The sequence below is a fragment of the Ciconia boyciana genome, chromosome 4 (genome assembly GCF_034638445.1).
Source record: "Ciconia boyciana chromosome 4, ASM3463844v1, whole genome shotgun sequence".
Lineage (NCBI taxonomy): Eukaryota > Metazoa > Chordata > Aves > Ciconiiformes > Ciconiidae > Ciconia > Ciconia boyciana.
Window position 1 is genome coordinate 3,193,431 of NC_132937.1, and position 72,089 is coordinate 3,265,519.

General features: G+C 43.0%; 1 pseudogene; it reads right to left on the reverse strand.

Moving 5' to 3' along the window:
- Nucleotides 1–414: 414 nt before the first annotated feature.
- Nucleotides 415–35,713, reverse strand: LOC140650750 (receptor expression-enhancing protein 5-like; annotated as a pseudogene).
- Between the last annotated feature and the right edge of the window lie 36,376 nt (nt 35,714–72,089).

Below are 72,089 nucleotides of genomic sequence, written 5' to 3' on the forward strand. Positions count from 1 at the left end.
TTTTTGTTAGACTTCAAGGATTTGCTTTACTAGACATTTGGCAGCTCCTCCATAGTGCCAGGTATTCGAGAGGATATTTTAGGAGAGAGAATAGACTGAAACAATAACTGCATTTATGGATGGTATCATGTGAGGATTTGTTGATCCTAGAGACAGTGTTTATAGTGATATGTATGCTGGGAAGACACACAAACTAATTAACTATTTCTTGCAGTCATATATGTCACACTCATCTAGCATAACCGCACTCCTAGAATATAAAATTCACTGCAATTCTCTTTTCCTGGTACATTCACCCAAATTTACTTTCTCCATTAAAATTTATATAATCATCTTACTTTTTTTCCCCCAGAGATGCTAAATATTAGCTTTTATATGAGAGTTGCAAAGGTAAATTCTTCTTACTTGATGTGATTAGTGAATGGTCTTTTCCTCACCTTCTCTAGTGATGGTATCTGCACTCTCTGCATCCTTGTCTTTCAGGTCTTTAACAACACTGTCCAGCTGAGCTTCATGCTTCAGGAAGAAAGGGTGGATAATTCGATGATAGAGAAACTCTGCCCCATTAGAAGGACTTGGAGCCATGCACCACAACGAGAAGCCACACTGCATGGAAGAAGAGCATCTGCATTAGTACAAGAAAGGCAGTAGGAACAGAAGGTGTAGTGTGACTTCCTAACTCTGCCACAGATTAGTATATTTAAAACAATACATCATCTCCTGCATTTTGTATGGTCACAGTCTAGTAAGTATGCATATCAGTATAGTTTCATACAGTGAACCTTTATACTGGACTAATTTAATGCATACTGACAGGATAAAGGAGAAGGGTGTTTAGCAATAAAGTTAATATGGTAAAAGTTGTATTAAGATTGCATGTAATTTTGTGGGGTTTTTGTTAAGTTAGTAGTATAAAAGCTGACTAGACAAAACATTAGTCTCCCTGGCTACTTTTAAAGTAGGTGGCAGAGGCATGACTGCAGGCCTAGGTCCCTCAGTCACTTAAATCCAGCCAAGACATATGGCTAACCTTTCTGCCTCCTTACCTTGCAGGGGGGGAATGAATGGGATTGTGTGTACCCCAGTGGTAAAGTGACATGAAGATAGGAAAGAGCGAAGCTATGCATAGAGAACAGATATGAGAAACACTTTTGGATTGCACAATTTAGGTATAGATTTTCTACCACAATATGCTCTCTTGAGGGAAAAAGGAAGGGGAAGGTAAGATTTCTGCATCTTAAAAAGCGGGGTGGAAAGACAGCTATTACATGTATTACAAATATCTGTCTTCAACACTAAAGCACCTTCATTTGGCTTCAGTTACACTGTTATATACATGTATTGGGTCTGGCTGGGATGGAGTTAACTTTCCCCATAGCAGCCCTCATAGTGCTGTGCTTCAGATTGATAGCTAGAATGGCGTTGATAACACACCAATGTTTTGGCTACTGCTGAGCAGTGCTCCCACAGCATGGAGGCTGTCTCTCCAACTACCACCCACCCCAAAGGCCAGTATGCTGGGGCTGGGCAAGAGGTTGGGAGGGGACATAGCCAGGACAGCTGACCCCAACTGACCAAAGAGATATTCCATACCATATGACATCATGCTCAGCAATAAAAGCTAACAGAAATGAGGAGGAGCAGGGGGCATTTGTTATTAAGGCATTTGTCTTCCGAAGCAACTGCTATGCATACTGAGGCCCTACTTCCCAGGAAGTGGCTGGACATCGCCTGCTGATGGGAAGTAGAGAATAAATATTTTTGTTTTCCTTTGCATCCATTCGCGGCCCTTATCTTGACCCACGAGTTTTTAATCTTATTTTTCTCCCCCTGTCCTGCTGAGGAGAGGGAGGGAGAGAGTGCCTTGGTGGGCACCTGGTGGCCAGCCAAGGTTAACCCACCACAGTCCTTTGTGGCACCCAACATGGGGCATGAGACAACAGCAGTTTTGAATTGAGCGTGCTATAGCTATAGCAGTTATTAAGTGGCAAGCTTCTATGTGGGTCATGGAGTTTGCTGGCTGCACTGCTTATCTCTTTATTTTGCTGACCTTGGGAACATGTTAATACAAACAATGGCTATGTGCATGGCCCTGGCATTGATGGCCTTACTGTGCTTACTGAGCTATCTTGTGGAGAGGATGAGGGAATACACCACCCTATTCCCATCCAGGACTGATGTGGGTGGTTTTGTTGCACAGGCTTCTGAGGTCCTTGTTCACCCTTACGTAAGCTGTTTAATACTACTATTAGTATGTCCTGGTTTCAGCTGAGACAGAGTTAATTTTCTTTATAGTGGCTGGTATGGGCCTATGTTTTGGATTTGTGATGAAAACAGTGTTGATAATACAGGGATGTTTTAGTTGTTGCTGCACTAGTCAAGGACTTTTCAGCTTCCCATGCTCTGCCAGGTGCAGAAGAAGCTGGGAGGGGACACAGCCAGGATAGTTGATCCAAACTGACCAAAGGGCTATTCCCTACCGCATGATGTCATGCTCAGTATATAAAGCTGGGGAAGAAGAAGGAAGGGGGGACATTTGGAGTGATGGCGTTTGTCTTCCCAAGTCACCACTACGCGTGATGGAGCCCTGCTTTCCTGGAGATGGCTGAACACCTGCCTGCCCATGGAAAGTAGTGAAGGAATTCCTTGCTTCGCTTTGTTTGCGTGCGCGGCTTTTGCTTTCCCTGTTAAACTGTCTTTATCTCAACCCACAAGTTTTCTTACTTTTACTCTTCCGATTCTCTCCCCCATCCCACTGTGGGGGGAGTGAGCGAGCGGCTGTGTGGTGCTTAGCTGCCGGCTGGGGCTAAACCACGACAGTCCTTTTTGGCGCCCAATGTGGGGCTCGAAGGGTTTGAGATAATGACAGATTTGATTGGAATGTGCCAGATGATAGAATTTATAGCTGTTATTGCTGTTTAGCTATGAATCAGCAGGCTTCTGTGCTTGCCATAGGCTTGCTTGCCTTACTGTATATTAGAGTCTAGGGCTCGTTAGTGGCTGCTTTTTGCTTTCACTGCTTGCCGTGCTGCTGTACTGCTGATCATCTTACTCTGCTGTGCCTGGGAACATTTTGATAACAGCAATGGCCTTGTGCCTGGGCTGGCAGATGGCCAGGGCATTGCTGCTGTTTCTGTGCTGCTGTACTGGACAGGCTGGAACTCCGGTGTGAACTCGAGTCAAAGGGACTGTGACCTGTGGATGAATCCATGTGGGAGCAGGACACCCCAAAGCGTCTGTGCCCATGGATAAGCCCATGCCAGAGCAGGTATATCTTGAAACGTCTGTGGCCATGGTTATGTCTGTGCCACAGCAGGTATACCTCTGAAGGGATTGTGGCCCAAGGATAAGTCCACGCTGGATAAGGTGCACCTCGAAGCATCTGTGGCTGTGGATGAAGTCCATGCTGCAGCAGGTACACCTCGAAGCATCTGTGGCTGTGCATGAGGCCATGTTGGAGCAAGTTTACTTCTGAAGGTACTACATTCTGTGGATAAGTCCAAGCTGGAGCAGGGGCAAGGGGAGGACTTCATTGCAATGTTAAACCTGATGGTCTGGTCCAAAGGGACCAGGGGTGGAGATTGTAATGGAAATACCTTTAAATTGTTGTATCCCGGGATTTGAGTTGCATGTTGTGGGACTTACTATAGCAGGAACCCCTTGTTGCTGGCCAGGCTAGGAGCAAGGGGAGGAGTTTATTGCAATGTTAAACCCTATAACCTGGCCCAAAGGGACCAGGGGTGGACATTGTAATGGATATACCTTTAACTTGTTGTAACCCATGATTTGAGTTGCATGTTATAGGAATTACTACAGCCAGAACCACCTGAACAAATGGAGGAGAAGCCTTACAAGAAGCAGTGCAAGTGCAGCAGTGACCCGACCTGAGCTGGCTTTGGTGCCCAATAACTCCAAGAAACACACCACCTCTCCTGTCCTGAGTGACAACCATAAGAGATGAAGCCCAAAGTCATGGACTAAATGAACTCAGTGGACATCTTGTGGACATTTATGGACATTTCACAAATATTTTGTAGGGGTGGTCCATAGACTAAGGGAATGATATGTGTGTATTATATCAAAGGATGGGAAGGGTGATGGTGGGTAATGAGAATGTACTGGATAGTGTGAGACCTGAGCATGATGTAAATGGTATCGAATAAGGGGTGGATACTGTTCTGGTTTCAGCTGAGATGATAGAGTTAATTTTCTTTATAGTGGCTGGTAATGGGCTATGTTTTGGATTTGTGCTGAAAACAGTGTTGATAATACAGAGATGTTTTAGGTGTTGCTGCACTAGTCAAGGACTTTTCAGGTTCCCATGCTCTGCCAGGTGCACAAGAAGCTGGGAGGGGACACAGCCAGGATAGTTGATCCAAACTGACCAAAGGGCTATTCCCTACCGCATGACGTCATGCTCAGTATATAAAGCTGGGGAAGAAGAAGGAAGGGGGGGACATTTGGAGTGATGGGGTTTGTCTTCCCAAGTCACCGTTACACGTGATGGAGCCCTGCTTTCCTGGAGATGGCTGAACACCTGCCTGCCCATGGGAAGTAGTGAATGAATTCCTTGCTTTGCTTTGCTTGCATGCGCGGCTTTTGCTTTGCCTATTAAACTGTCTTTATCTCAACCCACGAGTTTTCTCATTTTTACTCTTCTGATTCTCTCCCTCATCCCACTGTGATGGGAGTGAGCGAGCGGCTGTGTGGTGCTAGGTTGCGGGCTGGGGCTAAACCACGACAAGTATTATTGGGTTTGGCATCCTGGCATAATAGGAGACAACTTTTGGGTGAGGCAATACTGAAACATGCCCTGAGGCAGCTGGTCCCTGGGTGGCAGGGTGTGTGTGGAAGGATTTGGGCAGGTGCCTAGGGCAGTTATCACCTCCCATATCCTGGGACTTTACACCTGAACAGGCAAGTAATCCCAGTAAATTGACATGCCACCTGATAGAACTTGCCTACCCAAATGAAAAACAGCAGCTTTTAGCACTGTACTGGGGTCTGGCCTGTGCCTACTAAGCCATGGTTCAGTACTATCAGGAGCATGGTTAAGACAGGGGACCCAAACCACCTCTAAGGACACCATGGCTGAGATTATAGGAACCTGAATTACTAGAGTAATTAATTGCCCCAGTAGTGAAAAAGAAAGAGTAGACACGAAGGTTGACGGGTTGATATCATTGATTAGAAAGGAAGGAGAAGGAGGAGGAAGGGTCCGATAAGGAAGCTGATTCTTCGGCAAAGAAATGGGAGGAAGAAGTGAGAAATCAGACAAGAGGTGGAAACTACCCAGTCCCTGACCTTGAGAGAATTTTGACACATGCTATCCTGGTTTTGGCTGGGATAGAGTTAATTTTCTTCCTAGTAGCTAGTATAGAGCTGTGTTTTGGATTTAGGATGAGAATAATATTGATAACACACTGATGTTTTAGTTGTTGCTAAGTAGTGCTTACACTAGTCAAGGAATTTTCAGCTTCTCATGCCCTGCCAGCGAGAAACTGGGAGGGGGCACAGCCATGACACCTGACCCAAACTGACCAAAGGGCTATTCCATACCATATGATGTCATGCTCAGTATATAAACTGGGGGGAGTTGGCCAGGGGGCGGTGACTGCTGCTCGGGGACTGGCTGGGCATCGGTCAGCGGGTGGTGAGCAATTGCATTGTGCATCACTTGTTTTGTATATTCTTTTATCATTATTATTATTTTCCCCTCCTTTCCTGTCCTATTAAACTGTCTTTATCTCAATCCATGAATTTTACTTTTTTTTTTGTTCTGATTCTCTCCCCCATCCCACTGGTGGGGGGGGAGTGAGCAAACGGCTGTGTGGTCTTTAGCTGCCTGCCGGGTTAAACCACAACACATGCGGAAAGATTACAGCCACCAGCCAGGTGAGCGGATTGCTGCCTGGCTGCCCTAATGCTGGGATAGCAGGGGTCCAACAGTCAGCAATTAGAAGGTAAGGAAGACCAACAGCTGGGATCCCTCTCTAGGGACCAGGGAATTGACAGAGGAATTGGGAAAGAAAACAATTCACAGTCTCTGGAGGCGGCTCCTCTCATGCATGAGAGCAAGATATCCATTCAAGGAAGATCTTGTGAATTACCAAGGAAAGTGGACTACCACTGAGGAAGGCATCCAGTATCTGAGAGAATTAGCTGGAAGTCATCTACGGAGACCTAGACAATTGTGAGGTCTCCAAAGATCCAGAGGATGTCCTGTGCACACGGGCCATGTGGAGGAAGGTGATTCAAAGTGCCCCAGTGTCATATTCTAACAGCTTGGCAACAATGTATTGCTCAGATACAGATACACCAGCTGTGGAGAGAGCATTTTCCTGGCTCTGAAATTTTGAAGAAGATCTCTGTCCCTTCTCGTCCCCACAGGCCAGCACCTTGGCTGTCAAGGGCACTCCATGGAGCCAGTCCCCTCCCTCCCCAGGCAGAGGGAATGGGAGCCCCAGGTGCATGCCGCATGGCACTCTCTGGTTCTTCCTGCGTGACCAGGGGAGGACATGAGGAAGTGGGATGATGAGTCCACCTTTAAGCTGGAAGCCCATGTACATGAACTGAGGGGGAAAACAGCTGTTAAGAAGGGGCCACCCAAGAAGGCTGTCAGCTTAGTTGATGTTGGGACCCAAGAAGGCAATCTGCAATCTCCCAGACATAGAAGAAGGACTGAGATCACCTCCCTTGATTCTGGTGAGGGGATCTCTCATCTGGCATTGCAAGTGTCAGACAGTGAATACTCTGACCAGGAATAGATGTTTCCTGCCTTTGGCCAGTAAGAGGAAAGGGATGACTGGGTGTACTGGACTGTGTGGATTCGATGGCCTGGCACATCGGACCCATAGAAGTATAAGGCTTTGGTAGACACCAGTGCACAGTGTACCCTAATACCATCAGGGTATTGGGGCAGAACCCATCTGGATCTCTGGAGTAACAGGAGGATCCCAACAATTGTCTGTATTGGAGGCTGAGGTGAGCTTAACAGGGGACAAGTGGCAAAAGCACCCTATCATGACCAGCCCGGAGGCCCCATGTATCCTTGGCATAGACTGCCTCAGGAGAGGGTATTTCAAGGACCCTAAAGGCTACCGATGGGCTTTTGGTGTAGCCACTGTGAACACAGAGAAGATTAAACAGTTGTCTACCTTTCCTGGCCTCTTGGAAGATCCCTTCATTGTGGGCTTGCTGCGAGTTGAAGAACAGCAGGTGCCAATTGCTACCATTGCACTGGTGGCAATATCACACCAACTGGTGCCCATCCATGAGATGATTCATCAATTGGAGAGCCAAGGAGAGATCAGCAAGACTCACTCACCCTTTAATAGTCCCATATGGCCAGTGCAAAAGTCTGAGAGAGGGTGGAGGTTAACAGTGGACTATCATGGCCTGAACTAAGTCACGCCACTTCTGAATGCTGCTGTACCGGACATGCTAGAGCTCCAATATGAACTGGAGTCAAAGGCAGCCAAGTGGTATGGTACAACTGATACCGTCAATACATTTTTCTCAATTCCTTTGGCAGCAGAATGCAGGCCACAGTTTGCTTTCATGTGGTGGAGGGGTGTCCCAGGAGTGGAAGCACATTCCTACCATTTGTTATGGAGTGATCCAAACTGCACTGGAACAGGGTGATGCCCCTGAACATCTGCAATACATCCATGACATCATTGTGTGGGGCAACAAAGCAGAAAAAGCGTTTGAGAAGGGAAAAAGAGTAATCCAGATCTTTCTGAAAACTGATTTCTCCATAGAAAGAAGCAAGGTCAAGGGACCTGCACAGGACATCCAGTTCTTGGGCGTAAAATGGCAGGATGGATGTTGTCACATCCCTATGGATGTGATCAATAAAATAATAACTATGTCCCCACAAACTAGCAAGAAAGAAAACCAAGCTTTCCTAGGCCTTGTGAGATTCTTGAGAATACATATTCTGGGTCGCAGTCAGCTTGTGAGCCCTCTCTATTGAGTAACCCAAAGGAAGAACTATTTTGAGTGGGGCCCTGAGCAACAGCAAGCCTTTGAGCAGATCAAACAAGAGATAGCTCGTGCGGTAGCTCTTGGGCCTGTCCAGACAGGACCAGCTGTGCAAACTGTGCTCTGCAGCCAGGGAGCATGGTCTCACCTGGAGCCTCTGGCAGAAAACATCAGGAGAAACCCAAGGTCAACCTCTAGAGTTTTGGAGCCAGGGGTATCGAGGATCAGAAGCCCACTACACCCCGACTGAAAAAGAGATACTAGCAGCATATGAGGGGGTTCAAGAGAGGGCACCACGACTGTCTGTGCCGCACTGAATGTTCAAAGAAAGGGTCCCCCTCTACACATCATGCAACTGATACTACATGGAGTAAGTGGGTAGCATTGATCATGCAATGGGCTCAAATGGGGAAACCCAGCCGCCCAGGAATCCTGGAAGAGATCATGGACTGGCCAGAAGGCAGAGATTTCAAAGCATCACTGAAAGAGGTGACTCGTGCCCAAGAGGCCCCACTGTATAATAAATTACCAGGAAATGAGAAGCAATATGCTGTGTTTACTGATGGGTCCTGTTGTATTGTGGGAAACCATCGGAACTGAAAAGCTGCTGTATGGAGTTCCATGTAACAAGTTGCAGAAAACGTCGAAGGAGAAGGTGAGTTGAGTCAGTTTTGCAGAAGTGAAAGCTATCCAGCTGGCCCTAGATATTGTCGAATGGGAAAAGTGGCCAGTACTCTATCTCTATATTGACTCATGGATGATGGTTAATGCCCTATGGGGGTGGCTACAGCAATGGAAACAGACCAACTGGCAGCGCAGAGGTAAACCCACCTGGGTTGCTGCACTGTCACAAGACATCACTGCCCCAGTAGAGAACATTGCTGTAAAGGTATGTCAGGTAGATGCTCACATGCCCAAAAGCTGCGCCACCCAAGAACATCGAAACAACAAGCAGGTAGAGCAGGCTGCCAGAATTGGAGTGGCTCAGGTGGACCTGGGCTGGGAATGTAAGGGTGAGCTATTCATAGCTTATTGCGCACCCCCAGCCTACTCTCTGGAGGGGCATTCTGAGGAGCAGAAAAGGCCTTGACTCTGTGTAAGCACTGTTCAACAACAACCAAAACATCCCTGTATTATCAACACTGTTTCCATCACAAATCCAAAACATAGCCCCATTGTAGCTACTATGAAGAAAATTAACTATCCCAGCCAAAACCAGTACACATGTGCTGTAATTAAGCAAGCCACGTGAGACAGTGTTTGTCTGTTTCAAAGAACTCCACAGCCAGGGGCTCTGGGGAAGGCTCAGAAGACCCTGCACTGTGACCCAACATGAACAGCAAGTTAGGTGGAATAAACATTTGTAGAATTTGGGTGGCGGGAGAAGGAGACACAGAAAGAATTGAGTCAGACAAATGCCTCAGACTCCTGGGCCAAGGAACATGGCATTGACTGGGTGTTTCACATCCCCTATCACCCACAAGCCTCTGGAAAGATTGAACAATACAATGGACTGTTAAAGACTACGCTGAGAGCATTGGGAGCCAGGGAATGGAAGCACCGGGATGTAGATTTAGCAGAAGACACTTGGCTGGTTAACACCAGAGGATCTGCTAACTGCTCTGGTCCTGCCCAATCACAGCCCCTACATACTGTGGGAGGGGATAAGGTCCCATTGTACACATAGGGAAGCGGCTGGGGAAGGCGGTGTGGGTTGCTCCTCCCTTGGGAAAAGGCAAGCTCATTTGTGGGATTGTCTTTGCTCAAGGACCCAGGTGCACTTGGGTAATGTGGAAGGATGGGGAAATCTGGTGTGTACCTCAAGGGGATTTAACAATGGGGGAAAATAATCCATGTTTTGAGTTATAGGAAGTACTACATCAGGAACCACCTGAACTGACGGAGAATGAGCCTCACAAGTAACCAGGCAAGTACAGCAATGACCCAACCCAAGCCAGTCTTGGCACCCAACAATCCAACACGCTGCTTCTCCTGTCCTGAGCGATCAATCATCTTTACAGATTGGGCCCAAGTCATCAACTGTTTGTATGGACATTTTGCAGGGGGTTCCCATGGAATGGAGGAATATCTCTATATGTCAAGGGACAAGGGATATTGGTTAATGAGGATGTATAAACCTTGCAGTTGGATATAGAGATGGTTAAAGCAAGTAGTATGTTGTAAGAGATGGTAAGAGGGAATTTTGGGAATGATAAAAGGATAGAATGGGAAGGAAAAAGAAAGGTATGGAATAGAAGGATCAAATATTGTAATGCAGTGTGGGTTAGGTAAGTGGAAAGGTTTGAGTAGGGTATGGGAATGAAGCAACATATAAATGGCATGGTCAGAGGATACTTAGATGTATCAAATAATGTGGGACCTGAGCATGACACAAATGGTATGGAATAAGGGGTGGAGATTGTACTAGGTCTGGCTGGGATGGAATTATGAAATTAACTTCCTTCATAGCAGCCCATATGGTGCTGTGCTTTGCATTTGTGGCCAAAACAGTGTTGATAACACATTAGTGTTTTGGCTATTGCTGAACAGTGCTTGCACAACGTCTCGGTTTTCTCTCCTCCTCCCCCCCAGCAAGTAGGCTTGGGGTGGGCAAGCAGTTGGGAGGAGACATAGCCAAGACAGATGACCCCAAATTACCAAAGGGATATTCCATACCATATGATGTCGTGCTCAGTAATAAAAGCTCAAGGAAAGGAGGAGGAAGGGGGGACGTTGGAGGTTATGCCATTTGTCTTCCAAAGCAACCGTTACACGTGTTGAGGCCCTGCTTCCCAGGAAGTAGCTGGACATCTGCCTGCCAACAGGAAGCAGTGAATTAATTCCTTCTTTCTGCTTTGCTGCATGCACAGCTGTTTCTTTCCCTATTAAATTGTCATTATCTCAATCTACAAGTTTTTTCACCCTACTTCTATTTTCTCCCCATCTTGCAGGAGAGGAGAGTGAGCAAGAGGCAGGGTGGGTGTTGGCTGGGGTCAACCCACCACAATAATAAAGATGACTAGTTAAAAGTATATCACAGAATCACTGAATGGTTGAGGTTAGAAGGGATCTCTGGAGGTCATCTAGTCCAACCCTCCTGCTCAAGCAGGGTCACCTAGAACCAGTTGTCCAGGACTATGTCCACTCTTCTTGCCTTCCTTCTATTTTTTCCCCATCCCATATGAGAGAGGAGTGAGCGAGAGGCTGGGTTGGGTGTTGGTTGGGGTCAATCCACCAGAAGTGCCTACCAATGAGAATGCTTACTAGGAGCATTTCAATGAATTAAAAGAGTTAATTCAACATGTAATAAAATATGGCACTAGTAAATAGCAATCATTGTAGTCTCATTAAGCACATTCAGACAATATAAAGGCAAAAAGTGATGGAAAACTTATTTTCAAAAGCTTCCATTTATTTGGAACATGTATATATAAAGTATACATATATATAGCAGCACATATATATATATGCTATATGTTGCTATCTTTCATTTAAAAGCTGAAAACTATATTGAATTTATTTCCTGTAAAGAATAATCAGCTGTGGTGGGTTGACCCTGGCTGGACACCAGGTGCCCACCAAGCCATTCTATCAGTCCCCCTCCTCAACTGGACAAGGGAGAAAAAAATATAATGAAAGGCTCATGGGTCAAGATAAGGACAGGGAGATCACTCAGCAATTACCATCACGGGCAAAACAGACTCAACTTGGGGAAATTAATTTCATTTATTACCAATCAAATCAGAGTAGTATAATGAGAAATAAAAACAAATCTAAAAACACCTTCCCCCCACCCCTCCCTTCTTCCCAGGCTCAACTTCACTCCTGCTTTCTCTACCTCCTCCCCCCGAGCGGCGCAGGGGGATGAGGAATGGGGGTTGCGGTCAGTTCATCACATGTTGTCTCTGCTGCTCCTTCCTCCTCACACTCTTCCCCTGCCCCAGCGTGGAGTCTCTCCCATGGGAGACAGTCCTCCATGAACTTCTCCAATATGGGTCCTTCCCACGGGCTGCAGTTCTTCACGAACTGCTCCAGCATGGGTCCTTTCCACAGGGTGCAGTCCTTCAGGAACAGACTGCTCCAGTGTGGGTCACCCACAGGGTCACAGTTCCTGCCAGAAAACCTGCTCCAGCGTGGGCTCCCCTCTCCACGGGGTCCTAGGTCCTGCCAGGAGCCTGGTCCAGTGCAGGGTCTCCACGGGGTCACAGCCTCCTTCGGGCACATCCACCTGCTCCGGGGTGGGGTCCTCCATGGGCTGCAGGTGAATATCTGCTCCACCATTAACCTCCATGGGCTGCAAGGGGACAGCCTGCCTCACCATGGTCTTCACCACAGGCTGCAGGGGAATCTCTGCTCCAGTGCCTGGAGCACCTCCTCCCCCTCCTTCTTCACTGACCTTGCCACACAAACCCATTACATCAGCTAACTGCTAAAAGTCATTTTACTTGTGCCAATATACACAGATGTTACTTATCTCTCCTTTGTTTTAGGAAATCCCTCAGCTATAAATCCAGCTTGCTCTGAAACTTAAAGAAATTCAAGTTTCCTTTTCTTGCCTAGGAACAAAATTAGTCATTTTGATTTTACAGCCTTGTCCCAATCTAGTCAACAAAATATTAAATCTTTTCCAGTTATAGATTTTTTTATCAAATACGTATTACTTTTGAAATGTACTGAAACAGATTATTAAATATATTTTCAAGAGGATACATACCAAAGTTGCAAATCTCGGTCTTTTCAAAGCTTGAGAATGTCAGACTGCTAACTTAGTTTATTTTTCCCTTGTCTCTTGTAAAACTTTGAAATTACACAGTTCATTAAACTTAAAATGGTTTGTAAAAAGAGGTCTAGAAAGCTCAGACCAAGAAAAGTGTTAATTGGGAAAAAAAAATTTACAATACTATTTGGGAGCCTCCAGTTCAGCCACAGGAGGGAATGGAATTCATGAAATGGAGTTACTTCCATTATGCAGTTACCTGAGCTAGTTCTAAAACACTTGGATCTGGTGCTAATATCTCTTCTCGCCCTAGCAGTGCAAAACAGAATACAACTAGTTTCTATGCTTATGACAGATGAAGTGATTGCAGCTAAGAATGTGATCCCATGGTCAGTTCCATACTCCTACAGATAAAATGCTACCAAGACCCTAGACATGCCTTATTGACTACAAATATAAACACACTCATAGTAGACTACTTCAGTCATTAAAACACAGTGTTCATTTAATTGAAGTGAAAGAGCTCTTTAACGGAAATCAGTAATTATTTGCATAGGGTGCACAGGCAAGAGGAGAGAATCTCCATCTTGAAGTAGAGTTGGTCTGCTACATTTGGCATGTTATTGCCCTTGCAATGAAAACTCCCATTTCACTTGACTGAGTGCCTCTTAGTAGAGCTTTGCATAACATATCCATTGTGAAGTGTCTGCTAGGAATTCTGAAATACTTTTCTCCCTCCCACTCTCAATACTCCTAGAATAACCTTTGCTGCTTTCAGTTGCTACAGTATTTTAATACCTAAATGCAAAAGAAATCTTTAAATAATCAAGAGAAGTGTTGAAAAATAGAGAAGCAGATTAAATACTCACAAAATCATGAGTTGCACACATTTCCTGTGCTTTAGGGAAAAAAGTAGATAAATAGAAAATAGGCATTACAACACACACACCTCAAACCCAATAAATCCCCAGTTTTCAACTGGAGAACAAAAGTATATGCAAACATCATAACACATATTCAAAAGAGTTCTTCAATATGCCTTTCATCCAACTGTAAAAACTCCTATTATGCTTAAAACTTTGAGGTCACAGAGCTTAAGCTATGGGAACACCTAAGATCAGAGTCTCAGCCCTGCACATCAAGGTATATACAAATAGCAGGTAGCTAAGAGTGCAGCTGCAAGCTGTATGAAATTAATGTAAATATGCAAATTCAGCATATTTGAAAAATGAAAGCAAGTTTTAAAGTAGCATGTATGACACCTGGGCTTCTATTTCATAAGATCATAAAAGAGATCTAGAAACACCACAAACTACACTACAAGAAATTCTAATCACAGTTTTCTGATTCTCACCCAATACCTTCCATCTGCCTTGTATTTTTACAAAAGTAAATTTCTCCTTTTCCCCACTATTGACAGTAAATTCTTTTACTTCTATATGCCGTAAGTGGTTATCTTAGAAAGCTGTGCATTTACCTTAATTGTTTCCTTCATTTGAGAAAAGTATCTTACTGTTTATGCCATCATTACATGTAAATGGAATACTTCTGATATAGTATTATCAGAGCCATCTGTGTTTGGTCTTCACATGCTAGGTCAGCTTGAATTTCAATTGCATGCTCTTCTGAAAGAGTGCTGTGCTGGCATGAAAAATCATTGCCACATTTTTACCACCAAGAGGTTAGAAAAGAAGCCCTGAAAACACATTGTATTAATTCAGAACTGTGAGTGTACATCAGTTGAGACAATGGGTAAAGTCATAATCCTGCTAAGCTGTATGGTGAAGTTGGAAATCTGAAATAACTGCATAAGTGGTTAAGAACAGATTCTTCCAGTGCCATAAGCAATCCTTTCAGATCCTATTCAGACAAGCTGAACTTGCATTTTTATCAGTATTTGGGTTGATCTTAATATATTAAAATGGTAAAACTGTCATGTATGTGGTGCCCAGGCTACATTTCAAAATTAGTATATTCTTTTTAAAAACTTTGCAAGCAGAAATATTAGGTTTACAAAGGAAAAAGATATTTTTGTTTCTGACTAAAGAACAAAAAGTGGGGAAGAGAGAATTAACTGTCAAAGGCCAGAATTTTTTTTGTTGTTTAGAAGCAATAGTTTAAATATGAGCTCTTTCATGGGAAGCTGGGGAAATAAGTGTCCAAATGATTGTACAGTTCATGCCAATTAAAGATTCGAAAGGAACAATGCAAAAGTATGACTGAGCTGTCCAAGTAGACTTTTGTCTTTAAAGTAGAGCATTTCCTGGGAAAAGTGTTTGGTAACATCAGACCTTACTATTAAAATTGTAAATGCCTCCACCACAATAACCACAAATCCTTTCAAGAACTTTGGCTAGGCTAAACTAGGTTAAGAAAGCAAAGAGAGACAGGCAAGAGAACAGCCATCAACCCAGAAAATAAATAACAGTTCTTCAAGCTAAGCAACTGACTATCCAGCAAGGTAGAGCTTCTTCTACCCAACAGCACACATGGTAATTGGCTGTCTTGTAAAATAATTTAATATTTAGAAATTGACTGACAATATAATCACAACTTAGTTGACGAAAAAAGCTTAGAACACATTAAATAAATTATTGTTGGTAGTCAAGGTATGCTAGCAAATAGACATTAGTGACAAGCTCTTCTAATACCAGCCATTTTCTTCAAGAAAAATATGCTTTATCAAAAATGAAGTCTATCTGATCATTGTGGTTTAACCCCAGCCGGCAACTAAGCACCACACAGCCGCTCGCTCACTCCCCCTACAGTGGGATGGGGGGGAAAATCGGAAGGGTAAAAGTGAGAAAACTCGTGGATTGAGATAAAGACAGTTTAATGGGTAAAGCAAAAGCCTCGCACGCAAGCAAAGCAAAGCAAGGAATTCATGCTCTACTTCCCATGGGCAGGCAGGTGTTCACCGATCTCCAGGAAAGCAGGGCTCCATCACGCGTAACGGTGACTTGGGAAGACAAACGCCATAACTCTGAACGTTCCCCCTTCCTTCTTCTTCCCCAGCTTTATATGCTGAGCATGACGTCATATGGTATGGAATAGCCCTTTGGTCAGTTGGGGTCAGCTGTCCTGGCTGTGTCCCCTCCCAACTTCATGTGCACCCCCAGCCTACTCACTGGCAGGGCAGTGTGAGAAGCAGAAAAGGCCTTGACTCTGTGTAAGCACTGCTTAGCAACAACCAAAACATCCCTGTATTATCAACACTGTTTTGGTCACAAATCCAAAACATAGCCCCATACAAGCTACTATGAAGAAAATTAACTCTATCCCAGCCAAAACCAGTTCACTGATCCAAACTATTTTTATGTTGAAATTTCCTTCTTTGCTCCAATAACACAGAAATTAATACTTCCTTTTGCTGCCTTTGTGATTTTTCTCTCCACTTTTTCTAACGCACCAAAAGTGAAAACAAAGCCTCTGCAATGTTTACCATGCACTGTCGTTTTGCCCAAATTTACCTGAACACCAAGCCAAAGAACTGTCTTTCGACTGTACACCTGCATAGTCTCTTCTTTCCTGAAGTACCACAGTTCTTTCTCTGCCACTCACAACTTCCCCTCTTGCCTCACAAAACCATCAGCTGTAAGCAGATCACTTACTTACACAGTGCTAGAACAAGTTACATGTAATCAGCATCTAAAAATAAGGCATGACCTAGGAATGATTCCAGGGGAATGTGTCATCTATTTGTTCTGAAGACATTAAATCAGTTATATCAAAGTCTCACTTTAGGAGAGGGAAAACATGAACTAACATACCTTTAGCATATAGTAGAAAGGGAACCAGAACAGAAATATATCAGAGAAAAATTCTGCTATGCTAAAAATGCCATAACCCAGTAAGTCAGCCACTGTGTGTCATCATCTTTGTTGGGGCTTTCAATAGCCTTGATTCTGTAAAGAAAACAAAACAAGTGAGCAAGATCAGTAGCACCAGTCTCATCTACAATGGTGAAGATTTTACATTTCAGATTTGTTGTTACATGTGAATTCCCATCATTTAATTTCTCTATATGCTCTACAGAAGAGACTTAAATAATATCTATCAAATGGACAGTGTGCCCAAGATCTTTGAACAGCAAAGCCTTTTTCTACATGTAAGACTTCAAAAAGAAAAGATATTCGAGTTATTTCTAGCTCTGTGGTTACAAAAACAAATAAAAACCATGAACATCTTCACCTATTAGTTCATGGGATAGAGAAGAGAGGGGATAATCTTTGGCCAATTCTGGATGCACTACATTAAAATTTTAAATTTAATTCAGGATTTTGAAGTGAATCTCAAATATCTTTATTAATCATGTATGTGGACTAAATTCATTTTTGAAAAGGTAAACCAGAAGTTGCGCTCTAACTACTAACAAGTACTTGATCCACAGAAGCAGAGAAGCAGATCTGCAGTACTACCTGTTTTGCTCTATAAATCCACTCCTATGAGACTTGAAAATTTGTATGTAACCTATGTCAGTAAGAACAGCATGGAACAACCTCAACTAAAGTCTTGGGGTTCCTGTTTAATGACTAACTGGCTTTTTGTTCTCCAACTGTTAGGAGAATGCAGTTCAAGTTTATACAGTTTTAACAATAAAATAGTTCAAAAAAACATGCACATGTGGTTTTGTTTCTTGTGGGTTTTTTTAGTAAAAGAAGCAAAGTGGTGATTCTAGACTTGCTAAGCCCTAGATCATCACCATAAGAAGTTTTAGAAAGAAATGCTAGCAATCGTAAGTCTCATAATGACTTGAGAGTATTAAACAGCATTTGTCCTCTCCACTCATGCCATAGAATTAAAATTTGTATACTCAGTTTAATGAATTTAGATTTAATTCTCTTATAATTTATACCCTTAAATATTAAACACGTTGCTGCTGAAGCAACATCTGTGGGATATGTCCAAGATGCAAAGTTTGCTTTTAGTCAGTAATAAAGATTTTGAGAGCTAGGGAGGTTTACAGAGTAGAAAATACAGAGAGATGGCTGTCTGTGAGTACATTTCCTGCTTTGTGAATTGACAAACCCTCCTGGGTGTGTCACTTCCTAGTTCTATAAAATAAGAAAAAAAAAATCATCAACCATGTGACAAGCCTTATGTTTTAGAGAAAGTACTGGCACACCCACCACACACACAGAATTGGCTTAGGTACTAGATTAAATTACTTTGAAATGCAATACGAGGATGACACTTAGATTCAATTTCTGTATTATTTTGATTAGTTTGTGACTGGTCAGCAAGGTCCTTTGTATGGGATAGTAACAGTGCTTGCCCTACCCCATGAAGCACAATAAGGTGTGGTTCTTAAGGTTCTACATTAGCACAACTGGAAGAACAGGTTTTCCACAGGTGGACAGCAGCATGCCTGCTTACTGCTGTTCCTAATATATTGGGTTTCCATGGCAAGGTTTTGGTAGCGGTGGAGGGCTGCAGGGGTGGCCTGTGAGAAGAGACCAGAGGCCACCCCCATGCCGGACAGAGCCAGTTCCATCTGGCTCCAAAACAGACCTACCGTTGACCCATGTTGGGCACCAAAAAGGATTGTTGTGGGTTAACCCTAGTAGGCAGCTAAGCACCATCAGTGACTTGCTCACTCCCCCCCCCAGCAGGATGGGGGAGAGAAACGGAAGGGTAAAAGTAGGAAAACTTGTGGGTTGAGATAAAGACAGTTTAATAAGGAAAAAGAAAAAAAAAAACAGGGGAAAAAAAAACCCAAAGAAAAACAAGTGATGCAAAAGCAATTACTCACCACCAGCTGACCAATGCCCAGCCAGTCCTCAAGCAACATCCCTCCTGGAAAACTCCCCTCCAGCTTTTATTGCTGAGCATTACATCATATGATATGGAATAGCCCTTTGGTCACTTGGGGTCAGCTGTCTTGGCTGCATTCCCTCCCAGCCTCTTGCCCACCCCCAGCCTACTCACTGTGGGTGGGCAGAATGAGAAACAGAGAAGGCCTTGACACTGTGTAAGCACTGTTCAGCAGTAACATTGGTGTGCTATCAACACTGTTTTGGTCACAAATCCAAAACACAGCACCATATGGGCTGTTATAAAGAAAATTAACTCCACCCCAGCCAGACCCAGTACACCTAACAACACAGCGTTAGGAAACAGCAGTCCAAGCAATTTTCTCAAAGGTAGTGCTAACTTCAGTAGCTCCTGCCACATGCTCCAAACCACATTTTTTCTATGCCTGCACCTCTAAGTTGTTCTAATATCACTGGGTGAGGGGGCTCTACAACAAACATGAGGTAAGGGAGAGGGTTACTAATGTGAACTATTTTCAATGTGTGAAACTACACTTAAAAGGAAAGAAAAAAGTAGTAGGGAAGTTAGAGTGGTGAACAAAGGGATAAATAGAGGAGAGAACCAAACTAATTTCTCAGTGTTATTGAAAACTTGCTCCTGGACTTAAGTGCATTAATTATTCTGGTTCCACTGACAAGTTTTCCATTAGAGGTATATTAGGAAAGGCTTATTTTACCACAATAAGCATGTTCAGCTCCGTATTTGTGAGAGAATGTTTGGTCGTGAAACAGCTGACAGTCTTGCTCTTCCAGTCATTGTTAGAAGCCATCCACAGATTTAAGGAGACATTTAAACTTGCTTGCATTATTAAAGCCATCTTAATAATAATGAAAATTAAAAATTTTCATTTAAAAGCTTAGAACCTCCAATTCTATGGCAAAGTGTAGATGACCAGAAATCACTGTGTTAATAAGGCATGTTTTATTATCATCTTTTCTCTCCTATAAAAGTGGATGGCCTTTAAGAACTCCATAAATACAGTGCTATGGGTGTGCCCCATCTGAGTTTTCAACATCTGCTGCTGTAGTTCCTTAAGTTGATGTCTTGCCTAGTCAAATCAGAGACTACCTCCATATGGGCCCTAAAGAAAGATCCCCAACAACAAACAAAAAAAGTAAAATTAAAGTGTCAGACTTCAGAAGTTACAGAAGTGGGCATTTTTTCCTATCTGCCAGATATTCATTTATTTTTAAAGTATTTCAGCTTCATAGGGATACTTATTAAAGATGTGCTTATGCTCATGTCAACATATTCACTCATGCAAAAAACTCAGGATATGGCAGTCTTTGCTTCAAAGTATTCACGATCTAATTGTGAATAAGTACTGCTAGCACCTTAAAGGAAGCACTGCTGATTTTGTAAGTTTCCGTTTTACTGTAAATCTGTGAATCCTCAAGTCTTGAAGAAATAAATGCAAATCTAAGCTATGTTTAGGAGTATGAATTACTAGCCCTGATGGCATTAGAGAAAAACATTTGCAAAAACTCACCCCAAGGACATAACACTAAATTAATTTTTAAAACCATTTTAAAGCCACTCTAATGATATGAATGCTGGTAATACAGAGAACTAGCCACCCCCAAAATCCTGTCCTTTAAGCTTAGGAATCACAGGACCACTAATTGTTGTGAGAGAAAGGCTGCCCTCTAACCTTGCCAAAAAAAAGTCAAATTATAATTTAATTTTGAGAACCGTTATTTTCACTGAAGCTTGTGTGCTATACATGGTATCCCACAGTTTTCCCAGTCTTCCTCCTAGATGTGCTTAGAAGTCTAAACAATAAGGATTCCTTACATCAGTGTGTGGTGGGCTGACCGCCAGGTGCCCACCAAGCCACTCTCTCACTCTCCTTACATGAGCAGGACAGGGAGAGAAATACAACAAAAGGCTTGTAGATCGAGATAAGGACAGGGAAATTACTTACCAATTACTATCACAGGCAAAACAGACTCGACTTGGGGAAATTAATTTCATTTATTTCCAATTAATTGTAACAGAGAAAGATAATGAGAAATAAGAACAAAACTAAAAACACCTTCCCCCCACCCCTCCTTTCTTTCCAGGCTCAACTTCACTCCATACTCTTCTACCTCCTCCCCCTGAGGAGCACAGTGGGATGGGGAATGGGGGTTGCGGTCAGTTTGTCTCTGCCGTTCCTTCCTCCTGGTGCTCTTCCCCTGCTCCACCATGGGGTCCCTCCCATGGGAGACAGTCCTCCATGAACTTCTCCAATGTGGGTCCTTCCCACAGGCTGCAGTTCTTCACAAACTGCTCCAGCATGGGTCCTTTCCACGGGGTGCAGTCCTTCAGGAACAGACTGCTGCAGTGTGGGTCACCCACAGGGTCACAGTTCCTGCCAGAAAACCTGCTTCTGCGTGGGCTCCTCTCCACAGGCCACAGGTCCTGCCAAGAGCCTCCTCCTTCGTGGGCTCTCCACAGGCTGCAGTTTCCTTCAGGGCACATCTACCTCCTCTGGCATGGGGTCCTCCATGGGCTGCAGGGTGGATATCTGCTCCACTGTGGACCTCCATGGGCTGCAGGGGGACAACCTGCGTCACCATGGTCTTCACCATGGGCTGCAGGAGAATCTCTGCTCTGGCGCCTGGAGCACCTCCTCCCCCTCCTTCTTCACCGACCTTGGTGTCTGCATAGTTGTTTCTCACATATTCTCACTTCTCTCTCCCAGCTGCTTTTGTGCAGCATTTTTTCCCCGTTCTTAAATATGTTATCACAGAGGTGCCATCAGTGTTGCTGATTAGCCTCAGCTTTGGCCAGTAATGGGTCCATCTTGGAGCTGGCTAGAACTGGCTTTGTCCGACATGGGGCCAGCCCCTGGCCTCTTCTCACAGAAGCCACCCCTGCAGCCCCCCCACTACCAAATCCTTGCCATCTAAACCCAATACATAGTGATAAGGGAATATACAAACAAGACACTTTTATGATCAAGCAACAGTTCTACAAGTAGACAAAAACTTGTCTAGCTTAATCAGCTGACATGCAAGGTTAAATCCACAGGAGGTATTTTCTTGCGTGCTGTAGAAAACGACACACTTCCCATCTTTCTGCAATGGCCTGATCTAGATATCATGGGACGAGTTCACTAGGCAGATACCTACCACACCCATTAATGTAACAGCCAGCAACATCAGCTCATAAGAGTACAAATTGCATCCGTTAGCCATAATCCCATTTCATGGAAGGAAAGAACAGATAAAGCAGGGCCATCAGTGACTGAAAGTTTTAACTGAAGTAAAGGAAAGGCAAGTATCTGATGAGTGTTTTGCCTCAGGTTGGGGAAGAATGTGTCCCTCAGCTGAGAGTGCCAGTGCAAATCCATATTCTAACACTGCTACTTAAAAAAAAAAAAAATTATCTCCATCCTCTGCTACTTACGCACTATTTCAAGAATAAGTTACAGAAAACTCTTCTTATTCAAGAATTAGCAAGTACAATGTAGTTATGTAAAATATCTGAAACTATAGCTTTTTTTGTCATTTATAATTTTCTTTTCAACACCTGGATCTCATCATAATTAGACCAAACTTTAATTACTTATTCTATAAGAAACTATTATCCTGCTATAGTATTCTGCACAACTAACTTTAAAGATGTGCCATGCACACTACTTAAAGCCAAGAACATTTTATTTTTTGCCATGTTGAATCATGAATCCATCAGTGTAATATTCAAAATACAATCTACATCAATAACTGAAAGGATACAGATTGGAAATGAATGCAGATCATGAAACACTGACGTGAGCTAAATTTAGAACAGCCTTCCTGTAATGGTTATTTGTACATCCTAAAAACAAATAAGTCTGTCCCAGTAGCACATAACATTAAGATCTAACAAAGGAAGAAGTATCCAAAGCCTATAGTTTCAAATTTAAAAAGAAACACTTTGTCAGGTTTTTTATAAGTCTTTTCCAATACTCATATGACTAAATTTCATCTTAGTTATGTGATGAAATTACACATTACAAAGGATTTTAAATGGTGTTTATACACTAACTGTAGAGAACTAAGTCTCAAACAACTATTTACAGTTGTTCTGCATGTATGAGGTAACGTCAGTCACTATGAACAGTTTCCAGTAGACTGGATAGTGAATATTGTAGCTCAGTTTTTTTGGGTTGGTTTGTTTGTTTAAAAAACAAACCCAAAAACAGATGTTTGTCCAGTAGTGAAAATGACCTGCTGTGGACCAGCATTGTCACTTGTGCAGACAGATGGGGAGCCAAATAAAGGCTTCTTGGATGAGTTCATTTTTAGCTAGACCTGTTCCCTGATAACCCAGCTAACTGGTGATGCCAAAGAGGAAGAGCTGAGCCTGCCATGTTCTCCAATGGCTCAGGGCTCACATAAGCTATGTAACTACAGTCTCAGAATACCAGTTTGACTGTGTGTCACAGAATCAGTCAAACTGAATTCTAGATCAAGTGTGATTATTTTATCCTCTTACCTGATAATAATAGATACTGGTATAAATTTAATAAGTTGCCAAGTTCAGTTCATTCACTTAAAACATCTGGCTCATTTTGACAAAATTCAGCTCTTTTCCAGGAAGAGACTGTTACACACTCCTAAATTAGCTCTGGCATAAAAGAATATTGTTAATTCACAGCAAAAGTATTTAATATTTTCACCAGTTCGGAGGTTGGGTTTTTTGATCAAAGTCCAGCTAATAAGATGTGGAAGCCAGAAATCAAGAAAGAAATGCCAAAAATCCATTACTATAGTATCATGTAAACTGATCACTCAAAATCCTGCAATTCACAAGGCATACCTGATGACTCTTAAAGTTACACATTTAAGATATAAGATAAAACATGAGCCTCCAGTATAAGAAGCCTTTACTGCACAGTAAACCACCCTATGCATCAACCTATATATTTCATACCACATTGCATTGCTTAAACTAAGTCCAGTACTTATGCTGCAGTTCAGAGAAATCTTTTTGTGCACCTTTTCTTCAGTTTTCTGATCAGCGATATACTGAATGAGTATACTTTTGAGCCTCTGTGTTGGTTTTGACTGGGATAGAGTTAATTTTCTTTATAGCAGCTAGTATGGGGCTATGTTTTAGATTTGTGCTGAAAACAGTATTGATAATACAGGGATGTTTTAGCTATTGCTGAGCAGTGCTTACACAGAGTCAAGGCCTTTTCTGCTTCTCACACTGCCCTGCCAGCAAGTAGGCTGGGGGTGCACATGAAGTTGGGAGGGGACACAGCCAGGACAGCTGACCCCAACTGACCAAAAGGATATTTCATACCATATAACGTCATGCTGTGATGGTGTGCTTCCCCTGCCCTTGACCTTTATCTCCTGCAATGCTGCTCAGATGATAACCACCAGTGGTGATCGTAATGGATGCATCTGGTCATGATGGCTGCATCAGCTCAAAGTGGATTCAGGAGACAGATAACAACACAATAGCCTAGGGCTATTGTGCAATGCGCCCACTGAAGAAACTAAAATCTGTGGTCGGCATGCAAATATGACTATGGGTCAATCATCTTATCCCCCATAAATAGTGAGCAGCCCGAGAGCTCTTTGAGCTCTCCTGCACGGCAGTGGGCTGCATGCCAGGATCTCCCCTTGAGCAGGGACTCCTCTCAAGGTTACTCCTCGAGATTGAGAGATTCCTTGCCGCAACAGATCCTCGGTAAGTGACTAATAGCATGCTAAACTTTGAAATCTTAGCTAAGTGATATAAAGGATTGATTGCGCATATATAATCCTTTAGACATAAACCATTGACCAAGTCTGGGACTAGGATTGGATCCAGCCGCACCTAGACTCCTCTCTGAGAAGGAGTTTAGAAAGCAAGGGGATCCTTTTCCGAACCTCATGACTCAACGGGAGGGTCTCCCTGACAGTTTTGTCTGACCCTGTCCTCTATGCAGTAAATAATCAAGTGTGCCTTGCCATCGAATCTTGTTAAAACACTGTCGCATTGAACTTTGTTAACTCCCTATTCTATATCAATAAACTATATTTTTACTTCTCTCTTATGAGTGAAGTGCACTCTCACTCCATCCGCGACACATGCTCAGCATATAAAGCTGGGGGAAGAAGGAGGAAGGGGGGGACGTTCAGAGTTATGGCGTTTGTCTTCCCAAGTAACCGTTACGCATGATGGAGCCCTGCTTTCCTGGAGATGGCTGAACACCTGCCTGCTGATGGGAAGGAGTGAATGAATTCCTTGCTTTGCTTTGCTTGCGTGCGCGGCTTTTGCTTTACCTATTAAACTGTCTTTATCTCAACCCACGAGTTTTCTCACTTTTACTCTTCTGATTCTCTTCCCCATCCCACCGGGGGGGAGCAAGTGAGCGGCTGTGTGGTGCTTAGGTGCCAGCTGGGGTTAAACCACGACACCCTCTTACCCATGCATTGCTCCTTTTTCTTTTTTAAATTCAATTAAAATAAGAAAAATAAATTCCCTGTACTTCTAGATCTTACATGTACCAGTCTGTCTCAACTCTTTATAGCAGCTTGTTGGGATTCAAAAGTAATTTACTTTTAGCTATCCAGTCATCCCCATAGGATCAAGTCCGCTGTAACCCAGACCTTCTAACTTTGATGCCTCCCTGTCATCCTCATTTCAGGCTCATCTTGGCAAGCTGCCTCTGTAACACCTGGCATCATTTCAGTGAAATAAGTAGCTGTGTACTTTTATTTGCTTTATCATTTTATCTTCATTTTCATCCATCAGTTAAAAGCCTTCTGTATTCCATCTTTCTTTCTCCTTCCAGATACTGAAAAATACCTTTCTGCCAAATACTCTGCAGCAGTTGTTTATGTGCAAGTCTACCATCTCCCCTCTCTCATAGTTTTTGTGTATCAAGAAGATGGCAGTAGATAAGCTCATGAAAGATAGCAAGGGGATGCATTGTCCATAGAGGAGACAACAATGAATAACATAACAGCGGTACAAAGTGTTCCAGTCTCATTTCTTCAAAGGAAATGGAGACTGAAGCAACAAGAGGAGTCTTCTGCCAGAAGAAGTATTTGTAGGGCCATATGATGGATCAGTTCCCCAATTTTGACTCAAGTTTTAACACCACCACCCTCACCCCGCCCTGCTTTTTTTTTCCTGGGATAGATTACTGTGGATCAGTTCCCCAATTCAGTCTGCCAAACAATTATGTAACTGCTTATTCAACCACACAGGCCAAGCAATTCAGGTGGTGCTGCACAGCAGGAGCACGAGTGGACTTCAGCTCTCCCCTCCCTTAGAAGCTATTCATGTACCTTCTTTAGAAGGGCAATTTGCTCCACTTCCACCCTTAACACAGGCAAGGAATCATAGAAGGGACCTTAAAGATCACCTAGTTCCAGCCCCCCTGCCATGGGCAGGGACACCTTCCACTAGACCAGGTTGCGCAAAGCCCCGTCCAACCTGGCCTTGAACACTTCCAGGGATGGGGCATTCACAACTTCTCTGGGCAACCTGTTCCAGTGCCTCACCACCCTCATAGTGAAGAATTTCTTCCTTATGGCCAATCTAAATCTACCCTCTTTCAGTTTAAAGCCATTACCCCTTGTCCTATCACTACATGCCCTTGTAAAAAGTCCCTCTCAGCTTTCTTGTAGGCCCCCTTCAGGTACTGGAAGGCTGCTATAAGGTCTCCCCAGAGCCTTCTCTTCTCCAGGCTGAACAACCCCAACTCTCTCAGCCTATCTTCATAGGAGAGGTGCTCCAGCCCTCTCATCATCTTTGTGGCCCTCCTCTGGACTCGCTCCAACAGCTCCATGTCCTTCTTATGTTGGGGGCCCCAGAGCTGAACGCAGTACTCCAAGTGGGGTCTCACCAGAGCAGAGTAGAGGGGCAGAATCACCTCCCTCGACCTGCTGGTCACGCTTCTTTTGATGCAGCCCAGGATATGGTTGGCTTTCTGGGCTGTGAGCGCACATTGCCAGGTCATGTTGAGCTTCTCATCAACCAACATCCCCAAGTCCTTCTCCTCAGGGCTGCTGTCAATCCATTCTCCGCCCAGCCTGTATTTGTGCTTGGGATTGCTCCGACCCATGTGCAGGACCTTGCACTTAGCCTTGTTCATCTCAAGGCCTGATCTTCTCCTACAGTGGGCGGTTCTTCATTCTCCCAGTCCCTGCCTTTGCCTTCTGCAACTTGGGCGGTGTGGCTTGAGCACTTGCCGGTGAAGACTGAGGCAAAAAAGTCGTTGAGTACCTCAGTCTACTCCATATCCTGGGTAACCAGGTCCCCGGTTTCCTTCCAGAGAGGGCCCACATTCCAGAGAGGCCCCACAGGAAAGTCACTGCTGGCTGTAATGGAACTCACCTGTGCTTGCAGTCTCAGGCTAAGCTTTACCAGTTTTACTATTGGCTGTACTTGTCCACACTAGCAGTTAGACCAGTATTGCTATACTGTCTGCTAGAGTCCAAAAGCCCTATTTTGGTAATGTCTAATTCTGTTAATATAAACAGAAGTCTTTCCTGTCAGCACCTTGAAGAAAGACAACCTGAAACACAAGCAGTGTGCAGTAAGGGAGCTTAGGAAAAAAAAACACCACTAAATCTTACCCTTGTAGTACAGACATGCTGCTGTATTGGGTTTACGTGGCAAGCTTTTGGTAGCAGGGGGGATACAGGGGTAGCTTCTGTGAGAAGAGGCCAGGGGCTGGCCCCATGTCGGACAAAGCCAGTTCCAGACAGCTCCAAGATGGACCCATTGCTAGCCAAAGCTGAGGCCAATCAGCAACACTGATGGCACCTCTGTGATAACATATTTAAGAAAGGGTAAAAAATGCTGCACAAAAGCAGCTGGGAGAGAGAAGTGAGAATGTGCAAGAGAAACAACCCTGCACATCCCAAGGTCAGTGAAGCAGGAAGGGGAGGAGGTGCTCCAGGCGCCAGAGCAGAGATTCTCCTGCAGCCCGTGGTGAAGACCATGGTGACACAGGTTGTCCCCCTGCAGCCCATAGAGGTCCACAGTGGAGAAGATATCCACCCTGCAGCCTGTGAAGAGCCCACAATGTAGCAGGCTCTTGGCAGGACCTGTGGCCTGTGGAGAGGAGCCCACACAGGAGCAGGTTTTCTGGCAGGATCTGTGATGCCATGGGGGACCCACACTGAAGCAGTCTGTTCCTGAAGGACAGCACCCCGTGGAAAGGGCCCATGCTGGAGCAGTTCGTGAAGAACTGCAGCCTGTGGGAGGGACCCCATGCTGGATCAGGGGAACAGCACGAGGAAGAAGGAGCATCAGAGACTAAGCATTATGGACTGACTGTAACCCCCATTCCCCCTGCGCTGCTCAGATGGAGGAGGTAGAAAAGTTGGTAGTGAAGTCGAGCTCGGGAAGAAGGGAGGGGTGGGGGGAAGTTTTTTTTTTAGTTTTGGGAGGTTTTTTTTCCTCCCTATCCTAATCTGTTACAATTAATTGGCAATAAATTAAATTAATTTCCCAAAGTCGAGCCTGTTTTGCCCGTGACTGTAATTGGTGAGTGATCTCCCTGTCCTCATCCCGACTCATGAGATTTTAATCTTATTTTCTCCCCCTGTCCTGTTGACAGAGGGAGATTGAGAAAGAGGCTTGATGGATACCTGGTGGCCAGCCAAGGTCGACCCACCACAGCTGCATTTCCACAAGAGGAAGTTACTTGCTAACATCTGAGACACACTTCCGGCTTCCTCCGTATTTGTAACAGCCAATTTTGTTTGAAGAAAAAAAAAAATTTCACATTTAGTGATTGTCTCTCCACAGCTAGCATTGCATAGGGTGTAAGCACAGAGATCAAACATAGTACTGTTGTTTCTTGAATAGAGAACTGGGCCTCTGCTACATTCTTCTAACCATACAGAAAGAATAAAAGTTACATTTATGAATAAGAGTCCTGTCAACCTATGCTGCACTGCTGTCGCGGATGGAGTGAGAGTGCACTTCACTCCTAAGAGAGAAGCAAAAATATACTTTATTGATATAAAACAGGGAGTTAACAAAGTTCAATGGTAAATGCGACAGTGGTTTAACAAGATTCGATGGCAAAGGTACACTTGATCATTTACTGCATAGAGGACAGGGTCAGACAAAACTGTCAGGGAGACCCTCCTGTTGAGTCATGAGGTTCGGAAGGATCCCCTTGCTTTCTAAACTCCTTCTCAGAGAGGAGTCTAGGTGCGGCTGGATCCAGTCCTAGTCCCAGACTTGGTCAATAGTTTATGTCTAAAGGATTATATATTCGCAATCAATCCTTTATATCACTTAGCTAAGATTTCAAAGTTTAGCATGCTATTAGTCACTTACCGAGGATCTGTTGCGGCAAGGAATCTCTCAGCCTCGAGGAGTAACCTTGAGAGGCGTCCCTACTCAAGGGCATGCAGCCTGCTGCCATGCAGGAGAGCTCAACAGGCCTTGGGCTGTCCACTATTTATAGAGTAAGATGATTGACTTATAGTCATATTTGCATACCGGCAAGATGTTTGGATCACTGCTCCAGACAGCCCTTGGATACTGTGTTGCCATCCGTCCCCAAAGTCCAGCATAAGCTGAATGCAGCCATCAGGATGACCCCCTGCTTACACGGGGGGGTGGGGGGAGCACACCGCCACAACTGCGGAGACTACATTTCAAGAGTAGTTTTGTTACAGCTCTAATACTGTTTTTCGGTTCTGTTTATTGTTACATTGGCAAAAGAATTATAGTATGGCCTTAATTTATATAAATGTATAGTTAAGCATGAAATCATGGTGAAATATTTTTAGACTTTGTTCTCAAAGCAATTGTGGTCTCGGATGGCAAAATGTTATTGTTTTGAGATGATCACTGTGCAACTACTATTTAAACTAGAAAGCATGTTATGCAAATCTTACAATTTAAGTAATAAAGTAATTTTAAAAGAAATTATTCATCAGTGAGTGGGACAGGGATTCGAGTTTTAGACTTAGAAAACGAACTAAAATATACTCCAGCAAACCCCAGCTGGTGTAATTAGAACTATTTCATTAACATCTGTAGGCCTACACCAGACAAGCATCCAGAGATCACTACAGTAAGGAAGAATAGTGCACAAAGTGCAATATTGCAATGCATCTTGAGACTAAGAAGGTCTGGTAAAATGCCTTCATTTATTATGTCTCAAACATAACCACATTCCCTAAAAATATTATCTACCTAATTTGGAAGATTTCCCATTTATAATTAGTTTAATTCAGATTGTGGACCTATCTGTAGCACAAAGATCTTTTAACTTTTTAAGCTAAATTTAAGATATGGAAGATGAATTTTAATTTTCCTACAGTTATCATAATATTAGACCCTCTCTCGCATCTAACTACTTGCTATTTCTTGAAAGTTAAGCATGTGATTTGTCCAAGCAATAGATACACAGCTTTTATTTTAAACACAGCACTCTAAAACCTAAAAGAAAAAAAGCAAAGAAATTTGGAGGTACTGACTTGGCGGAACATATACAAAAAGTTAAAATACACTTTTTAGTATTTGAGGCATCATTAAAAGAGTGTAGGTTGAGAAAGGAGGCAGTATAAATGAGGCTGTATAAATGAAGACAGATTTGGATACTTTATTTTCATATTTAAACTGAACGTTGTGAATCTGGTTAGATATATTGGCTCTCTCAAATCGCTTTTATAAAGCAGCAATGGAACATTACTCAAACATTAACATACCATACAGAATTTTTCACATAGGAAAAAAGAAAGCAGTCTCCTCAAAATTTGTTAAGAGGAAGCAAATTTGCTGCCCTAGCTATCAACAAATACATGAATGATTTTACATTTTCAAAGTATCTTTGACCAAAGAAAAGCACCATTCCCATTTTAGAGGTATGGAAGAAACAAAGGAACCAGGCTCAAGACCACAACAATACTCAAATTAAGACTTGAATTGTTTGTTTATACCACTCTACACTCAATCTAGATTGTTTCCTCATATGTAAAATGCCATGAGCAGCACTTAGCAAAACCAGCTAATTTGCAAAACCATTAGCAAAACCAGCTAATTTGAAGTAACAGCAAAAAATTAGTCAAAGCAGATGTACGATTAATACAATATTGCTTTTCTCCTGTTAAGACTCCAGTAATAAATTTGGGCATTTTTACTGCCTAAAGCCATTTTCATCTTGGCAATTTTTAAACTAAACATGACAGCATTTCTGAAATTTCAGCAAATTCTTTGTATGCATTTCTTAGTCATCAAAGACTCCCTCGTCTTCTCTCTTTCTCATTTTCTCTCTTTTTATTTATTTATTGGCAGCTAACTACCACTGGTTATTGGTAGAGCTACACTTAAACAGGGTAACTCTGAAAAGTTGAGAGGCAATGAAAATATCAGCAATGTTATTTAAATACTGCCAACACTTGCTTCTTCCATCTACTAGTCTGAAATAGTGCAGTTAAAACTCACTAAAGATATAAAAAATTGCTTCTGTCATCTGTGGCAAACTTAAATGCTGTACAGGAGTACAGGATCCAGAGCAGTGGAAAGGGAAACAGGAATCTCTCCAGCAATTCAACTTTATCCTCTCATGGCTTAGCCCAGCATTAGGATGCACACCCTAAGGTAGATATGGAGTATGGCATGGTAGTGCTGAAAAGAGCTAAAATCCCCAAAGACAAAAAGAAATGTAAATATCTTGGTTGCTCAATGTTTCCTTTTAGTTTCCCTTTCGCAGATAATTTAGCCTAGCTTGCCAGTATTGTTGGCCTTAAGTAAGGAAGCTTAGATGGTAGAATTGCTAACGAGCATTCTTTATTTGAAGGAAACCTACATATGGTCTTCCCCCCCCCCCAATAATAATCATTAGAGTAAGAATGCTTTGCCTGTGTTAAATCCTTGGTTATCTGAGATAGTTGCAATGTAGATAGATAAAAAAGAATTCTTCAGGCCCTGTGTCCCTGGAAAGGGCTGATAAGGAGAAACTACACAAGAACCACCTGGTTTTGGATATGCAAGGCAGGTATGAGCAAGACAAAGATGGACTGAGCATGCGTAAAGACAAAGTTCAGTCAGCGGTCAGAGTGATGAAGACTACTGACTTCCTCCAACGACCACCAGAGGATCCCTAACGACCACCTAAGGACTTAAGTATGCATGCGTCAGAGACATTTACATATATTAATGAGTTCCAAGAAATCTCATGTTTATATAAATTAATCTTATGAATATGTATGATTTTGCAACATATAACCTCTGCAACCTTGCTTGTTTGTCAGAGCACTTATGGTGGAGCGATCCCCAGTGCTGCCCAGCGCTGTAATAAAGGATGCCTGCTTAATAGTAACTCCGTTGCTATTGAGTTTTAATTTCGGGAACACTCTGAAACTCCGATTCACCTGTTAGGAGATTTGGATTTTAAAGGGTAGTCTCCACGAATTTTGCTTCAGTGCCAGGGCAAAAAGAAACACGTATGCTGGGAGAAGAGTAATCACCAAAGAGGATTCTTGTTCTTTTTCCATAGTCAAGCAGCAAATGCTTGAACGCAGACTGTAAGCCATCTCAGGAGATAGCATAGATGTCCTGGCCTCTTGCTGTCCAGACATACGCCATAATCCTGTACAGACTAGCAAAGGCAATTCAATACATTTAAAAACATCTTCCTACATGTAGAAGGGTAGACACTTTACACAAAGGTAAACTCAAAATAAAATAAATTTACCAGATTTGGAAAGAGATAAATACTGGGGGGGGGGGGGGGGGGAAGGTGTTTTCATTTGGTTTGTTACTATCTTGCCTTCCCAGCTCTAAGAGCTTTTATTATCAGTTTAGTTAACATTCAATATTCATCTGCATACGTGCAGATTTTAAGTATAAAACACAGTCCCAAAACAGAGTTTTAGAACAAATTTAAAATTTTAAATGTTTTAAAAATAATTATAGAAATTGAAGTGACCTAACTCAGAAACAAATTATTACATAAATATAATTCCTATACAACTGTTTTAAGGTTTTGAAGCCTTAGGTATAGGCTGATAAAGTTGATTTTCACTTTCAGATTTTAATTTTAAAAAAAAACCACCACAACCTTTTAACTATAAATTGCTTTATAAAAAAATAAAATCTAAGTTTCTCCAGAGTTGTTCTTGGCCTATAATCTCTTAAACTAGTGCCTATTAACAGCATTTAGAAGCATTGTATAGTTTTAAGCATCATAATCATAAGATGTTTCAAAAGGTGGTTTTAGACTCTGACATGTTTAAAACTAAGTCAATCGTCAACATATCTGAAAAACAAAAGAGAAGGAACAAGCAAAGTAGTATATTTTGTATTGCCCAGGAACTAACAACAGAGAACATATTTTTAAGAGTTGCTAACTATTTAAACACAGTTATGTAAAATGCAAGCATTGTGTTTTAATTATATATCAGTACAGTTGGGAAGGACTTCCATTTTAGGAATGTATTTGGCTACACAAGTGTTACTTAGTACATTTCCAAACTCTTTTGCAACATATTCTACTGTGATCTTACCTAACAGGAAATCCATTTTATTCTAATAGCTTAACAATATAATGCCCATGAAAGATATCGGATAGATATTCTTAAAAACAAAACATCTAAGGAGGCTTTCCTGGGCTATCTTTTGAAAAAATGAGACATTTTAAAGTCTTTTACTCACAAGAGGTGCTCCAATATCTTCATTCCTTCACATTCCTAAATGCAGCTCTGTCTCAGGCCCATTACACTGCATTGTGCTTCACATTAAACATGCTGACACTGCATCAGCACCCTCCTGCATATCCAGGAGTGTACTCAACTAACATCAATGAGTTTTATCAGATACCATTACAACAGCAATTCTCTCTCCTGTTACTAATAGAAAATAAGATACAGTGATCCAACTTCTTATTAAAGATAGCCAGCCTAGGAAGCCAAAGCTGAAACACAATGCACTATGATAACACTTTATTATGGCAGAGAGCCTAGCAGTGGGGCTGCCTCGGCCGGGCTCGGTTTCCCGCCTGCCCAGAAGGGCTGACATCGCCACACTCCTCCATCACGAAACCCAAAACAGACCCAGGAGGATGGCTTCCACTCACTGAGAGAAATTTAGCTACTAGAGAGAGTTTGTGCTGCCCACCTCCCCATCCCTTCCATGCCTCCCAGGGCAACACTCACGAGATGTATACAGAGTAGCCGAAACCGACAATATTGCAGAGCAAAAATGCCCCACAACCAATCGTAACCGTTCACCAGATATATGGCCATCACCCCAGTGATAGCTGCGCAAAGAGAGTAAAGAGTCGTTACTGGGAGGGGGAGGGGCGAGCCCAGCTCCCGCAAGGCACCTTGGGAGCGGGGCCTTACCTGCGGTGCTGAAGGGGTATTTGTCGGAGCGGCTCCCGGGGGTTCCCTTCACCACCACTCCCGCGCTCTTCCAGGGCAAAGACCCTTGAGGATGTGAGGTGCTACCCCATAGAACTCCTAGAGAGAGGCAGTAAAGAGGAAGGCATAGGCGACCCTGGAGCTCTATGCAGCACAGCTAGAGGAGGAGGAGCTGGCAGGGCCGCAGCTGCGGCATGATTGCAGTAGCCTCTCCACAGAGCCACCCGGGCAAGGGCACCCCTCAACTCAAGTGCTTCATGAGCCCCTGGTGGGGACGCGGAGCAACTGGGCTGGGGAGCGGGTGTGATGTAAGGGCCATAAAGGCCTTATGAAACAAGATACATTTTGTATAAACAACGCATGCCTTGCTAACGACTGTGCCCTTGAAGAGGAACTAAAAGACTGATAAAAGGGGAACATCCTGCCCTAGAAGGTGCTGAAGACTGGGGGAGTGCCAAAGAAACATGAAGTCAGAAAAAAACTGCGGTAACTAGGGAAAAGGTAAAGGCAGCAGGGGGAGATCACGACCACCGACTCAATACAAGACTGAAAAGACTTGCCCACCCCCCCGCCTAGCAAGGCGCATGCGTGTTAATTTTCATAGAACTAACCAATGACAAACGGAGTAGTAATTACTAACCAATCAACATAAACTTGGGCGGGTTTTTATTAATCATGTAACAAGATAAATATGCAGTAGTTGTTTAGTAGAGTGTGCTAGCTTTGTGGAATAACCACCTAGCACTTATCTCTGCGCAAACATGCAATAAAATACCTCTGCCCTGTGTGTATATTGGCGTCCTGCACACCGGGTAAATGACCCCACGCTTGTGGGATAACAAGTGGGGGCACTCACTGATGGCAATGTAGGCCCAGTTCACGCCAGTCTTGCTCTTGATTTTCTCCAGCATGCTCATCATGCAGTTCTTCTCGTGCAGGAACCTGTCAAATCTCAGCCTCATTGCTGGAGTAATGGCGGTACCGGTGCGGGCGCCCGCTCCTTAGTCCTCACTGGTGCTCACAGTCCTGAGCACACGGCGGCTAAGGGACAGGCTCTGCGTCTGGCACTGCCCACGCCACCGCCCTCCCAGCTGATAGCGGGAGGCGGCACCACAGATGATGTGGGAGCCGCACAAACCTGGCCCAGCCCTGCAATTGCCGTTCCTGGCTGGAGGGGCACCAGGAGCACCTCTTAGCGTGAGGCGGCAATGGAGAGAGGGAACCAGCCAGCCATCGAGGAAGCCATCTTCTGCCTGTCGCAGGCCCTCAGAGCTGGGTCCGGCCCACGAAATGGATGTTGGGAGCTACCCCCTGCTACCTCCTTTAGCTATTCTTTATTGAATATTTTAGTATAGAAACAGTTTATTGGAGTGTTGATTGGAAAGAATGGCATTTTCTGATGACCTAGGCAAGCCTCAGACTAGGTCAGTTGGTTGTGGACTCTCCAGGCTCTGCCTCAGTCTTCATTTCAATTAACATGAGCTGAAACCCCATGTTGTTGAGATCTGGTTTTGGCTGGTTCGTAGCTTCTGAGAGTTTCCTCCTATTCAGTACAATCCTATCCTCCACCTTGGTCAGCTTCTCCAAGCAAAACTTTCTTCACTCTCAACTGTTGCTTTTCCTGTGCAATCTATCTCTGTTCTGAGACTCCTTTCTGACTGCGCAAACTGCTGACCCTTTTTTATTTTCTGTTACCTTCTTTCCTTGTCCCAATGCAAACAGAAAACAAACATTCATTTCCAAATTTTTTCTGTTGCCTTGCTGTGGAATCAAGGTTGACAGATAAGAAAAGATTAAAAACCTGTTTGACTACATCACTTGGTGATTCTGCGTGTTTCATGGAGCCGTGAGGTACTAGGGAAAACTTCTCAACTCTGTACCTGGCCATCCTAGTATCCTAATTACCCTTGGAGCTTGACGAGAGGCATTGCCAACTTCTCAGTGCCCTCAGCACATCTCTGCATGCAAGTTCCCTAGAGGGGCCTACACACTACTTGATGGGCTTTTTCTCTCTGCAGAAATACTATAACCCGAACATGTCAGCTTTACCTAAACTTGCTTTGCATAAGCTTATGAGTGAAAGAAGTGCATGTTTATTTTAGCAAAGCAAAGGTTAAAGCCTGAATTATAAAATCGATAACAAAGTTCTAAATGAGAAAAAAAAAAACAACAACACTGATATGCAGTTCCAAATCCTACTTAATAACAGATTTCTTCTTGGATTTCTGTTCTGGCTAAACTCAAATCTTTCAGACATGTCTCAAAAATGCAGCAAGCAGAAATGTGCAGGTGGGCTTGTTATCCCAGAAGTGTGAGGTCATTTACCCAGTGTGCAAGACCCCAATATGCACACAGGGCAGAGGTATTTTATATCATGTCTGTGCAGAGATGGGTGCTAGGTGGTAGCTCCACAAAGCTAGCACAAAGTTCGGTCATACAGGTACAGTATTTATACAGTCCAGTTATGCATATGCATAAGTAATTACACAAAGCAGTTTTCTATTGGTCTACATTTCTCTTATTTCAACTTAAAGCTACAGTGCTACTTTAATATTCTGCGCACGCTCAAAGGTGAGGGGTCTCTGCTTGGGCCGGGGTCTCCAGCTCAAGGGGTGTGACTTTTAGTATTATAATGAGGATAGTTCGCGTGAGGGTGCTTCTTATCACACTTCTACTAGTAGCTTCAGATGGTTCCCAAAACATCTTAATTAGCTTACATATTTCTCCAGGATGTGCTTTACTCCCAAGGACAGTAATTCTTGTTTAGACGTTCCGCTTTCCAGTCTGAATCCCTCTTATCAGCTTTACGTAAGCCCTGGCCTTCCACCAGCTCCTGTTAGACTACGCTGTTAGACTACAGGCTCTCTTCCAGCTCCCCTGTCCTGGTGGCTTGGCAGCACTGTGTTTAAATTTATTATGTTCTTCAGTTAGTATATTTCTCCTATGTTAGGCAGCTTAGTATCCAACAGTATTTCATAAGTTATATAACATTAGACACATTTACTTTATCAGCCACGCTATCTTTTTTTTTTTTTTCAGAAACCATGAATGGGCTAATAGTAGCATAGATGACAGATATGGTATCAAAGTGCATTTTCTAAAATTTCTTTCTATCAGTTGTAGGGGGTCCTAGTATCACATCTGCATGAAAAAAAAATGAGGTAAGAGAGCAGGGAAAAGCACTACCAGAAGAGCTGATTTTCCCACAATTATCTTGTGATGGGACACTTGGGCATGTCATTTTTTAAGCTGGACTGGTACATTTTCATGCCGCTTTCTTGCCCACACTGTTCCCTGCATATACATCTACAGTGCAGAAGGGATGCTTAGTGCTAACCAGGACAATGAAAACTGGCCAAGAGATCCCACAGATGAATGCAATCTGCCACAAAGTTGAATTGGGGAGTTGAATTGGCTTAGTACAAGGCTTGGTGGAATGCCAGAGGTAGAGTAGCAGAGGGAAGGATAAAAATGGAACTTCCCCTTTTTGGTGCTCTTATTAAGTCATATTGTGTAAATTCACCCCAAACAATTAAGCCACTCTGGGCTGGCACAGTTATCCTGGCCACTCATTCTTATCCTCTCTCCTCTGCTAATATTGACATAGCAGATTCTGCTGTTTCAGGTAGCTACCTAGTAGAAAATTATTCACCATTTTGTACAGCAAGTTTTCTACCAGTTTTGTTCCCTGTGGCTCACTATCGTCTGGTGCAGGGAAAGAGGATGGAAATGCAGCATTGACAAATTTAGTTAAATTGTGGAAATGCAGTCTGAGGGAATTCAGGCACTTTGGTGAGGAACGGGCTGGGAGGGGGCACAGCTGTTTTGAGGAGAATGTTTGGAGAAACACAAGTACCATGGCCACCAAGGGAGGAAACCTGATAAAGAAGCTTTAAACATTCACTTCTAATTCAAATCAAAGGCAGCAAGAGCTACTTGTCCTACAACTGCTGTAGCTGAAGCAGGTGAGGCAGAGTTGTATCTTTATTGCCATTTCATGCAACTTCTATGAAAAGGGCAGGGGACACCCTCTGGTGGCTATAATTGCAACAAATGATTTCCCATGAATGCAAAGTTGGAGACATTTTTGTTTGGTACATATTTCTCATTCTCTAAGTCTTGACTACAGCTGAAAATGTTTTCTGTGCTTCCCATTGTTTACAGTGTAAAGTTTAGATATCTCCAAGCATTAAATTTCATTATTTCAGACTAAAGCCTTTATGAATTAACAGAAATGCAATACTAGAGGCTTTGTGTTTTCTGTTCAAAGCCTGTGTATTGTAAAGTGTCCATGTCGCCTCCCCCCCAATCCAAAGTGAATTCCATGTGTGGATGAGAAGGATGAAGCAAAGCCAGATTTAAATGAAGTTTACTTCTTCATGTACAACTGTGGAACTCACCAAGGAAATAGACCATTTAAAGTGGAAAGTAAACCACCATCACTTGCTGATGCAGCAGCTGAGAAAGTGAGGAAGTATGTAAAAGTCAGTTCTTCACTGGCCTAGTGTCACCGAAACTGGGAATAAACCTCGTAACACCAATGTAGTGTTAAAAGGCAGGCATTCTTTATTGCAGCGCTGGATGCACGGGGGATCGCTCCTCCTAGCGTGCATACCACAGGTAGCATCAACCAAAACTTATATTCTTCAGTTACATACATATGCATCAAATTTCCTGGAATGACTATACATATTCATTATATTTCCTGGAACTAATCATCATATTTACATAATCATTACGCATGTGCCCTTGAGCTCTGAGGGGCTTCTGTGGGGGTCTCCGGTGGTCTCTGGTGGTCGTGCAGGTGCGTCCTTTAGTTGACCCCTTCTTATGGGCATGCACAATGCCACCTTGCTGATGTGACCCATTTCCTTCTCCATGGTTCATGGTTTCTAACAATATGATTGATAACTGGCTACCCCCTTTCCTATTTTAATACAAACCAACTATTTTAATGGGTCAACTAGTTCTCGACCTATCGTCAAGATGGATTGGGGCTGTACTGGGAATGTATAGCAGCATTATTCATTGCCATAGTACGTTATACTCCCTTCTATATCAATTTCCTTGCCTTGATTACAAAAGTTACAAATTAACCACTTCGGTTACACTAGGAGGGAGAGAAGGACGCTTAGCATAGAATTACCAAGGGAATTTATTCTCTCATATTAGCTATGCACATAGCAGTGCCCCAGCCTAATGCATGGAGGACCCCAATGCAGAGGAAAGCAGGGTTTATATATATTACAATACAGTTGTGCAGACCAATCAAATTACTCATGTTAAGGGATGGGCTAATCAGTTACTATTGCTCACATAATCAGTATGCACTTGTCCCATGCAGAATCAGTACGTGCTTGTCCCATGCAGGTGGTGTAGACGTATGGTCAGTGGTGTGTTCATCTTCATTGTTCTAAACCGATGCCCTGTGCAGGTGGAGTGGTTTTATACTGGATTCTGGTCGATTGCTGTTCTGGCCATGGTTATATGCCTGGTTTTTTTGAAAGGTAAATCTCCTATTTTTTTTATTGTCTGTATGGGGTGTTCTCAGCCAGTAAGAGCTGGCTTAGGTTGGGTCTTCAGGTCACATCGACCCTGAGGTAAAAGCTCATAGTCTCAGGTAGTGTTCCTTCTTGTAACAAATCATATTGCAGTTAGCATCTTGCCTTTCACAAGTACCAACACCTTAAGAACAGGTCCGAGAGGTGACAAATGCGAACAATATAAACTTTATGGGATTTCCTATTGGTGCACGTGGGAAGTGGTATGACAGCAATTACAGGTTCCTATCTGAACCAGGACTCTTGAATTCCCAAGAAAAAGTGGCTCGCCTCTTTTCTAGATGAGTTTTATTTACTTCTGTGGACACTGTACATATATTTGTGAGTCACACGCAAACTATTGTATAAACTTAATTGGACTGTTAATAAATTGATTTTTTTTGCAGGAGTCATGACCCCAAGGAGGAAGGAAGGAATGAAGATGAGAGGTTAGGAGTGATAGTAGGCAGGGACTAAAAGGGACTCGGTATCATGATGTGTCATCTTACCCACCGAGGATAATTTACCATCCTTACCTAGGTGGATGGGCCACCTTACTTAACCCAGAAAAGTAACATATATAAATTATATGTGTTCGAGAAATAGCCCAGGCACCAAACAATCTGTAGCCCTAGGAATCCTCAGATGGCTGGCAAGAAGCTGAAAGACAAGCCGGAGGGGGGGGGGGAGCCAGTATGCAGCCCATCACAGAGCGCGGGACCCCTACCCCGCCAGCCTCGTGTTCCACTGGATACTGTTGAAAGTAGGGGATTGCGTGAACCGGGGATAATTGGTCGCACCAGGGGAGCCGCGATAACGGCACTGCAGAGGAAATCCCTCCACTCACAGAGCCTGACCTCTCCATCAGGCAGTTGTCCCCGCACATACGCGCTGATGATGCCTTATGCTCACAGCAGTATACATTTCCTCAATTCACCTGATTGGTTCCTTTCCCCGGATAAATCGGCTCATTGGTTCGCCTTTTCAAGCCGCGTTGCCACATGAGAGGCTTCCCGGAGCTGCAAGCACGAGGGGATTGGTGGAAGAAGCTGTCACTTTGTTTTAGTCCCGCCGCTCTCTCTTCTGGGTGGGCGCTAAGTAGTCCTGCCTCTGTTGTCGTATTGTGGTTTGTGTTTTATTGTGTTGGGATGAGCTGCTTTTTTCTATGGAGACTAAACGGGTCGAGATCCCTAGCAGTGTCTTAGACGATTTGTGCAGGTAACTGTGGACTGCTTGTGTGGGGTGGAGCTGGGGCCTGCCTCCCACCAAGCAGCTCCTGGCAGGCAGTAACTTTTTCCCCTATGGCGGTGCTTCTGTCCTATGGCGCTCCGGGCGCGTGGTCATTGCGGGGGGGCGTCCGCGCCTCTCTTCCCCCGTCCAGCCTATCTGTTGGGTTCTTGGGGCGGCAACGCGGCCGCCTTGGGCTGTTCGGGGCTTTTTGAAGCTCGTCTTGATTAGTTGGACTTTGAGAGGGGAGCGAGACGATCTGGGAGCCTAGAAAAAGAAGTATTGACAGTTCTACATTGGCCGCGAAACGGAAGAGGTTTGGTGCTGTTGCTGGAGGTGGATGTGTTTGTGAAGGCTTATATCGGTATCCTGCACGGTTTCTTGGCAGAAGGTGCTGTCACTTAAGAAGCCTCTTGAAAGCTCCCCTGACAGGAGATGGGGAAGGTACCACTAGCATTTCTCTGTAGTCTGCACTATAGTCGAAAACTGGGCTAAACTGGCAGCGTGCAAGAAATTGAGAGCAGAAGAAAGGGGATTGAAGCTGCAGAGGATGGTTAATATTTTTCTTCCAATATTTCAAGGTTCAAAAGCTTATGCTGTTGTTCATGAGAGTAAAACTGCATCGGCAATGTTTGTGTGGGTGAGAGAAGGATTATAAGCATAAGGTTCTTACGATGTGTGTTGTGACAAATTGATGCGATATACACAGTTTAAAACCTTATGTCATATATAGGGAGATTGGGGGTCCTTTCTGCTGATTTACCTCTGCTAGAAGATAATGTTTTGGTGATGGGGGGAAGGGGCCAAGGAACACCCATCAGTCTGAAATTGCCTTCTCCTGTTGATCCTCTTAGAATGAAATGTGTTAAGATTTTTCTTTAAGCTCAGTCACTTTAGATTCCCATATGGAGGCTAGTCGTAGAGGTTCACGTGTAGGTCCTCAGATCACTTGCAGCTGTGCCACCTAATTCAGCCAATTAGTCTAAGTAATAATTCCACTGCTTGGGGTACTTAACAGCTAGTTTAATACCTGCTGGTAATTCTCAGGGCTGATGGTAGTGCCAAAGGTGTACAAAGGTGCCTCAGTTGGTATCTTAATTTTGTGTGTCCTGACAGGAGGGTGTGGTGGCTCTTCTGTTGTTGAGCCTGATAGTTTGGAAAACCATGAAGTACTGCTGGCAAACCCTATATCTCCTCAATTATTTTGTTTTTGCCACTGTGTGTTACAGGTTCCAAGTTCTTGAGTACTGTGCAGGATGACTGGATTTCTTCCTGCAGTAGACATTTTTTAATCTTAAATTGCTAAATACCATTAAATTCTTTGGTTAATTGGGCTAAGTCTCCAAATTTTTATTCTCTGTAGTGGCTTGAAGCAACTTAATTTTGAGATATATAAGCTTACTCTGTAGGAAGGTCTAAATTATGTTCTTAGGGTTTGTGACCTGATGTTACTAATTGGACTAGCATATCTACAAAATTTGGCTTGCAATGTTTCTGTGATTATATATTTTGCAGAGGGTAAAGGTTGGCTATTTAGTAGCAACTACAGTATCCAGCATCAAGTTAAGTGTTTACTTGGAAGAGGGAAATTATTATAATGATTTCTTGTATGGGAGAAAACAAAACTGAAGACTCAATGTGTACTTAAAAATATTCTCTATGATATTATCCTTGCTGTTTGTCTACACTGTCAGGAGTGGAGTACATAAGAACTTACTATAGGTTATAGCTAAGCTTAAATGTGGTGGGGTTTTTCTTAATGCATATTGCTAAAAATTCTTGTGTGTTGGGTTCACTAAATAAAGCAGATGAGAGGAAGGGCTTTCAGACTCTGGGCTTTGTTTCCCCATCTGGAGCTTAATATAATGTTACCTACAGTAATGGGCATGTTAGGGGTTGAACACTAGTAGCTGACTTCACAGAATCTAATACTGAAATAATACAGCACTGATATCTATAACAAAAAAACCCATCCCAACCACCCCACTCCCAATCCCCCCCCCCCCCAAAAAAAAAAAAAAACCAACCCCTGATATAAGCTAGCCCTTAAAAATAAACTTTTTCCAAGTGGGAAAAAATAAAAAGTAGGTTTCTGTATTCAGCTTCAGAGGTCTATGTGAGGATTGAGTATAGATAATGGTGGTGGTTAGTATTGTTAAATGCTTTCATTGCAAAGCCATTCTCTTATGGCTAGTAAAAATGAGATAAAAATACTAGTGTAATGGCACTTGCATTGAAGCTTGTTTTAAGCTAGATCACAGCTTTTAGCTGCTAGTAAGCTGAATTAAGAAATTTCTACACCTTAATTATTATTCAGAGAGTGAAATGTTACTTGTCAGTGCATAAAAACAAGTTGAAAGCTAAAGCCAGGTACATAATGTCTTAAAGTGTTTAAAGTATTCTTCTTAGGCTGTTTTAGAATTACAGAATGTTAAGATAACTGTGGTGGTGCATTGACCCTGGCCAGCAACTAAACACCCACCAGTTGCTCTACCCCCAGGACGGGGAGGAGAATGGTAAGAGCAAAAGTGAGGGGGGTGGAAAACTCACGGGTCAAGGTAAGGATGTTTGTGGTCGGTTGACCTTGGCTGGCTACCAGATGCCCACCCAGCTTCTCTCTCTCCCCCTCCTCAACAGGACAGGGGGAGAAGATAAGATGGAAAAGCTTGTGAGTCGAGATAAAGACAGGGAGATGACTTACCATTTACCATCACAGGCAAAACAGACTCATCTTGGGTATGCGCAATTTAATTTATTGCCAATTAAACCCAGAGTAGGATGGGGAGAAACAAAGACAAAAACCTAATAAACCTTCACTCCCACCCCTTCTTCCCACGCTCAACTTCACTCCTTCATTCCCAACTCTTCTACCTTCTCCCCCATCCTGAGTGGCGCAGGGGGAATAAGGAGTTGCAATCAGTTCATAACAGTTCCTCTCTGCTGCACCTTCTTCCTCATGCTTTTCCCCTGCTCCAGCATGGGTTCTCTCCACAGGCTGCAGTCCTTCAAGATAAACCTGCTCCAGTGTGGGTCGACCACAGTTCTTGTCAGGAGAACCTGCTTCTGCCCTGTTGCCGTGAAAAGCCGAAATCAGAACTCAATAGTCAGGATTACTATTAAGCAGGTATTCTTTATTGCAGCGCTGGGCAGCACTGGGGATCGCTTTGCCAGGTTAGCACAACACATCAGTTCATATACAGAAAAATCATACATATTCATCAGATTTCCTGAAAAGGGCAGTTTTATGGTGATGAGTTCCCGGAATTCATTTACATAGTCCAAGCATGCGCAGTAAAATTAGGGTTAGGGTCTTCTCACCCTCCCGGTGGTCTTCCATAGTCTTCCTCACGTTGCCCACTAGTTGAACTTTGGGCTTCCTTTGTCCATGTATAGTCATTGAGTTAGCTCATCAGTCCTTCGGCCTCCGAATGTTACAAGGGGGTCGATTTAAACTAGTTCTTTGGTGCTTATCTTCAGCACAAAGGTCCTGAGTTCCTGTTATCAGTGATTTAATTAGGAAGCCTAACGAGCTTGCTCAAGGCCTGTTTAGTCTTATCAGGTAAGAAGTTACAGGAAATGTCCTACCATCAACTCTGCTCAGCAGGTAACCAAAACTATCTTTGCAGGGGAAGAGAACAAAAGAGAACAAGGATGCCAGTGAAACTAAAAAAAATGCAAGTCGTAAGGTCTTAGTCAGGGATTGTCAGGGATTTAACCCTTTCACCCTCACCAGGGACACCTGGCTGACTCTGGAATCCATGACGTGGATCATCTTTGAAGTGAGACTTTTTCCATTGCTGATTAGCCCCACTCCTGAAAGCAGTTTGAGTGTCACACTGGTAACACCTCACATAGAATATTTATAGGCACGTGCATAGGTAAAGGTTCATAAGTATATACTTGCTTCACTAGTTGGAATTCTGTAATAACTTGTAATAGACATATTTGCTTTACACTTGTAATATATATACACTTGCTTTCTTAGTGGTAATTTTGTAGTGACTTGTAGAGAGAGCGTGTGTGTATGTATATATTTGTTTTACTAATAGTAGTTTTGTAGTAACTTATAATAAAGAAATTCTCAGAAACCCAGACCTCTGTGTCCTTGTGTATTGCGGAATCTTGAGAACCCCACGGTCACAATCTTTACACACCTGTGGGTTGGGTAGCTCTCACAGGTTGTGACTGTGACCACTACAATGAGTAAAGGCACTTTTGCTAGGAAATAAACTACTTGCACTGAAGAAGTAACTGAAGATTAACTTTCACCTGAAGCTGAATAACATATCCTCTAGCGTTATCGTACCTTCTCAATTACTGTACTTACCCATTTACTGGTTTTGACAGCCTTTGGATACTACTTTTACAAGGTGAAAAAAGCCAGATAAAGCTATTTCACAATTTGCTCTTGAAAGACAAGGGCTTCAGGAGTGATACAAAAGTCCAGACTTACCACAGCTAAACAGCTTACTACAGCATTAGAGTCCCAAATCATCTGGTGCTAATCAGGTAAATAAACCAGAGATAGTTTTAAAGCTATTTTTGAGGAAAAACCAGGTAAAAAACCTAGGTAATAGATGATGTAGGGCAGTTGAAGGAAAACCAGGATTGTGTTTTTGGGTGCCATGTGAACTGCATAAAGCCCCAGCCCATGAACATACACTGATGAGAGGAGGGTCTAGCTCATTCAACCCATCAAGTTATCCATCACTCAAGTTCATCTTAAGAGAGAAGTCCATTGTAAAAATCTGAATATGTTTGTTAACACAAGCTGCTGTGACAGATGAAGTCAGCACATTTCACAGAATCACATAGGTTTCTGGTTGGACTTGATGATCTTAAGGGTTTTTTCCAACCTAACACTACCACGACCACCACTGTACCATGTCCATAAGCACCTCATCCAAACGTCTTTTAAATACCTCCAGGGATGGTGACTCAACCACTTCCCTGGGCAGCCTGTTCCAATGCTTGATAACCCTTTCAGTGAAGTAAAATTTCCTAATATCCAGTCTAAACCTCCCCTGGCACAACTTGAGGCCATTTCCTCTCGTCCTATCACTTGTTACCTGGGAGAAGAGACCGACCCCCACCTCGCTACAACCTCCTTTCAGGTAGTTGTAGAGAGCAATAAGGTCTCCCCTCAGCCTCCTTTTCTCCAGGCTAAACAACCCCAGTTCCCTCAGCCGCTCCTCATAAGACTTCTGCTCCAGACCCTTCACCAGCTTCGTTGCCCTTCTCTGGACACGCTCCAGCACCTCAATGTCTCTCTTGTAGTGAGGGGCCCAAAACTGAACACAGTATTTGAGGTGTGGCCTCACCAGTGCTGAGTACGGGGGCATGATCACTTCCCTAGTCCTGCTGGCCACGCTATTTCTGATACAAGCCAGGATGCCATTGGCTTTCTTGGCCACCTGGGCACACTACTGGCTCATATTCAGCTGGCTGTCAACCAACATCCCCAGGTCCTTCTCTGCCTGGCAGCTTTCCAGCCACTCTTCCCCAAGCCTGTAGTGTTGCATGGGTCATTTCTCCCAACTTCAAAGTATGTATTCAAAACCCTTTAACTTGAATCATGAAGGTGATTTAATACAGTTCATCACCTCAACTCTTACTGTTGTCTCACAAACGGAGTTCGTTACCCAGTGTGCAACATCCAATATGCACACAGAGCCAAGATATCAGTTTATTTCTGGTTTTGTGCAAAACTGGGTGCTAGGTGGTAGCTCCACAAAGCTAGCACACCGCTCGTTCATGCAGGTACAATATTTATACAGTCTAGTTATATATATGCATAAGTAATTACACAAAACAGTTTTCTATTGGTCTACATTTTCTTGTCTCAATCTTAAAGCTACAGTACTACTTTAATATTCTGCACATGCCCAAAGGTGAGGGGTCTCTGCTTGGGCTGGGGTCTCCAGCTCAAGGGGTGTGACTTTTAGTATTATAATGAGGACAGTTCACGTGAGGGTGCTTATCATCATACTTCTACTAGTAGCTTCAGATTGTCTCCAAAACATCTTAATTAGCTTACATATTTCTCCAGGATGTGTTTCACTTCCCAAGGACAATAATTTTTGATTAGACGTTCCACGTTCTAGTCTAAATCCCCCTTATCAACTTTACGCAAGTCCTGGCCTTCCACCAGCTCCTGATTGACTACATTATTGCCCCCCACATCCATCTTTGATATTGTTACTAAGAAAGTGTTGTAGCTGACTAACTGCTAGTGCAATTCAACATTATTTAATATATACAGAGCATACACTACATGAGATCCAAGGACAGCACAGAATACAATAATGGACACCCTTAGAATAGTTATTGCAGGCCTGATTGACCCCCATTTAGTGTCACACAGTGTTTCTGTTACCATGCATCTACCTTCTTCCTCTCAGCAAGATCTACAGAGGCTTATTTACATTCAGTACAAATTCTACACAAGTAACCTCCCACAAACAAAGTTGAAGCTTTTCTTATTTGAAAGCAGCTGCAACTGGGATGACAAAGCTTTGCAACTTCTATAAATTGACTTTCAGTGTGAAGGAGGGAAGATATTTTGTGCAAACAATCAGGAAAGAAAAAGGATGAAAGGCTGAGACTAGGTTTGAAATTTGCAACTTAGGGTTTCAAAATTACTAGGACAGACAGAGAAATCCTCTGAGAAATGGTTTTCATTGCCACTGCCATAATATTGCAATGTATTAGAACATAAAGACTAAGTACAACAACTGTACACCAGAGCAGTTAAAAGTTTATCAAGCTGGTATATTCCAACAGTTTAAGAAGTCAATGACAATCTAAAAAAACAGCAAGTTAAAAAAAAAAAAGAAACAAGGAAAAAATGCCCTCTAATGCACAGCTATGAACTAGTGAACTGAACACTGGAAAGGTACTTTTGTGGACAAAGGCTATACTGCATTTCAAGTGCAACAGTTCAGTACACCACTCCCATACTGCAAAGAGAACAAACCCTTCCAAACCATCAGTCGGTCCTTGCATTGCAAAAAGCAACCCTCATTGCAAAGCAAACAAGCAACCCTCCCCCCAAAAAAAGCAAACAAGCAACCCTCCCCCCCAAAAAAAACCCAAACACCAAAAAACTCCTGAGAGAGTAAAGCTGGATTAGAAACCTCCTTGACTGCAAAAGGGGAGCCTGACTTTTGCTGGTAACAAGTTTGCTATCAGAGATTAAAACTTTTCATTATAGCATCATGGTCAAACTTGAAGCTCAAGAAAGCTCTCAATGAGAAAGCAAATTTGTAATGGCCATTGCATGCCACAGAGCATCCCTCTACATTTTCTAGCAGTGGGACTTCACTGGAGTGCCATATCTTATATGCTGCATCTGCTTAAACAGGAAAAAAAAGCGTGGAACAAATTTTAAACAGCTACTTATCAATAGGAAGATCAATTACAATATTTAATTCTACAAAGCCATATATGAAATGTATATTCAATTAATATTTACAACAAAATCTGTATGTCTGGTCATAAACTGAAAAAGGTAACTCAAACAACCCTATTTACCAGGCATCTAATGGCTAGAACAAATCTTAAAATTCATGGCAATCTGGGGACACTTTCAATAGCCAATTTTACCCATATATTTCTGTTTTGCAACTCATATCTCAATAAGGAGGAAAGAAATGTGACCCTATTTTCTGAGCAGGAAATAAAGAACTGTGTGAATACTCTCAGAAGCCCTGGTTATCCAAAGTAGTCTAACATCAACTGCAGCAGGCAGGAAGTACCTGTTACTAGCAGGACAGAAAGCCTTGAATCAACACTCATTTACCAGCATTATTTTGACTGAGTTGCTACTTTCTAAACCAACTCTCAGTTATTTTCACCCAGCAATAGGGTGAAATCTGACAGTTATCACAATTAAGGACAAGAATCACAAAACCAACATGAAGTTGACCAAATAAAATAAATAAATTCAGACTTCCCTAGAAAAACATGTCTTCATAACATTTGGTAGGTTGGCACTCAAAGAAAATAAAAGCCAAAAATCATTAGTTTGGTATCTTCAGCTTTTAATGCATGACATTGGATGGAAATTCAGAGTGTACTTGCCTGTTTCAAAGTTATCTTGAAGTCTTCTTGGATTAAGCCTTTTATCACATTTCTAATGAAGACAATGGCCACACATTACACACTTCATAAAGAAATATTTTTATTTCTTGGGGGTATTACTTAAGTGTCAGCTAACAGGCATGCTGGTTATATTTGTTTTGAAAAACCTCCTGATGTGGTCTTTTCTAAATGTTTTAAGCCAGAAAGGACTCACATATGATGGTATGGAACTGAAATGGCACCTGCCTGTTCTTAAATCTGACTCTCCTGAAAAGCAACAGGAGAGTATTTGCAAACAGGCAGCTACTGCCAATTAGATTAGCACAAATTAGATACAAACTTAGAAATCTTCAGGGAAGAATTAAGTGCTAGCCCCAGCTATGTATAGGTATACAAATACAGAGAAAAGTATAGGCTTCTGCACTTCATGAAAATTAAGAGTTTCCTGGCTTCCAAATTCTATTGCAAAAATCTCTCTGGGAAATGAAGTATTTAAACTTCAAAAGATTGACAATCATGAAAACACAAACAAAACGCTACAGAAATATTTAGCCAAGTTTGTAAAGAGCCTGCACAGTAACTGTGGAGTATTAAAAGTTCCCCTTGTTAACAGGCACTGTTGTAACAATCAAATGTAAGTATACAATTCACATAATGTTGATGCTGCTATAGAAATCCATTGTAAAGCCCTACCCTATCTCCATAGGAACTTAGACAATGTACCTTTGGCTAATAAGCAGGATGTGGCTGTCAAAAGCAGAAGTTTAACTGATGTATTACTAGCCTAGTTAGTAAACCATGAAGAACTGCTTAGATCTGCCAAAAAGGTAGGAAACTAGGGGAAAGGTAATCCCGGCAGGAGGAGATTGCGACCACCAACTCATGGACCACCTACCCCAATTATACCACCGACTCAAATGATGAGGTTGAAGAAGAACAACTAAGCATGGGTACTAATTTACATGCTAGGCAAAGAGATTTTAACCAATCATTTAATAGAAGAACACTGCATATGCATTAGGAAGTTGAATATGTTAATGCTTTGTGTATAAATAACTGTTAATTTGAAAGGTGGGTGTGCTGTCTTGAGACAGGAACCCATATCTGCGCAAATATGCAATAAAATACCTCTGCTCTGTGTGTATATTGGCATTTTGCACACTGGGCAAACAAACCCCAATTCTTGGGACAACATTTTGGCGACCCAGATGGGACTGCGCTGACAGCCTTGCCTGGTTCGTCTTGCCGTACCCGACACGGGGAACAGAACTGAGAGGACTCCAGCGCACACCGACCTGTTGATCGGGGACTCCATCGGCTCCACTCCTGCAGTCGGGTGGTAAGCAACACAATGGTGCAACGCTATTGGAAAAGAGGTATTTTTCTGACCAAGGGAAGAAGGGAAAAGTCCTTTTGGGAAGTAGCCTGCATTTGGGGACATTTTGTCCAATCTGGGCTCTGCGTAAGACATACCAGGAAAGGTACGCAGCAGTAGCATACGAAGGGAGACATCCCTCGTTTTGGTTTGTGTATGAAACGGTGAGTTAGGAAATTCTTTTTCGGTACCGATATGGGCAGTGCTACTTCTCAGGAGACTCCCCTCTGTTCTCCCTTAGGATGCATCCTGAAATATTGGGATAAATTTGGAGGGGACCCCATGACAAAAGATAAATTAAAACGATATTGTAATCAATGGTGGCCACGATATCAATTGGATGATGGTGAAAAATGGCCTGAAAATGGATCTATTAAGTACAATACTATATTACACTTGATGTTATTCTGTCGAAGGACTGAAAAATGGGATGAAATACCTTATGTAGATTTGTTCTTTGCCTTAAGAAATGATTGGGAAGTTAGAAAAAGTTGTAGATTTGTGGGTTCTAAATATCAAAATGGTATCTATCTGGTCAAGAAAAAGGATAGCAATTCTTGTTGTACAAGCTGTAAAACAAAAAGGAATGGTACAGAGGAAAATGATGAGGAAGCTCTTTTGGAATATTTGTTTACTACAGAGGAGAGAAGAACAGTTGTAGAAAAGGCTAAAGAAGGAGTAACCCAGGAACATGGAGGAGTGCCTAACATAGACACCTATTTCCCAAGGAGGGATCCCGGGTGGGATCCAAACACTGGTGGAGGGCTACAGAGAATAAGAGAATACAAAAAATATATTCTATATGGAATCCAGCAACCACAGAATTGGGCAAAACTGTATGAAATACGACAGGGAGATGAAGAACCTCCATTGGTCTTTTATGAAAGATTACGTGAAGCAGCTCAGAAGTGGACTAATTTGGACCCCGAAGATGAGAATAATTCTAGACTTCTTAATGTGTTGTGCATTGGTCAGGCAGCACCCAACATTAGAAAGAAATTACAGAAAGTGGATGGTGCTGATGGTATGACAATATCCCAATTGTTGTCAATTGCTTACAAAGCTTATAATAACCGGGATGAAGTAGAGGAAAAGGAAAAACAAAAGAAATCAAAATTGCAAGCTTCCTTGTTGGCTGCCTTCTCAGAAGGACAAGGAAGAGGCAGAGGAAGAGGCAGAGGAAACTTTAGAGGAGGATTTCGAGGTAGAGGAGGAAATCGTGGAAATACTGGGGAAAGTCATGGTAATATTCCTTTAGGAGCAAATCAGTGTGCGTATTGTAAGTGAGAGGGCCGCTGGAAAAAAGATTGCCCACGCCTTTCGAATAATCAGGAAAGAGGAACAGAGGCAGCTGCTGAGGTATTGGCAGAGATAGGATCCAATTGAAGGGGACCAAAGGAATTTATTAAAGTTTCCCCAGCCGATCCTCTGGTTCCAGTAAAGCTGGGGAACAAAACAATAGATTTTTTTAATAGATAGTGGAGCAACTCACTCAGTACTTACTGATTGTAAAGGACCTTTAAGTAAAATTAAGACTAGTGTAATTGGTGCCACCGGGAAAAAGACTCTAAGGTCATTCTTACAACCAATGGAGTGTACTATTGGAAATGCTACGGTAACTCATTCATTTCTTTATATGCCAGAGTGCCCCTTGCCATTGCTGGGGCGAGATTTGCTGTGCAAATTAAATGCACAAATAACTTTTTCTGAAAATTTGGTACAGCTACACATTCCCCCAGAAAACGCCTGGAAAGCACAAGTGTGTCTGCTGACTCAAGGTGAAAAGGATGAAAATGCAGACATTCCCAAAGAAGTATTGAATGCAGTGATACCGCTGGTATGGGCATTGGGGAAACCGGGATGAGCAAAAGGCGTTACCCCAATCAAAATTGAGTTGAAATCTGGAGCCCAACCAGTAAGAAAGAAACAATACCCTATCAGATTAGAGGCACAGAAAGGACTGGAACCACTCATTAACTCCTTTTTAGAGCATGGGCTATTATGGGAGTGCCAATCGGAATGTAATACTCCCATTTTGCCGGTAAGAAAGCCTAATTCTCAAGAATATAGGTTGGTACAGGACTTGCAAGAAATTAACACTCGAACAGTCGATGTCCACCCTGTGATGCCAACTTCCCGGGCTCAAGTTCACTCCTGCTTTCTCTACCTCCTCCCCCCGAGCGGTGCAGGGGGATGAGGAATGGGGGTTGTAGTCAGTTCATCACATGTTGTCTCTGCTGCTCCTTCCTCCTCACACTCTTCCCCTGCCCCAGCGTGGGGTCCCTCCCATGGGAGACAGTCCTCCATGAACTTCTCTAATGTGAGTCCTTCCCACAGGCTGCAGTTCTTCACGAACTGCTCCAGCATGGGTCCTTTCCATGGGGTGCCCTCCTTTAGGAACGGACTGCTCCAGCGTGGGTCCCCCACAGGTTCACAGGTCCTGCCAGAAAACCTGCTCCAGCGTGGGCTTCTCTCCCCATGTGTTCACAGGTCCTGCTGATGTAAGGGCCATAGAGGCCTTATGAAACAAGACACTTTTTGTATAAACAACACATGCCTTGCTAATGACTGCCCTTGAAGAAAAACTAAGAGACCAATAAAAGGGGAATATGCAGGCCTTGTTAATCACTAATCTTCAAAGAAGAAACTAAGACGAGGAACTTCAAGGACTGATAAAGGAAACATCTTGTTATAAGGGAGATTGCCGGGCTAGAAGGATACGGCACTACATGAAGTCAACAAGGTTTACAGAAACTAGGGGAAAGGTAAAGACGGCAGGGGGAGATCACAACCACTGACTCAATTAAAGACCAAAGAAAGCTACCCCCCCACTTCCTGCAAGCACGCGCAGAATATTAAGGTAGCACTGTAGCTTTAAGCTGAAATAAGAGAAATGTAGACCAATAGAAAACTGCTTTGTGTAATTACTTATGCATACGTATCACTAGACCGTATAAATATTGTACCTGCATGACCGAACTTTGTGCTAGCTTTGTGGAATGACTACCTAGCACCTACCTCTCCGCAAACATGAAATAAAATACATCTGCCCTGTGTGTATATTGGCATCTCGCACACTGGGTAAACGACCTCACACTTGTGGGATAACACTGCCAGGAGCCTGCTCCAGCGCAGGCTCTCCACGGGGTCACAGCCTCCTTTGCGCGCATCCACCTGCTCCGGCGTGTGGTCCTCCACGGTGTGGGATAATTGCTGGAGGTGACTTAGAAATTAAACTTATATTCACACTTTTCATTGAAGAAGATTCCCGGGTGGAATGCGGCTGACATGCAAGGAATCCATTCCATGGAAATTCCCTAGGCCTGTAACCTTAGATGTCAGTGACGCCAGGGGAACTTGGTGTGCTGACTCTAAGAAGGTACTGTTCGGAGGGTGGAGTGGTGTGGAGATGCCACGGCCAGGCTCTGTGATTAAATGGGAACTCAAAGGTATTGTGTGTGACCAGTAAGCTGCACATTTGCTACCCTGGGCCAACAGTCTGTCATGTTTCTGACAAAATGCTGTCCTTTTGGTGAACCTTGCTCATTATAACATCGTTATAATACCAAAACACACCTCCATCCCAAAAGGTACCTGCCTCCAAGGTGTGACCACCCCTCACTGAGCTTGCGCTTTGAATTTTTCCTAGACTATACCTTTAAAAGCGAAGCGAGAAAAACTTTACACCAATCCTAAACAAAGGTATGTATGACTAGAGTCACTCAAGCTCCACTTGAAAGGTGAAAAATAGTATAAAATAGCTTAAGAGAGAGAGAATGTTAGGGAAGACACCATCGCGTACCATTCTGACCTCTGGAATCAGTCGACGGGCTGAGCCTCTCTTCCCCTCCATCGGGACACCTTTGGGTAAGATTCAAACACTTGATTATTCCAAGTGCCTCCCCGGGAAACTTAGAAATCTCTCTAGAGTCGCTTTATTATCTTTTAACGCGTTTGTAACCGGCAGTGTCACTCATACTCTTGGTATTTGCACGTGCTTTGCAGACAGTGAATTTATCACCGGTAATCCAAAGAATCTGTGTGTCTGTTGCTCTAATAAACTGCACTCTTTATTAATGTGGCCGTGGTAGTTCTCATTGTACACGACCAGACTCTTTAAGTGTGGCCGTGATAGTTCATGCAACACGACTAGACTGGGGGATGCAGCGCGTTATTTGTGAATCCGTAATCGTGAAGTTCAGTACGCTGAACACGACTGGACTTATAACGTTGTCAAATTAATGCTGTCGCCTTAATGAACTTTGTGAAGCTGTTTCGGTGAAAGCCCTGAGAGGGCTCTGACAGGCAAACGTTGACTCTGATGGGTGGCTACATATACAGTCCTTAGAAAATAAACCGTTGACCAAGTCTGAGACTAAGACTGGGCTTAGCCGCACCTAGACTCCTCTCTGAGAAGGAGTTTAGAAAGCAAGGGGGTCCTGTCTGAACCTCGTGACTCAACGGGTTCTATATAGTCCTATGAGAAATTCCTGTAATGTTATTAAGCCATTCTATTACTGGAACAGGAATACTCAGAGAAAGGACAGTCAGCTTCACATGACCTATGTTTTGACAGAAAGGCTACAGAGGTGTTAAGTGACCCGGTTCTTACCTTGGTTCTTCCATGTTGGGCTTTGAGGGTGATGTTCCCAGTAGTTGAAAATCCATTGTCACTATCTGAGGAATCTTCATTTCTTCGAGAAAGCTATTCCCTCAATGGCCTGTGAAGAAGCAGAACTTTAACAAGATCCACTTACTGAAACAAATGTGAAGAAATTAAGTTGTCTGAAAGACACTGGCCTAGCATTTCACTCATGCTGAACATACCTGATGAAAGGAATGGCCATAAAAAATTTGTTAGGTGCCAAACCAAGCTTGGACTTCGGGGTCATATAATTTCTGTGGCATGGTAATTTGTTGATGGAAAACCACTCAGTGTTCTAGAAAAACAAAGTAAACCAACAAACAAAAATCAACAAAACAACTGCAGTACATCAGAGAATTTTACAAGTGTATAGCATTCACAATTATTTTCTTTAATTAAACAACTACAACAAGAGACTTTAATTAACAGACCACAACAGAGTTTCCACAAAAGGTTAATTAATGATAGGGTCATTCTTCTGACTGCAACTACACAGTAATGGATACTACAGGACATTCACTGCAAGATATGATACCTAAAATAAGAAAAGTATTTATCCAGCAACTAAACTCTGAATAAATGTTTCAAAAAATAAAAAAATGACTGCACACTCAATTCCATAAGGTAAAGGTAGAGGCTTTATGTAACTTTGAAAGCCACTAATGTTCTTGCTATTTTTATTTAAAATGCCATCAAAACTAGACCACTAATACTAGTTCAAAGATTATCAGAAACAAGAACTTAGCTTTTGTTACAAAAGAAAACTTGGTAAGAAGACAGAATTTGTGTTAGAATGTTTACATTGTACAGTTATTATAATTGTATACTTTACAGAACATGGAGAGAAATCAAGAATTCTGAAAATGCACATAGTATATAAAAACCCCACATTAACTTTTCTATTAAGGAATCCAGCCCCTAAACCCCAGCTCCAGGTAAGATGCATATTATGGAAAGAAATTACAAGATAAAGGACTCTAATACAATGACAGAGGAAATTAAAAATAAAAAAAAATAAATAACATGCCAGGTTGAATTACATGAAGAAGGCGCTTCAATAGGTAGACAATCTATCATGGTAAGAACTCTGCATAAAAGCAACCATCTGCATGGGAGTGAATGTACATTTTAAAAAAATAATAGCAGTTCACCCTCTTTCACTTGGTATTGAAGTTCAAAAGTAGTGCAACAATGCAACGCTGAAAGACAGGTATTTAATGCAAGAAATTAAAGGGACCCCTGCCCAGTCAACCACTAGTACCTTTTCCCATTTTTAAAGACAGATGCGCAGTTCAACGTGACCATCTGCATGAAATATGAGGATAGCTGTTTTAAATTCATATTAAATTAAAAAAAAAATAATTCAAACTTCAAAGATGATGGGTGTCACCCACAGGAACAAAGTTTCCAACAACTCTAACACCGAGTCTTTGCTTCTCCCATTCACAATAGTGTTGCATGGGGTTGTTGTGACCCAAGTGCAGGACCTTGCACTTAGCCTTGTTGAACCTCATACAATTGGCCTCGGCCCATGGATCCAGCCTGTCCAGGTCCCTCTGTAGAGCCTTCCTACCCTCAAGCAGATCAACACTCCCACACAACTTGGTGGCGTCTGCAAACTTACTGAGGGTGCACTCGATCCCCTCATGCAGATCATTGATAAATATATTAAACAGGACTGGCCCCAACACAGAGCCCTGGGGAACACCACTTGTGACCAGCCGCCAACTGGATTTAACTCCATTCACCACCACTCTTTGGGCCCGGCCATCCAGCCAGTTTTTTACCCAGGAAAGAGTACGCCCGTCTAAGCCATGAGCAGCCAGTTTCTCCAGGAGAATGCTGTGGGAAATGGTGCCAAAGGGAATGCTGTGGGAATGGTACTAAAGTCCAGGTAAACAACATCCACAGCCTTTCCCTCATCCACTAAGCGGGTCATCTTGTCAACAGAAGGAGATCAGGTTAGTCAAGCAGGACCTGCCTTTCATAAACCCATGCTGACTGGGCCTGATCACCTGGTTGGCCTGTACCTGCTGTGTGATGGCACGCAAGATGAGCTTCTCCATAATCTTCCCTGGCACCGAGGTCAGGCTGACAGGCCTGTAGTTCCCCAGATCCTCCTTCCGGCCCTTCTTGAAGATGGGCATCAACATTTGCTAACTTGCAGTCAACTGGGACCTCCCCGGTTAGCCAGGACTGCTGATAAAGGATGCAAAGTGGCTTGGTGAGCACTTCCACCAGCTCCCTGAGTACCCTTGGGTGGATCCCATCTGGACCCATAGACTTGTGTGTGCCTAAGTGGTGTAGCAGGTCACTAACCATTTCCCCTTGCATTATGGGGGCTTCATTCTGCTCCCTGTCTCTGTCTTCCAGCTCAGGGGGCTGGGTACCCTGAGAACAACTGGTCTTACTATTAAAGACTGAGGCAAAGAAGGCATTAAGTACCTCAGCCTTTTCCTCATCCTTTGCCACTATGTTTCCCCCTGCATCCAATAAAGGATGGAGATTCTTCTTAGCCCTCCTTTTGCTGTTAATGCATTCATAGAAACATTATTGTCTTTTACTGCAGTAGCCAGATTAAGTTGGGCTAGCTGGGCTTTGGCCCTTCTAATTTTCTCCCTGCATAACCTCACAACATCCTTGTAGTCCTCCTGAGTTGCCTGCCCCTTCTTACAAAGGTCATAAACTCTCTCTTTTTTTTTTTTTCCCCCCTGAGTTCCAGACAAAGCTCTCTGTTCAGCCAGGCCAGTCTCCTTGCCCGCCATCTTGTCTTTCAGCACATAGGGATGGGCTGCTCCTGCGCCTTTAAGATTTCCTTCTTGAAGAATGTCCAGCCTTCCTGGACCTCTTTGCCCTTCAGGACTGCCTCCCAAGGCTGACTCTGTCAACCAGGCCCCTAAACAGGCCAAAGTCTGCCCTCTGGAAGTCCAAGGTAGCAGTTCTGCTAACCCCCCTCCTCACTTCACCAATAATCAAAAACTCTATCATTTTGTGATCACTCTGCCCAAGACAGCCTCCAACCATCACATCACCCACAAGTCCTTCTCTGTTCGCAAACAACAGGTCCAGCAGGGTACCTTCCCTAGTTGCCTCACTCACCAGCTGTGTCAGGAAGTTCTCTTCCACACACTCCAGGAACCTCCCAGACTTTTTCCTCTCCGCTGTATTGCATTTCCAGCAGACATCTGGTAAGTTGAAGTCCCCCATGAGAACAAGGGCTAGTGATTGTGAGACTTCTCCCAGCTGCTTATAGAATATTTCATCTGCCTCTTCATCCTGGTTGGGTGGTCCATAACAGACTCCCACCATGATATCTGCCTTGTTGGCCTTCCCCTTGATTCTCCCCCATAAACACTCGACCCTTTCATCACCATCATCAAGCTCTAGACAGTCAAAACACTCCCTAACATACAGGGCTACCCCACTGCCTCTCCTGCCTTGCCTATCCCTCCTGAAGAGTTTATAGCCATCCATTGCAGCACTCCAGTTGTGCGAGTCATCCCACCATGTTTCCATGATGGCAACTATATCATAGTTTTCCAGCTGCACAATGGCTTCCAGCTCCTCCTGTTTGTTGCCCATGCTGCGTGCATTGGTGTAGATGCACTTCATTTGGGCCATTGATCCTGGCACCTTTTTTGGGGGAGAAGCCCTAATTCCTATGGGTCTGTTCTCAGGTGCTTCTGTGGTTTCTAACACATCAACAACCCTTGTGTCTTTGCTGCCACATGGATCTCCATCCCCTACCTCCACTGAGATGGCAGACTGAAGGAACTCGCTAGCACACTGTCCCTCAAACATTGGCATGACGCCCCCAGGCTTATCTCTAGCAGGCCTGGTTTTATCCCTTCCCCCCTTCAAATCTAGTTTAAAGCTCTTTCAATGAGCCCTGATAACTCCTGCACAAAGATCCTTTTCCCCCTTTGAGACAGGTGTACCCCGTCTGTTGCCAGCAGGCCTGGTGTTGTGTAGACCAACCCATGATCAAAAACCCCAAAATTCTGCCAGTGACACCATGCTCAGAGCCAGGTATTGATCTGCTGAGTCATCCTGTTTCTTCCCTCATTCTCTGCAAATGGAAGGATAGAGGAGAATGAACACTACTTGTGCTTTTGATGCCTTAACCAGTCGTCCCAAGAGCCTGAAGTCTCTTTTGATCGCCCTTGGATTTCTTATTGCAACTTCATCGCTGCCTACATGACAAAGCAATAATGGATAATAATCCAAGGGCCATACCAGGGTAGGAAGCTTTCTCATCACATCTTTAACCCAGGCCCCAGGGAGGCAGCAGACTTCCCTAAGAAGTGGGTCCAGTCTGCATATTGGGCCTTCTGTTCCCCTCAGGAGAGGGTCTCCTATGACAATGACCCTTCTTTTTTTCTTTATGGAAGTGGTTTTGATGCAAGGCTCAGGCTGATTTAACCTTGGCGACTCCTCCGACCTAGATGAACCATCATCCTTGTCATTGTTCGGTTGCACTTGCAGAGCCTCGTACCTATTATGCAAGGGCACCTGGGATGGTGAGGTAGTCACGGAGGAGATGCACCTGCTGTGCCAGGCAGGAACTTGTCACCATTGCTCCCTATCCCTTAAGTCACCATGTTCAGCCAGGTGGAGAGAGGATAGAGAATCCTCCGTATCATACGTCCTGCCTGCCTGACAGGCCTGTCCCAGGGAAGGTAGGGTGTGATTCCAGTAGTCTATCTCTCTCTCTCGGACTCCCCCATACTCCTCAACCTACTCACCTCCTCCCAGAGCTCTGTCAGTTAAGCAGAGGAGTTCCTCTACCTGGGTGCACCTCCCACAGGTGTGCTCACTACTGCCATCTAATACTGGCATAAGAGTAGGGCACACCCTGCAGCCTGACACCTGGCTGGCAGCATGTTCCCACCAGAGATTTGTCTGGGAAGCTGCGTCAGTCGTGGTCGGTGCAGAGTTTAGAGTGGACATGGCTTTCTGCCGGGTGGATACCATTGCTCCATGGTCGAGCCGGCACAGCTACAGCACCCTTCCTGCAGCACCCTGGTCGCTAATGCTCCCTAGGGGCTTCTTTTATACGGGGGGGGGGGAAGCTTGGCCACCGTTGCTCCTGGCCCTGCCCAGGTCTTGTCAGCTGCTGTGGCGGGAGCTGCGGGCTCCTGGTGGTTCTCTCGGCTCCCCCTGAGGTTCCCCCGGTTCAGGAAACCCCCCTGTGCACCGTGCTAGAGCGCTCCGCTGCGGATCGTGCCGACACCAGAGCTGCTTGCCTCGGTGACTGAGACACTTGCATTACCCAACTCCCAAAAGAGTGACTGAACTGCTAACAGGCACCCCTAGTTCACACCTCCTAAATTCAAAAGATGGGGTGACAGTGCATGCTTATAGAAGAAAGCACCAAGAAGCCTAAATCCTATGTTAAAGCTCTACACCAAGACACTACGTTAAGTCTCTGTGCCTCTATTTATTCAGCAGAGTACAATTCAGTAGCAAGACAGCATGATGAAGAATTACTATGTGGATACCTGTGACTTGTAAGTTAACAAAATGGGTCAGAGCAGTCCTGCTATTGAAGCATAGAGAGATTAAATTACCAAAACTAGGATAAATTGTTGAGTTATTGTAGTGGGTCTGGCTGGGAAGGAGTTAATTTTCTTCATAGGGGAGTCCATATAGTACTGTAGTTTAGGTTTGTTGCTAAAATAGCAACAACACACCAATGTTTTAGCTATTGCTGAACAGTGCTTACACAGCACCAAAGCCTTTTCTGTTTCTCACTCTGCTCCCCCAGCGAGTAGGCTGGGAATGAGCAAGAGGACACAGCCAGGACAGCTGACCCAAACTGACCAAAGGTATATTCCATACCATATAATGTCATGCTCAGAAATAAAACTTGGACTAGATGATTGTTGTAGGTCCCTTCCAACTGAAATATTATATTCTAAAACTAGAGGGCAATATTTGCAAACTAGCTGCAGCTCAGAGACTGGGTGGGCATTCACATTCTCCCTCCCTCATTCTCACTCTCTCTCCCCCTCCCTCACTTATTAAACTGTTGTATTGGGTTTATGTTGCAAAGTTTTGGTAGCAGGGATGGGGTGAGGGGGGCCTGCAGGGGTGGCCTCTATGAGAAGACATCGGGGCAGCCCCCCCATGGTGAAGATGGACTGTTCTGGCCAGCTTCACAATAGACCCACTAAAGGCCAAAGCTGAGCCAATCAGCAAAGCTGGTGGTACCTCTGTGATAACATATTTAAAAAAGGCCAAAACACCACATGGCAGAATGCAGCGTGAGGGGGAAAAAAAAAAAGTGTGAGAAACAAGCCTGCAAACACCAAGGTCAATGAAGAAGGAGGGGGAGGAGGTGCTCCAGATGCCAGAGCAAAGATTCCCCTAAAGCCTGTGGAAAAGACCATAATGAAGCAGGCTGCCTCCCTGCAGCCCACAGAAGACCACGCTGGAGCAGATACCCACGCTGTAGATCGTGGAGGACCCCACACTGGAGCGGGTGGATGTGCTCTGGAGGAAGCTGCAGCTCATGGGCTGAAAGGGTGAAATCCCTGACAATCCCCGACTAAGACCTTACTGTGATACACAGACTTGCATTTTTTTTTTTAGTTTCACTTGCATCCTTGTTCTCTTTTGTTCTCTTCCCCTGCAAAGATAGTTTTGGTTACCTGCTGAGCAGAGTTGATGATAGGACATTTCCTGTAACTTCTTACATGATAGGACTAAACAGGCCTTGAGCAAGCTCGTTAGGCTTCCTAATTAAATCACTGATAACAGGAACTCAGGACCTTTGTGCCGAAGATAAGCACCAAAGAACTAGCTTAAGTCGACCCCCTTATGACATTCGGAGGCCGAAGGACTGATGAGCTAACTCAATGACTATATATGGACAAAGGAAGCCCAAAGTTCAACTAGTAGGCAACGTGAGGAAGACTATGGAAGACCACCGGGAGGGTGAGAAGACCCTAACCCTAATTTTACTGCGCATGCTTGGACTATGTAAATGAATTCCGGGAACTCATCACCATAAAACTGCCCTTTTCAGGAAATCTGATGAATATGTATGATTTTTCTGTATATGAACTGATGTGTTGTGCTAACCTGGGGGAGCACTTGTGGCGGAGCGATCCCCAGTGCTGCCCAGCGCTGCAATAAAGAATACCTGCTTAATAGTAATCCCAACTATTGAGTTCTGATTTCGGCTTTTCACGGCAACAAGGGTCTGGTCTGTCAGGGAGATCTTGCTGCAGGGCCGTTCATTTTTGGGTAAGTAGCGAAGATACTTTTTATATCTTTTTGTTGTAGGTACATAAGTGGGTGTAGGACATTAGTTCCCGGAATAGTTGTTGCTGACTCCTGTTTTCCTGGAAGGTCTGTTTGTTATCAGGGTTTCTTTGTCCTACCCTCATCAGGGTTTCTTTGTCCTGCCAACTACTCCCCATCAGGGAGGTTTCCACGGACCTTATCAGGGATGTCTTGGGAGATATCCTTCTTTGTCAGTATGTTTACCGGGTTGCCTTTGTGGCAGCTCCCATCACTCATGGCAAGGTCTGTATTCATATCTCTAGGCTGCTGCCATCTGTGGAGTTAATGAGACTCTCCTAAGGCATGATTAAATATGAGGCTGTAGAAATCTTTTAAGTTGACTTTTCAGATAAATTACTGTTATACTTCATCTAGTGCTTTGTGAAATAAGAGTAATGATGAAACTGAACTTTATACTTGTAACTTCAACTATTTGGGAAATTAATCATGTCGCAGAGGAAGTGTCTAAAATTAAGCAAGTGTGTCCTATGAATAGATGCTGGCTCTCCTCTTTATTCAGTGGATCATTTTTTTTCTTTCTTAGTGAAGGCTTGGTTCAATATTAAAGAAATTGGTTGCTTCATTAAGAAGCCCAAAGTGGGGCTTATATGTCATGGTTTTAGTAAATCTAGCCTTAATGTGAGTTGCAAATAAATGTGAGAAATACCTAGTAATTTTTACTTCTTTGTTTAATGGTACTGTTTCTTGTATTAGCATTGCTTTCTGCTTTCTCAATAAGGTTTCTAAAACAGAAGTGTGGTGGCATGTGATCTACTTTATGGGTTCCATGGTGCCCTGCACTGTGAACATTTTGGTTTGTTTATTATTAATAGTTTATGTTCTTATTTCACTATCACTTTATAATTAAGCATATTTCCAAGTTTAGGAGTACAGTTTACATTAATTGCTGTAAAACAGTGAAGAAATAAGTACACAATAGAACTTAATTCAGTGAGTTTTTATTTCATGGAAGCTAGAGACGTAGATACACAGAAATAAGAGTAATTGTTTGCATTATCAGACTCAAAAGCTGATGTCAAGATACTTGAAAAATAAACATTGCTCAACTTATGCTTAGAGCTAAAACAAGTCTGAATGTTTGTTTGTAAGGGGGTGCACTGGGTTTGCCTGGGATGGAGTTCATTTTCTTCATAGCAGCCTGTATGGTGCTGTGTTTTAGATTTGTGACCAAAACAGTATTGGTAACACAGTGTCAAGGCATGGTGTCTGGTTTGTGGAAGAAAGGTATGTATTTCAAGTTCAATCAGTGATTTTAAAGTATCTATGAAATAACAAATTTTTTTTTGGACCATAGAACTCGTCATTAAAAGAACTGGATATGTGCAAAGAGTTTCATATGTGCCCTTCCATTTCTGTAAAGTTTTCATTGAAGCTGTAGAGAGTTTGTGGCAAGTGCTAATGTTCTTCAACTGTTAAAACCAGTGATTGGATCTCTGCTGAGTTCTTACCAACTTCTCATATCCCTGCTATGGGAACTCTTACAGTGTCATACTGTAACCAGATGTAACCAAAATGATTAGTTTGTTCTTTTGTAACTAAGCAACATAGAGATAGGAGCAGGTTAGACAATGCTTTAATATTGTGTTTGTACAACTATGGCTATGCTACTATGCCCAAAGACAATTGGACAAGGAGTAGTACGGACATGCTGCTATGTTCCCAGTACAGCCCCAGCCCATCTTGACAAAGAGTCGAGGGTGGTTAGAATAATTGGTTTGTGTTAAGGGTGCCAAATCATTGTTAGGGACCATGCACCATGAAGAAGGGAAGCAAGTTACATAAGCAAGGTGGGATTGCGCATGTCCAGAAGAAGGGGTCAACTAAAGGACACACCTGTATGACCACCAAGGACCACCAGAGACCCCCACAGAAGCCCCTCGGAGCTCAAGGACGCATGCGTAATGACCACGCAAATATGATAATTAGTTCCAGGAAATAGAATGAATATGCATTATCATTCCGGGAAATGTGATGCATATGTATGTAACTGGACAATAGAAGTTTCGGCTGATGTAACCTGCGGTATGCACGCTAGGTGGAATGATCCCCCGTGCATCTGGCGCCGTAATAAAGAATGCCTGCTTCTTAATACTACATTGGTGTTAAGGAGTTTGATTCCCGATTTTGGTGACAATACCATCTCCCTTACCAACTTCACTTAGAGAAAGGTAAATGATTGTGTTACCTTTTACCTGAACTATTCAGTAATAAGATGACAGGTATGTTGAAGGAACTCCAGAGGAAAAGACACAGCACTAGAAATGTATTTAGGATATAAACATTTTGTAAAATAAAAGCATTATAAATGTCTCTGTATAAATAAATGCAGTTTTTACAGTTCTGTATCAAATAAACACAAGATAGCTATTTTTCAGCGGCTAGGAAACTAAAAAGCAGCAACACATTTAAATTAACTCAGTAAGGTAAAAAGTTTCTAAAACTACAATGTATGGTACAGTAATAAATGAGGTTTAAAGAGATACTCAATAAAAACAGTAGAACAATGCTGACATTAATGCAAACAATACACTCAAGCTGGTGAAGATTTATACATGAAATGAGAAAAAGTACTTTTTTATGGATACAATGTGAAATATAAAGTTTTATATGCTCTGGCAACTTAGAAAATTAAAACCAATACAACAATTGAGTTAACAGCTTAGGTGGTTCTTGTCAACAGAACCTATTTTTCCTGCTTTGCAAATGTACTACTACTGCAACAAGTGTTAAGTGACTTTAGTTGCAGTGACTCAGGGTGACTTGTATCAACTGTAAAGTTAAAATGCACACTTATCTGTAGGCTGTCTTTTCAAACAGTTGCATAAAATAAATTTGATTTTTGGCACTTATTCTCAGGATTGGTGCCATTTTAACAGGTACACTGGTACTGCAGCTAAATGTTAATATGAAACAGTTTTCACAGTACCAGTAAACCTTTCATCACTTCCCTATCGCCTCTTTCCAGTGTACCAACAGATGAAGCAGTAGCTGCTTGCTTAGGCAAAGTAACTTGCTGGTTTGGCAAACTAGCTACTGTAGAGACTGTATGATACCAGTCTTGCTTTTCTATCTATAAGCTCAATGGAAAGAAATGGAGCATGGCTTACCTTTAATGATGATTTGTAATTTCTTTTAAAACACTTTCAGAGCACAGTTGGCATGGGAGATGTGCAGTAAATGTAAAATAACAGTTTATACAATCAGTAACTCATTGCCTATTTAAGGCTACTGAAGGACACTACAACTTTTTATTCTTTTAAACCCAGGAACATTTAATGCATTCTTAATGTACATCTTTGCTATAATGAAAGATTTCAATTTAAATGCTTTAAGTCTCATATTAATGTGAGCTTTACAACTTGTTTTCTTTAGTTACTAACAAATTGGAGCCAAAGAGGAAATCCAGTGCAATAGTGGTTTCCAGCTACCTTAAGTGAAAGGTATTTCACACTGACAATTCGGGATGACCCAAAGTTAGATGGGTATTTCAGATGCAAGACAAGACTGTATTTGCATTTTTGCATTTGCACAGTGGGTTATTTTTTAAATCTTTCTTCAGAAAGAAATCTGATCAACTACCACTGAAGCAGATGGCAAAGCTCACGTTTGTTGTTGACGTATGACAAAAAAAAAGAAAAAGAGAAACACCTTGGATATTTAACAAAACCATAAAGACAGTAAGAAATCAATGTACCTATTGCCTCAACAGTCTGGTTTGCAAAAATTTCCATTTGCATTATAGATTAAGATGCTTATAGGACTGTGGGATTTGTGCAGTTATCTCGGAGATAACTAGTCCCCAGGCATCACCACCTGCAACAGAACTGGGAAATTAGCGTTGTTTTAATTTGCACTACTACCATTAATCACTTATTATGTTGGCTTTATAGCTGATGATGTATCAGACTCTAGAGAAGTATCAAAAAATTGCTACTCTAAGGAAAGAATAAAACAGAACTGTCCTGGTTTCGGCTGGGATAGTGTTAATTGTCTTCCTAGTAGCTGGTATAGTGCTGTGGTTTGGATTTAGTATGAGAATAATGTTGATATCACACTGATGTTTTAGTTGTTGCTAAGTAATGTTTACACTAGTCAAGGACTTTTCAGCTTCCCATGCTCTGCCAGGTACACAAGAAGCTGGGAGGGGACACAGCCAGGATAGTTGATCCAAACTGGCCAAAGGGCTATTCCATACCATATGACATCATGCTCACTATATAAACTGGGGGGACTTGGCTGGGGGGCAGCGATTGCTGCTCAGGGACTGGCTGGGCATCGGTCAGCGGGTGGTGAGCGGTTGTATCACTTGTTTTGTTGTGGTTTTTTGGTTTTGTCTCTCTCTTGTTATTTTCCTTTTCATTACAATTTATTATTTTTATTTTATTTTATTTCAATTATTAAACTGTTCTTATCTCAGCCCATGAGTTTTCTTACTTGTTCCCTTCCGATTCTCTCCCCCATCCCACTTTGGAGGGGGAGGGTGAGCGAGCAGCTGTGTGGTGCTTAGTTGCTGACTGGCGTTAAACCACGACAAGAACCTACAGTGGTAATAAAAAAGATGACATGAATAAAACTCCCTACAGTTCCAGTTGTAACCAAGACTTAAGAGTATTACCATCTTCTGAACACAAATTCCCACAGCTATGTTGGCTGCCTGGCCTAACCTGACTAGATACAAACAATTCAAGTCCTCTAAAAAGATTTCCTTTACTACTAGAACTTGGAGGAATAAATGAGAGAAATTCTCATTGCTCTGAACACACTAATGAACCTCAAGGTACAGCTCAACATGTAAAGCCAGTCATATGATGAGCAGAAAGGATAGGTGACTCCTGAAATCAGATGTGCTGGAGAAAACAAAGCTTGAAAAATATAAACCAGGGGAATAATACAGTAACAGGCTGACAATGTTAATAGACTCCAGTTTGGCGTTGTTAAAATGAGCATTAAAGTTGGGGGTTTTTATGTGCTTAGTCTTGACTATATCAAAAGAAGCAAATTCTATATGAAAGAGCTGCTAAGGCAGACTGCCATATTTTACTTCCTAGAAAAATCAGTCTCATCTCCATGCTTTGCTTAACCTTCATTACTAATTTTCAATTCATTTGCTTTGCTAATATATTAACATGATGTGACTTAAACAAAATAATGTTAATAGTAACAAAAGTTAACCTAAGAAGCTGTATGAAGACATCACTGTTCGCATTCTCTTTGTGGTTGTATATCCAAACATTTACAGTCTTATGCATATATATTCACTATTGACCAGGTATATTTCTAATAAAGAAGTACCTTTTTGGTTAGAACAAGTATAAAAAGAAGGTATTCTATCTCTTGATTACAGGAAGAGATAATAAACACTTATACCCATGACAAGCTATACCCAGTCTCTTAAAACCTTGGCTATAATGTACTAATAAGAAAATCCAACAGTTTCACAAAATAATTGCAAACACCCTGCAATATAAATATTAGGTTTCCTATAATTTCCACAGCAGCAAGTCTTAAGAGTACAATATAGAGAGAAGTTGTGTGCAGAGGGAGCTTGGGCATTGGGCAAGCTCAAATTATCTCCATATTGCTCAAATTGAATCATACTTAGAATCATATAATATCTCAAGTTGGATCATCGAGTTCAACTACCTGCTTCTTGCAGGACTACCTAAAACTAAACCATATGACTAAGAGTGTCATCCAGACACTCCTTGAACTCTGACAGGCTTGGTGCTGTGACCGCTTCCCTGGGGAGCCTGTTCCAGTGACCGACTACCCTCTCGGTGAAGAACTTTTTCCTAATGTCCAATCTGAACTTCCCCTGAGGCAGCTTCATGCCATTTCCTCGTGTCCTATTGCTGGTCACCAGAGAGAGGAGATCAGCCCCTCCCCCTCCACTGCCCCTCATGAGGAAGTTGTAGACTGCAATGAGGTCACCCCTCAGCCTTCTCCAAGCTGAACAAGCCAATTGACCTCAGCTGCTCCTCGTAAGTCTTTGCCCTTGAGACCTTTCACCATCTTGGTCGCCCTCCTCTGGACACACTCTAATAGTTTGACATCCTTCTTATATTGAGGCACCCAAAACTGCACACAGTACTCAAGGTGGGGCCGCACCAGTGCAGTGTAGAGTGAGACAATCGCCTCCCTCGACTGGCTAGCTATGCTGTGCTTGATGCACCCCAGGACACGGTTGGCCCTTTTGGCTGCCAGGGCACACTGTTGGCTCATATTCAGCTTGCCATCAACCCAAACCCCCAGATCTCTTTCCATAGGGCTGCTCTCCAGCATCTCATCCCCCAATTTGTACATATAACCAGGATTACCCCATCCCAGGTGGAGAATCCGGCACTTGCTTATGTTAAATTTCATATGGTTGGTGTTTTCCCAGCTCTCTAGTCTATCCAGATCTCTCTGTAAGGCATCTCTACCCTCGAGGGAGTCCACAGCTCCTCCTAGTTTAGTATCATTGGCAAACTTACTTAATGTACATTTGACTCCTGCATCCAGATCATTTATAAAAGCATTAAAGAGCACTGGCGCTAAAATTGAGCCCTGGGGAACCTCACTGCTGACTGGCCGCCAGCCTGATGTAACCCCATTTACTAAAACTCTTTGAGCCTGACCTGTCAGCCAATTGCTCACCCATCATATTATGGACTTGTCTAGCTGTGTGCTGGACACTTTGTCCAGAAGGATACTGTGAGAGACAGTATCAAAAGCTTTGCTAAAATAAAAAACCCCCACATCTACTGGCTTCCCTTGGTCAACTAGATGGGTGACCTTGTCATAAAAGAAAATTAAGTTAGTCAAGTAGGACTTTCCCCTCATGAACCCAAGAGGAAATTGTTTAAAATGAAACAGTTGTATTTGTAACATTTAGAAAACATATCTTGAACACTTCTAAACCCCAATGGAAACACACTTATGGTCTCTGGTTTTCTGTAGGTCTGTGCTGCCCTTAGACAATACATATGAACAAGAAGTACATGCTCCAAGTTCCAATAAGACAGCAAGAAAGTCACCAAAGTAAAACAAATGTAATGGTTTTGCCCTTTATGAGGAAGATCATAGTTCAGAATCACCCATTTGCAACAAACCTATACAAAACCTTTCTTGTCTGGAGTTGCTCAAAGTCTAAAGACAATTAGACCACTGAGGCATGGTAACTTAAGAAATTTAAGAGAACTCAGCAGACTGAGGTGAGGAAAATAGTTCAGCAAATGGAATGCAACATAACATTTTGGTCTGAAATCAAACACTTGGGGATTAGGAGAGCAAATGAGTTGCAGTTACCTCGTGTGGCTGTTGGACAACAGGCTTTCCTAGGGCTGCATGCTACAGCCAGTGATTGCATAGGCTCCCCGGCAGCTCCTATCTAGTTTCATCAGCAAGGCTTTTGCTGCATTCTCAGTTGTCTTCCTGCAGTCGTGAGCACTCTTAAGCATCTGGGTAATGTTTTCATCACCTGTTTGGTCCCCTAGTTTTCAAGCAAACAATCTCTTTCAGAGCTTTGGGGAGGGTGATAAAAATTAAAGCAAGAGTAAGATTCTTCCATGCACTTTCAGCTTATACCAAGATGATGATGATGATGATGATAAATTATCAATCTCTGATGTAAAAGCAACTTCACTGCTGTGTGAACATCAGTGATAACTGTGCTTCTGGCCTGAATGCATCTCCCTCCCAGCCACAAGCTACGGGTACTTGTCTTAAGTGATGTTTTACTTTAGCTAGCTTGTCTGTTTCTAAGGGTGTGCATTGTGCATTAGGATTAGTTTAAGATGCTCAAGTTAATAACATACTGGGAAAGCACCAGCCTAAATTACAGCTCGTATTCCAATCAGTCCAGTGCTGGTTTACAGCACAGTCATTTCCAGTGCTCTCACTCACAAGCGCATTTCTCTCAACACTAACGGTTTGCCAGAAAAACCTCTTACAGGTTACCTTTCCACCTGCAAGGACAGCTTTGCTGCTCAGAAGCAACCTTCCAGGGTTTACAGCCCTGCATATTAAACCAAAAGAAAGCCAGCACTGGTGTTCATTAATTTGCTGTAATTTGCAGTGGTTCTACAGCAACCATGCAGTTATTGAGCCATCCCTTCAGCAGAGGCAGGACAGAAACCACCATAGTCACCACTCTTGTATTTCTGACTCTAGCTTGAGTCAAGTTGTAACCAGATGTAACCAAAATGATTAGTTCGTTCTTTTGTAACTAAGCAACATAGAGATAGGAGCGGGGTAGACAATACTTTAATGTTGTGTTTGTACACCTATGGCTATGGATATGCTACTGTGCCCAAAGACAATAGGACAAGGAGTAGTACGGACATGCTGCTATGTTCCCAGTACAGCCCCAGCCCATCTTGACAATGAGTCGAGGGTAGTTAGAATAATTGGCTTGTGTTAGAATAGGAATAAGGGTGCCAAATCATTGTTAGGGACCATGCACCATGAAGAAGGGAAGCAAGTTACATAAGCAAGGTGATATTGCGCATGCCCATAAGAAGGGGTCGACTAAAGGACACACCTGTATGACCACCAAGGACCACCAGAGACCCCCACGGAAGCCCCTCAGAGTTCAAGGATGCATGCGTAATGACCATGCAAATATGATAATTAGTTCTGGGAAATAGAATGAATATGCATGATCATTCTGGGAAATTTGATGCATATGCATGTAATCAGACAATATAAGCTTTGGTTGATGTAACCTGCAGTATGCACGCTAGGTGGAATGATCCCCCGTGCATCTGGCACCGTAATAAAGAATGCCTGCTTCTTAATACTACATTGGTGTTAAGGAGTTTGATTCCCGATTTCAGTGACAAAGTCAGTAAAGACATACTAGTGGCTACACTGAAAGGCAGAACAAAGCTACAATATATTCATACTTCACTAAATACAACCAAAAGATGTCAGATAGCATAAACAAATTACAGTTTTCTCTATGGCAGACTTACATTTAATCCTTATTCAAGTCAAAGACCAATTACCCATACTTCACACTTGCTAAGGAAACAACATGCATTAGAACTAACATTAATGCAGAAGAAAGGAAGTGAGAAAATTCTGTTAGGACCAGCTGGATGTGCTCAGCTCCAAGTGATGCAGAAGCAACTCTATGCATTTTCCACTCATAGATGTTGGTATAAAACTTGACTGATCTTCAAACCAAAAATCTGCTATTTTATCTATGTGTTCTAACCAAATTTCACAGTGAAGTAAAGGTATGTAAACAAAACACCAACTTCCCTCAAACTAAGTTACGTAACAGGAATTGGCACCATTTCTATCACAGGACTGTAACTGATAATACTGTAATTAAGAGCTTTTGACAGACTCCCATATAAAACTAAATTACACCCTCTCTTTCATAAAATGCATGTGAGATAAAGCCCTACTCATACCCAAGACATTTCCTCTTTCTAACATTTCTTTCTATCTTTGTGAATAGAAAATTCAAGACTAAATTCACTTTTGCTAGCCACTGATCTCTTTCAGCAGGGAAAGCACCATAGCACTTTGTAGAAAGAAACAACCAGATTCTGGAAGAAAAGTGGATGGAAAAACCCAAGCACCCACTAACATTTACTGCATGTCACACACTGCACAGGCAAAGTCACCTACACAAAGGCTTGCTCGTAGCACTAGAAGAGGTACAAAATAAGCTGCATGGTAACAGCACAGTGACTGTGGACTGAATATATCTATCATCCTGAAACAGAGGCTGAAGCCATCAGCCTTGTGGCTCTGAAGCCATGTAGGGCGCGAGAAGACTTTATTACGGTAACCCAGGATAGTTCGCCTCTCCCATCCGAGTATGTAGAACCCCAAGCATGTCTTATCTTGTTGTTACGGTAACCTGGGATAGTTCGCTCCCCCTCATCTGCACATACCCTTGCATGGGCACCAACCTGAAGGCCAGCTGCGGATCTCGGAATTCAGACAACAGGACCTGCATTACATCAGTGAGTTCGCTAATGAGCAAAAAAAGACATTGCATATGTATGATATGTTAATCGGTGCAAGTTTTATTATCCACCCCTGTGGTGCTTTCCTTTGAGCTTCACCCCCAAGCAGGGCTCTGCTG